At 44.2% G+C, this 72089-nt stretch overlaps 1 protein-coding gene and 1 non-coding gene across 2 annotated transcripts; one reads left to right on the plus strand and one right to left on the minus strand.

The window, feature by feature from the left end:
- The first annotated feature begins 588 nt into the window (after positions 1 to 588).
- Positions 589 to 660, plus strand: TRNAQ-CUG (transfer RNA glutamine (anticodon CUG)). Its single transcript has one exon. It is a non-coding gene; the product is annotated as a tRNA-Gln (tRNA).
- A 25782-nt stretch (positions 661 to 26442) lies between these two features.
- On the minus strand, positions 26443 to 29288 carry LOC145412268 (uncharacterized). Its single transcript, XM_080282217.1, has one exon. It carries the CDS (start codon positions 29197 to 29199, stop codon positions 26773 to 26775), a length of 2427 nt encoding a protein of 808 aa, XP_080138343.1. The 5' UTR covers positions 29200 to 29288; the 3' UTR covers positions 26443 to 26772.
- Between the last annotated feature and the right edge of the window lie 42801 nt (positions 29289 to 72089).

Below are 72089 nucleotides of genomic sequence, written 5' to 3' on the forward strand. Positions count from 1 at the left end.
ATGGTCCCGTATCTATTTTGATCAAGCTCTGTAATGTGAGAGTTACCTGTACTCACAGCCTTTCATGTACGCAACTGGTCAATACTGGAACTGTCTTCCACAGTCTGTCTTTCTCACCTACTCTGACCTCCCGTCTTGAAATCGCTGCGTTCAGACATCTTTAAGACATCTCTAGTTTGTTTTAATTTTTGTTTAACTTCCGTCAGAGGGGACAAGTTTTGCAGGATCGTAATCTTCATTTCCTTTCTTTTCCTTAAAAAGATATCTGTATTGTCACGGCACTATATTGTCACGGCACTATAGCTCTATGGATACTTTGATCATTCGCAGCTGGTCACATACTGAGAAAGAATGCTTTGATTAACTTTTGGTGAGTCACGGGGCATTACTCTTCTTGCTGACTACAAACTTATTATTATATTCAGTTTAGGCAGACCCCCAAGTCGAGGAGTTAGGTAAGCATAAAGGTGAATGTAACAAGTTTCTGCAGTTTTTGTGGCTTCAGGGTCAAGGAATATCGAAATCTTAGTGCTGTCTTGGAGTCTTATCTGAACTACAAAGAGCACGTTGATACCGGTAATATTCACCGGTCCCATGGTGTAATGGTTAGCACTTTGGACTCTGAATCCAACAATCCGAGTTCGAGTCTCGGTGGGACCTCATGCGGAAACACTTTTAGCACACCTCTTAGGGTTGGCAGGGTGGTGTGTGTGCTGTCGACGGGGTGTAGGTGAGTGTAGTGTGGCAGGTGTGTGTAGTTTTGAAGAATATAGTGTGCGGGAGTGGGTAGCTGAGCGTGTGTGTGTGTGTGTGTGGTGCCCTGCCGTCACACTTTCTTCCCCCCACCTGGCCTACTCTGCCTCCTTCCCCTCCCACTCCATCTCCTCTTCCCCCTTCATGTCTGATATGACTTTGCCACTCTCACCCTTTTCTTTTGCTCTCCCTCTTTCTTTTTATCTCTCCCCCACTTGATAACTTTTCCTTCCTCCTCTCCCCCATCTTCAAGTCAGACTCCCCCACCTCCCCTCCCTCTTCCCTCCCTTCCTCTCTGTCTTCCCTCCCTCCTCTCCCTTACCCTCGCCTCATTCACCGCCACAATGTCTGGTGCTGATGCGCCCCCGTTTTTTTCTTCTTTTATTATTTTTCTTTTTTTTTCCCTCTCCTTCCGCTACACCTGCTGGCCTGCCTGCCTACTGTCTGGTGATGGGGATATTGTTGTTCTTTCTCCCCTTCCTTATTCCCTTCCTTCTTCCCCTTCCCTTCCTCACACCCTTCCTTCTCTTCCCTCCTCACCTTTCTTCCCGTTTTCCGTCTCTCCTTTTATATTCTTTCCTCTGTCCCTTCCTTCATCTCTGCCCTCCATCCTTTTCCTTATTCCTTTCCTTCCATTCTTTCTCTCTTCCAGCCTTCGTTTTCCATTTAACTTCTAATTCTTCTTCACCATTCTTTCCTTCTCTTCTGTCTTCTTTTTCCTCCCTTTCTTCACTTCCCTGCTGTCTCCCCCTTCTTTTCTTCTTTACCTTTCCACCTCACCTATTTTCTTCCATCCCTCCTTGATCCCTTCCCCTTCCTTCTTCCTATCCTTCCTTTCTTCTTCTCTTTCCATCTTCCTTTTTTCCCTTTCCTCCTTCCCTCTTCCGTCTTCCCTTTCTTGCGTCTTTTCCTTCCTGCCTCCTTCTTTATGCCTTCTTTCGTCTGATCTTCCCTTTACCACATCTCTCCTTCCTTATTTTCTCTCCTTCCGCTCTTCCCAACCTTTTCTCTTCACCTTCTTTCTGCCTTCTCCTCCCCTTTCTCTCCCTCCCTCCCTCCCTCCCTTCCTCCCTCCCTCACTCCCACCCCCTCTTTTTCTCCTTCCCTTCCCTTTCTCCACACCTCACTGGTCCCTAACTTTCTCCATTATTTATACTTGGCTTTCCACCAGAACTTGTGCGTCTGTGTCTGTGTGTGTGAGGAGAGAGAGAGAGAGAGAGAGAGGGTGGGGGGGGGAGTTAAATAGATACACAGACCACACAGACCTTACGGTACCCACGAGGCGGTCCGGCCTTAACACTAAAACAGTACTCAGGTTATAGTAATGTTGATGATGATGATGATGATGATACCGATGATAATGATGTTGTTGATGATGATGATAATAATGATGATGATGATGAAGAAGATGTAACATAAACACGTGTAGTTTCATGTCGCCTCCTGTCTCAAAGCACCTCTGGCAACTCCTTAACTTTCTCTCCCATTTCTACCGACTTTCCAGTTGAGCTTCACGTGAGTCTGCCTGTTTCTCTCTGTGTTTGTTTAGTGTATTTTTTTTTTTTATCAGTATGGCTGTCTGTCAAATGTCTGTGCTTGTCTGTCTCTAACCGTCTGCCAGCCTACCTTTCATCCGTCCTACCTGTCTCTCTTGCTATTCATCCATTTGTCTATTTATCTATCTGTGTATCTATCTATCTATCTGTCTTTCTGTCTGTCGGTTTATGTAGAGTATCTATCTATCTATCTATCTATCTATATCTGTGTATGTCGGTCTATTTATCTATCTGTGTCTCTTGCCCGATGCCCCTTTTCTCTAGAGGTGACTTCGCCAAGAAAATCTCCAGGAAACGACCCCTTTTCCCACTCCACATCACCCACCCTCATACACTGACACCTTTCCACTCTGTTCTTCCTCTCCTCCTTCCAGCCACCTCATTGTTCCTCGCCATCTTCCTGCCAGACGCCTTATCCCACAGTTCATCCAAGGTGACCACGACAAAATCTTCACACACACACACACACACACACACACACACACACACACACACACACACACACACACACACACACACACACACACACACACACACACACACACACACACGCGTACTATCTCTCTCTCCACTTCAAAATTAAGTATCCTCTTGCTTTTCTCCTTTACCCTTAAGTTGCATCAAACAGTCTGGCAACGACAAAATTAATATAAAATCCTCCTGTGTGACAATGGATGCAAAAAGCGTACAGTAATGTTATGGACTGGATTAATTATATTCTCTCCAGTAAGTCATTTATTTCTGTAATCACATTACGACAGAAGACACAGTATGGGATGGCTTTGAATGGAAGTAACGTGAAGAATATTTGAGGCTGTGGAGAAGGAGGGAGGGGGAGGAGAGATGAATCCTTTGACGAAGAAACAGCCTAGAGAAGCCCACCGCAGGAAGAAGGCGGAAAACTGTCTTAATTAGAGTCTGGCCAAGATTTTAGACACTGAACATTATTCCATCCAACGCCAGACCGATTCATTCATATCCGAGAAAGCCGGCTTAATCAAAAGGCTAAACATAGAAGGGAGAGGGGAGAGAGAGGAAGCCGCATCCGACCAGCAGAGATAGGAGTGGAGGGGTGTTGTGTGGTCGTCGTGGAGTAGGTGACACATGTTCTGAGCGCCGTGCTTTGTGGTGTGGTGGGGCGGTGTGGCCTGACTCTGGTTTATGTTGTGTCAGTGCCTGGAGGTGGAAGAGTGCATAAGCTTCATTTTGTTTAAGTTAATTATCCTTTATATGTATTTAACAATCTATCTAGCTATGTGTATGAATGTATGAGAGAGAGAGAGAGAGAGAGAGAGAGAGAGAGAGAGAGAGAGAGAGAGAGAGAGAGAGAGAGAGAGAGAGAGAGCATCCAGTTAAACTTTTTCGTAACCCTTGAAATCAGCACTGAAAGAAAATAATCCTGTCAGGGTGCATAGTAACAGTTAATATCGGACAGCGGAACTCTGTGTATAGTCGTCTGTCTGGACACTTGAGCGGGGTTGTGGTGACCTGGTAGCGCCCTGGACGTGACCTTCCTGCCCCCCGTCGTCACCACCCCTCCTGCCACAACACCGCAACTCACCCCGCCGCCTCAACTGACACTCACGGTGGTCCAGGCTTAGGTTTCCTGGGCCACACACTTTCTCGCATATATCCTCTCGCCTGTTTCCGGTGGTTGGGTGCCTGACGTGTTTATCTGCCGGTCCTTGTCCCCAGCTGCGAGCGGACGTTTACGTGTACTATGTCTTACACGTGTTCACACTTGTTCACACTCTCTTCAGGTTCCCTCTTCGACGTACACACACTAATTCACAAACACTGCCACTCCGGTAACAAATTTCCACATTGACTGCTCACGCTATACTTCAAAAGCCTTCCGCACTTGTACCCGTGTGTGTGTGTGTGTGTGTGTGTGTGTGTGTGTGTGTGTGTGTGTGTGTGTGTGTGTGTGTGAGAGAGAGAGAGAGAGAGAAAGAGAGAGAGAGAGAGAGAAGGTGCAGACGGTATAGATCACATACAAGCAAGTATGCATCTCCCATGAATAAATGTTTACCGTTGGTGTCTGCTTGCTTTCACTGTTAGTAAACCAGGTCGTGGTAGTGGTTGCTGGCAGATGAGTGTGTGGGTGTGGCTGACGGCCTGCTCCAGTGATATATTTTTTTTTTCCTGATAACTCCTTCTGCACGTCGATTCTGTTGCATCTTTTTCTTGCCCCTCTTGATTCCGGTGTATCTAATTCTTCCCTGTTGATCTACTAAATCTTTTTCTTAGCCCTTCTGATTTTGTTGCATTTCTTCCTTGCCCCTTGTGATTCTGTTGTATCTTTCTCTTGCTCTTTTTTATTCTGTTTACCTTTTTCTTGTTGCCCTACTGCTTGAGGAAGACCCCGCTTACAGAACTGGTTAGAATCAATCATCCTACTTTTATCTTGCTAGAGCCAGACTTTATAATTCTACTAAAGGGGAAACTACTTGTATGAAAGGATTAGTAAGATTCTTCCCACGGCGCATCAGTGTTGGTTGGTGTGTACGCAAACAGAATTACTAAACCATACTGGAGGCATTAGTGTACGTCCAGCATCAGAGGCTCTTATATTGTGATGTTTGGGTGAGGAAGCGAGAGGTCCTCAAATGTGAAAAGAAAAAACGCCTGGAAGTGAAGTAGTTCGTGTGATAAAACTTCGATACATCGCATAGGTTGATATTTCCTCATACAATTTTCGTGATCAATAATCCCCCTAGCGAAACCGTTCAAAATGACACTCCCCCCTCCCCCCCAAAAAAAAATCTATATAATTCTCTACATCCGCGTAAAATCGAGGTGAGAGCAAATAAAGTCGTTCTCGCCAATCAGCCCACGCCTACCACACCTAACCTCACCGTAACTTACAACACAACCATGACGCCACTATTTTTTTCATTATTATTTATATGCTTCAACCTTGACATGCCAACTTTTATTCTGAATTTTCCGCTGCATATACGTGAAGACTCATAATAAACCTTTCTTCTATTAATCTTACGGAATTTTCTATCAGGTGAGTCTTATTTAATTTTTGCTCTCCTCAGACGATTATCTCGGTTCAGGTAAGGCTTTTTTTATTTCGAGGGGTTGGATACCGTCTTTATTCACCCATTCATTACGAGATATAATTTCTAAGTTGAATAAATTAGCCTAGAAGCAGCAAGAATTAAAAAAAAAAAATTACTTTGTCGGAATCAGAGGGTTATTATGTTTGTGTCTTTTGTTTTTGTTGGTGTGTGTGTGTGTGTGTGTGTGTGTGTGTGTGTGTGTGTGTGTGTGTGTGTGTGTGTGTGTGTACGCGCTCGCAGGTGGGGCGTCACCAGTCTGGGGGGCAGGGGTGTGTGACGGGGTGTTGGCTGAAGAGATACCCTGACAAACCAGGTGTATCGCAGTTCAAGGTTTAAAACACACACACACACACACACACACACACACACACACACACACACACAGAAACGAGTGAATATTGAACCGACAGAAAATGGCATGGTACTATTTCTGGCAATAATTCACTGCCATGGCCTTTATGAATACTTTGCCATCCTCCTTAGTCGACGATGGCCTTAACCTATAGTCCTTTCACGTTAACTTGGCCGAGAAGTGTCGCAAAATTGTTTACGCCAATGAGAATACGGCTTTTTGTCACGATTAGGGGCATATATAGATAGCTAGATAGATAGATAGATTCATAGATAGGCAGACGTATGAAGAAGATATGCATGGTATGTGAAATCAGAGGGAAGAGAAAGCGGACGGAGTGAGGAAGAGATGGAACAGGAAAGCATAAATGAGAGAGAGAGAGAGAGAGAGAGGGGGGGGAGGGTAGTGAAAAAGGTTCCGACATTCCTTCAACCTATAAAAGTTACCTTTGAAATGTTGTTCTTAGGACCGGCTATAAGACATGCACGGCCATTGTTTCTCTCTCTCTCTCTCTCTCTCCATATATATAATTAATTTACGTACGGCGATGTTATTCACGGTTACTAGAAACAGTTTGTATTTTGTAGATTAGAAACTATTTATTTTCCACTTTTTTTGCGTTTTTTTTAAAGATGGAAATAAATCGTCTGCACGTAGCAAAAATAAATAAATTAGTTATCGTACGGAATGAGTTAGCAAAGCGATTCATTAGCCTATATTCACTGGCTTCATTTACCGGTACTGTCTATATTTATCAGTTATTAGATAGACGGATTGTATGATATGTTGATAGACAGGTTAATCGATTGACGGAATTGGACAGATTGATAAAGATATAAAGAGAAATTCCAAAATACCCCCGAAAACCCATGAAATGACTTAAAAATAACTATATTCTGGCGTCACCGAAAAAGTCCTGACCCCAATTCTGGCCATTCTCGATATTCTTAGCGATTCTGCGAGGTGAGAGAGAGAGAGAGAGAGAGAATAAGCATTAAAGGCAGTATGTTCCGTGAGGCCCAGCAGTCCTACATGCAACACACCAATACCTATCACCACTTCGGCGCCAATACCCACTATCCACGCTGAATACACGCTGGGGCTGGTTTATTCCGGACTGGTGTGATGGTATTAGCGGTGGTGTTATTATGGCATGTCGGTGGGCCTTGCGGAGAAAAAAAAAATCAATAAAGACTCGTAGTAAAAATTCAAATCCACAAACAGTTCCTTGCCTCAGCTAGGGTCGATAGATAGACAGACTGATAGATAGACAAATAGATATAGCATTTTAATCTAATGGGGGTGTCTAACTTTTTGATTTATTACCATGTGTAGTCGGATTGGCAGGTCATTTCAACTAGTAACCAAGGAGACTCATTCGTGCGTCTAAGGGTTATCGAATTTTATGCATCAAAGGCTTAGTATTGAGGTTGTGGGAGTGACTCAGTTCCGTCAGATGAAAACACACCCACTCGCGCTTCCTCTCTTCTGCCATTTTGTAGTTTCCTCGCTGCTTCTTACTTCCTGCACATTTTTAGTTGCTTCCTTTCTCACACCCTCTACCCTCCTTCTCTCTCTCTCTCTCTCTCTCTCTCTTATTACCTACCTTCCTACGTGCCGGCCCCTTGCCTACCGTTCTACCTGCCCCCTTGCCTACCTCCCTGCCTGCCTTCCTACCTACCTCATGTCTACCTTTTTTCATGCTTGTCCCTTTTGTACCTTCCTCCCTGCCTACTGTTTCCCACCTCCTTGCCTACTTTCCTGCTCGTCTATCTGGCTCCCTACTGTCTGCCTTCCTGCCTGCCTGTCTTCTCGCCTACTTGCCTGCCTACCTGCCTACTTGTCTTCCCCTTGCCTGCCTGCCTGTTTGTCTGCCTGCCTGCCAACATGTCTCCTCTCTGCCTACCCGTCTTCTTGCCTCCCTTCCAACTTGCCTGCCTGCCTGCCTGCTCAGTGGTAATGAGGGCTGCGTCACGTCCCACCACTTCCTTGCCGCGCCGCCGCCGTACTCTTCCTGTCTACCTGAGGGGAGGGAGAGAGAGAGAGAGAGAGAGAGAGAGAGAGAGAGAGAGAGAGAGAGAGAGAGAGAGAGAGAGAGAGAGAGAGAGAGAGAGAGAGTGGGGGGGAAGGGGTACTAAGCGTTTTTGAACACATCCTCCTGTCAGTGAACGTACCCACTCCTCCGATCACTAGCAATATTTAAGTGATAATTGCAATTTAATATTAAGTTTATAACTCATATCAACGCATGAATGATGAAAGGAATATTTTGGGGTTTTATTATGGCTATCCCTATGCATTTTCATTCTACTGAGAAAATCAACCTGCCCTTATCGAGATGGTGGGCTATATTACACTGGCTCAGGGCTAAATATGTAAAGTTGTTTGGGGAAGCGAAAGGATAATATTGGTTATTACCTTTCGTCACCTTGTAGACAGGTATATGAGAGAAGGGGGTGTATGTTGGGGGGAGGACAGCGAAATGACGGGGGACAGGGCGACGTGGTGGCGATTTGTTTGTGGCCACCCTTTACGGGATTAAGGCATCTGGCTGTAGATTAATAGGTAGACCTGCTTGTACTGTGTTCCTGCCGGGAGAAGATCAGTGAAGGGGTAAGCTGCTTCAGTGTCTCTTGCCTGGTGATCCCTTTACTCATTGCTGATCTTAGTGTGGTGGTGGTGGTAGTGTGTGTGTGTGTGTGTGTGTGTGTGTGTGTGTGTGTGTGTGAGAGAGAGAGAGAGAGAGAGAGAGAGAGAGAGAGAGAGAGAGAGCGTATGCATGGTGTGGTAGGTGGGTGTGGTGTTAGTATACATATACATGGAGAGAGGAGGGCAGTGGGTGTGCATGGTGTAGATGCGTGTGGTGCCAGTGTACATGGTGTAGTTGGGTGTGGTGGTGTACATGGTGTAAGTGGGTGTGGTGGTGTATATGGTATGGAGTGAGAGGGTGTACATGGTGTAAATGGGTATGGTGGTGTACATGGATAGGTGTGACAGGGTGTACATGGTGTAAGTGGATGTGGTGGTGTACATAGACAGGTGTAAGTGAGAGGGTGTACATGGTGTAAGTGGATGGAGTGGTGTTCGTGGTGTAGGTAGGTGTAGTGATGTACATGGTGTAGGTAGGTGTAGTGACGTTCAAGGTGTAGATGTGGTGGTGTACATGGTGTAGATGGGTGTAGTGGTGTACATGGTGTAAGTGGGTGTAGTGGTGTACACAGAGGGGAGGGAGTGAGAGAGGGGTGACAGCAGGGAAGCCTATTATCAACCACTTCCTCCCCACGTGTTTTATCACCCCTTCCCTCCACTTCCTCTTCCTTTCTCTTTCTTTCTCTCTCTTTCCTTTCTCTCTACTCTCACTCACCATCCTTCCTCTCTCCAGAAATACTTTGACTCAATTCACTAACATCAGCTCTATTTCCTTTATTCATATGGTTTAGGGAGATCTGAAATGAATCTTTTTTAGAGACATGCATCAGAGGAGAAAGGCAGGCACGGGCACAGTATTCCCCTCTCCTGTGTTCTGATTTGAAGTCCCTTAACCACTTTCAGCTCAGTTGATGGGCAGGTAGTTAGAGAAATTATTTGGCTAGTAACCAAGGAGGATTGTTCCTATCTCATAAATAAGATATCGATTTTCATGCAGGTGCGACTTAGTATGATAATGGTCTAATTCCGGCAGGTAAAAACGAACCGACTATCAGACCATAAACAGTGCAAATATTGGGCGGTGGAGTGGATGTGCCCTTCCGTTGAGTTGCTTTTTGCAGGGATTACGTGGGTTGGGCAGCATTCTTTGGTGCCTGTTAAGAAATTATAATGCAAGTATCTAAAAATGGTATTTCGTTATTCATACAGGGAAGACGGGAACAGACTGCCAGAAAGTGTAGTTAATGCTAGAACTAATTGAGATTTTACATTTAGGCTCAGTTCCCACCAGGATTGAACTTCATATTTTTTCAGGTTAATATGGTATGTTTACGGCTGGCAAGAACAACCTGAATTAAAAATAATATTCATTTTTCTTATTCCCTCAGAAATTACAACCTGGAGATAAAATAACTCACAGCATTCTTCCTTCTGTGTAGTGTACCCTCTCCAGCGGTGTTGTTTTTCCTTTTCCTTCCAACCTGTGTGCCGGAAGTAGAGGTGGGCGGAGTGAAGCCTTCCTGTGCTCCACTCTTTCTTTAAGCTACGAGTCTTAAACATTTACCCCACTTGTTTACCTCAGCCTTAAGGTAGTTTTAAACCTCTTGTGTTTCTTAGTATCTGTGTCTTCTGTGTATTTCGACATCATCGTTCTCCATTCTCATTCTCTCCAGTTCTTACTCCTTTCTTCCTTGTCTCTTACTTTCTTCTCTTGCTTTCCATCTCTTACTCTTTTCTTCCGTGTCTCTTCTCTTCTTCCCATATCTCCACCTCCTCTTTAGTTTTTCCGTAACTCCCCCCTTCTTCCCATTCTCTTTCTCCATTTCTAACTCATTCCTCCCCTGCTTCTCCCCTTCTGTCTTTCCCTTCTCTCCATCTCTTACTCATTCCTTCCTTCCCTCTCCTCGTCTCCCCTTCACTTATCTCCACTTCTTGATTCTTTCCTCCTTGCCTCTTCTCTTCCTCCTCTCCCTTCCTTCATGCTTGGTCTTCTCTCCCTTTGGACACAACCAGTTCACTAAAGGGAGGGAGGAAAGGAGGAAGGGAGAGAGAGTGGGAAGTAAGGTGGAAAGGAGGGAATGAAGGAAAGAAGGAGTGGAGGAGGGAGGGAGGAAGGGAGAGTGGGATGTTGTGATGGGGAGAGATGTTGATGAGATGACGGGGAGGAGGGAGGAAAGTGAGGGAGGAAGAGAGAAGCCCGCCACTGAGAGGAGGATAAGGTTCACTATGAGAGAGAGAGAGAGAGAGAGAGAGAGAGAGAGAGAGAGAGAGAGGAAGCAGGTGAGGCACGCATCGCTAATAACACTGAAAAGGAAGCGACATCACCTGTGTGTGTGTGTGTGTGTGTGTGTGTGTGTGTGTGTGTGTGTGTGTGTGTAATGCAATGTAGGGTAAGTCGTATATGTTTAAGTTTGCGTGTGTGTTTTTTTATCTGTGTGTATATAATTTGTGGATATCTTGTGTGTTTGGATTTATATATGGATAATGTATATGTGTCTTAGTGATTGAGTGCACATGTATGTATATTTGTGTACGTATTAGATTTGTGTGTTTTTATCTGTGCGTTTGCAGGTTTGTGAATACTATCTGTGTGTACGTAATGTGTGTGTCAGTGATTGAGTGATGTGTAAGTATTTGTCTGTATATATGCGTGTATGTGTGTACGTAAGCCTCTGTGTGTGCGTGAGCGTACGTCCTGTGATATTAGGGATAAGACGAGGAAGAGGTCGGTGGGGGGGGAGGGGGAACAGGACACAAAGAGGATATCCGAGAGAGAGAGAGAGAGAGAGAGAGAGAGAGAGAGAGAGAGAGAGAACTGATTTTTTGGCATTTTGTAAGTGGACAAGAAAGGTATGTATAGATTTTAGCATATTGGCATTATTACGTTATACAGGCATGTGTTTGAAAATAACTAATTTAATTTTACTTTCCACTTTCCTTCCGTTTCTGTCTTTTTTTGAATTTGAATCGTTGGCTAGCACCATTGGCTGTGTCGGTCGTAAAAGATGTTGGTTATTTTGCATCTCGCTTCCCTTGCCCCCTCTTTTTGCCTGCTGTCCTTAGTAATTGCAAAGATAAAGTTTCTCCTCCGTCTACTTTTGCTTATTGGATACTTATGGTCCAAATTATATGTTGTTTGAGAGCTGTGTTTCCTAGTGGCACCTACCCAGACAAAAATTTTTACTTCCTTCAGTACGATGATCCCTATTCTAAAGTACTCTTCTTCATTCTGGATCCGGTTTAGCGCCATCAGGTCGTCTCGTCGCCAGCGTACAACTTGCAGTATAAATTGTTGAACCACATGAACTGTTTAATCATTCCGACTATTGCAGATGGCGCCCTCTTGCAACGATGACAATAATGCTGTTCTTTTCATACTAATTATATGAGTGTTCTTTTAAGGTTTATTTCAGTTTCTCTTGATTTATGTGTAGATGATTACCTTTTGAATTTCACTCGATTATCTGATCATTGTTTATATCAACTGCTGTGAATTTCTCGTAAGGGCATGGCACACCTAACCGTTCATCTTTGTTGTCTGAGTATAGAGCACAAAGACTGATGAAATTGTGCTGGGAAACATAGAGAATTAATAAGGCCAGCCAATTATGAGAGAGAGAGAGAGAGAGAGAGAGAGAGAGAGAGAGAGAGAGAGAGGTGGGGGGAGGGAGGGCGACCAGCCGTGTTAGCCCATGTGTACGTTGCATCACCCCCTCCTCCCTCATCTCTCCCTTCCCTTCATCATTACTCTCGTCTCTCTATTTATTTCTCTCTTCTAGCCTTCACATTTGTCTTTCATTCTCTCACCTCATCCTTCCACATTACTTCTCTTTACCTCCCCATTACCTTTTCATTTTTACTCAGAATGAGGCATCGAATCACCTCCTTAAGTAACTCAAATCCTTTGACAATCTGCACACACACACACACACACACACACACACACACACACATATATATATATATATATATATATATATATATATATATATATATATATATATATATATATATATATATATATATATATATATATATATATATATATATATATATAATCTTCCTGCTTACCTGCCTTGGTTACCTGGCGCTCTTTCATCTACCTCTTTCCTTCTACTTTCCCACACTTCTTTACCCTCCGTTCCTCTGCATTCCTTCTCTCCTTTGTACCCTCACCTTCCCTCCTTTCTTCTCTCCCTCTCTCCCCCCTCCCTCCCTTTCTCTTGCAAAATTCCTGGCCCCTTTCTCTGGCCTCTGTCCCTCTCCCACCCGGCCATTGTGCCTGGCCTCTTTTCTCTTTCTCCCCCTCTCCTTCTCTCTCCTTCCCTCCTCCCGTTTCCTCTGTCCCGCCTGCAAACTCTGTCACCTCAATATGCAGTCCCCCCCTCCTCTCCCTCACCCTCTTCCCCAGCCTTCTCCCACCCCATGCAGATCTCACACCAGTACTGTATAGGTTAGCACGTTCAGCTCACAACTAGAATATCCCGAGTTCAGTTACTGAGCTGGTCAAACTGGTGGACACATTTTATTTTGCCTTAATCTTTGTTCATTCAGTAGTGTACAGTAATTGGAGACTTTTATTTAACATCTACATTGCGGGACGTCTTTCAGGGAAAATTGAGGTTTGAAAAAAAAAAAAAAAGATTGTCTTAATGATTCGTGCAAATGAAAGGCATTAATGTAAGCATTCCTCTTATCTTCTTACCACCCCTCTTCTCCCTTATCTCCTTCCTGCTTCCTTATCCCGCAATCATACTCAGTCACTCCATACTACTGCAGCTCCCCCCCCTTTCTCTCTCTCTCTCTCTCTCTCTCTCTCTCTCCTTCTTGCTCTCAGAATAGTTTACCCTAAAGACAAACATCCTCAACAAGAGCCAGAATGTCTGTTCTTTCTTTTGTTTCTTTTTTATTTCTTTATACCGCCTCCCTCCCCTCATTGCCTTATCATCTCCCCCATCCCTAGAGTCCCGTATTGTCGCCACGGTGGTGATTAGAGCTCCCTCCCCTGTCCCCTTCCCTCCGTCTTTCTCCACATAACCCTCCTATGGTCAGGCAGCTCGAGTATTCTTTCCCAGCTGTGAGACGATTTTATTCAGCTAAGATTAAGTTACAGGAGTCTGAGAGTGTTACTTATGTTGCTTTGATCTCACACGACCTCCCCTCAACCTAGATCTGGTGTGACTGTACTGGCAGGTCGCGTCTCTCGTAAAACAGGTGAATGATGAACAGCCACGGTAACTTAAGTGGCATCCCTGAGATGAAATGAACGGAAGACGCAAACAGAATAGAAGATGGTGAGAGATAGTTCCCTGATTTCCAAGAGTAAGACTGAACAGGGTGAAATAATTATTGGGTCAGAGTGGAGACAGTTGACTTCTTGTATCGCAGGGTTAAATGAACTAGCTTCCCGTTCGAAAATATCTATCCACAACTGAATAAAATCGTTTGAAAAAGCCAAGAATAAATTTTAAAATACATCATCGGACTGAAGAGATTAAAACTTTTCCTCAAACCTTTTGAATTAGTTGATGTGTTCCGTTGATTTATCCTTGCTACTGCCGGAGTATTTTCGTTAATATAGGAGAGCCCCTGGTGGTGAACGGGATGGAGAAACCTGCGTGTAACCTCTGCACTTCGAAAAGTACATCCTACGCTGAATAAATGGTCTGGAAATAGCAAGATTAAAATGAAAAATTCGACACGGTTCATTCGAGTGTAACATTATTCTGCTCAAGTTAAATCAGCCAGTTACCTCATCACCCGTGCAGATGGCCAGCTTTACCATACGATTATTATTTCGCAAGTAGTAATTTGTGTTGACCTTTGTGAAATGCCTTCGAAGGAAAAGGAAGTTTATGCAACCCTGGGCCAGCAATCGGCCGCCCACCAGCCTCCCGCTTCCTTGCACTGCGGGTTTCACCATAGCCTCTTCACCTTCTGGGAAATGTCAGGCCTTTCCCCTCCCCTTCCCCAAACCCCTTCCTCTGCCTGCATGAATAGTGAGGCGTCCTGTGACCCCTGGTGACGTCATAGTAGTGGGTCATGTATATAATTATCTGGGACCACTGACCACACATCACACCTATCTCTTCATCTATCCATTTCTTAAGTCAGTTCTTGCCAATCGTCATGTAAAACGAAAAAAATCTTGGCGTTCATATTTGCCGACTAATCGAGTAGTGTTTTTCATGTAATGGAGCGCTCCTGTGACTCTCTCAGTAGATAATAATATTTTTGACGTTTGGTGGAATAACTAGAACTGTGTCTTCTAAGAAGGTTAACCTATTTTTTTTTTAGGATAAATCAACATGTCATTACCGTAAGTTTTATTGAAGCACACTTATTTATGATACAGGGTATGTATAAAATAATCGACACCTGAAGTTTCCTTAAATTATCACAGGAATCTCTCAGATTGATCATTTAACTCCTTCAGTCCGATCAGGTGTTTTATATTTTAATCCGGCCACCATCAGATATTTTTACTCAGCTCAGGAGAGACCTTTCAACTTGGAACTGTTCGACATCGCCTTCATACACCCCATCACTACTAGGGCATCTTCCGAAAGTGAAAAAACTCGCGTGAAACAGACAAGAATGGAAGTGGAAAATACATCATGGGACAAGAGGTGTATATATGTAAAAAAAAAAAGTTCCTCGACCCATCCTCCTGGTCATGAGGCAGACGGTCAACACCCACACACTAACCACCGCCATCCGACTCTCTGCAATCACAAACGGAAAAGGTCAGCGCTGCAAAGGCCAACTGTCTCTCTTACTGACATTTGGTTCTATCACACCGTGGTAAAAAAAAAAAAAATTGATGCCAGGATATTACTAAGCAACAAACAGAAATTGCAGTGTGACAGTTCTCCCGCTGAAATCTCATAATGCATGATTTCATGTAGATTTATGCTTATCGACAGCGCAGTCTTCATAAAGATAGACAGTCAATTATTGGTAATTTTTAATCTTCCCCAGGAACACGATCCACAGCAGTCAGTGTAATTGCATTAGGCACGACATGCAACAGTCCGGATTACATCCAAGTCTCCCTAGCTGTACTGCTGGGGGAATAGGGACAAGGGGAAACAGTGTACCAGCCAGTCAGTAAGACCGACGGTGGAACTCGGCTTCTTTCAGTTGTGAATTATATGAGCAAACCAGTGCACCATCTCTTATAGTAGCTGTAACACTAAAAACTACCCGCCTGAGCCCAGCGACATGTTATATAGTTTGTTCATCTATTTCAAGATGATTTAGTTAAGCTGTAGAAAAACCATTTGTAGTGACGGGGTTGGAAGCGTCACCTGTAATCCCATAACAGTGTGATGTTTCTCCCCAGAGTGAATATAATTATTGGGAGGAGACAATAATAAATATGAAGAATTCATAATGGGACTGAAGGGGTTAAGGCTGACTGGTAACACAATCCGAGACAGAGTAAAGGTTGCGACGGCCAGACACCCGGACACACTGGCAGGGGGACAGACGCTCTGATGATAAGGACGTTACCCGAACTTTTCCCAGCATCCCTCCCTCACCCGCCTCTTGCCAGATTCTAAGTGACAGGTTCCTGTACACAGCAAGATGAGCAACACCGACATATCTTGTCAGGCAGGAGGACAAAATCAGGTGTAACGCACTTAAACTGTTGTGTGATATATACTGCTGTAGTCTGTTCACCTGTTCTTGGTCTGAAATTACCATCCCTCAGTCGTACATGCTAAGCCGTTACAAGAAATTAACACAAGAATATCATATTAGTTACGAAGAGACATTATAGAAACGATATAGAACTATAGTGTTATCTTATTCTATCACTGAACTGCTGGAAATAAGCTGCAGAATTACGAAACTCAGGCAAATTAGAATGGATAAACTAAAGGTTGCCTTCTTTACATCCCGGCGCATAGCCGTACAAAGGAAGTAAAACGCTAATTAGTTTGTAGAAATTACTCGTATGTTATAATTGATTCAAACATTCACATTATAAGCCTTATACATCTATCCATCCATCTATCTATCTGTCTATATATATATATATATATATATATATATATATATATATATATATATATATATATATATATATATATATATAGCTTAGAATGTGAATGTGAACATCGTTACTTACAGGATGTTAAGTAAAGCAGTTTTCCAGACTTGAAGACTGTACCGTAGTGGCTGTTTTACGAGCAGTTACATTAAGTGGCAATTTGTTCCGTGATGCCACATATCCGGTTCCGAGAATAAATGGTTTGCCTCATGTGACTTAATCCGACAGTCGGTGCATTTTTGTCACATTTTCTTTGAACAGCTGAGACGTTATTATCCTCAGTCGATGACATTTTGTTTTTAAAAGGGCCATGACTGTTGGAAAATAGTCGTCCGGTGTCAGCCAGAAGAAAAAAAAATTAGTAGTATAGTAGTAGATGTAGTAGTAGTAGGAATCCCGGGAACCCGAGGCTTATCTGAACGTGAACCCGGTGGACTGCAGGTCAGAATCACCGTTCTTCCACTGTCCACCCTCCTCCTAATGGGGAGAGGGAAGAAGCTGATGCAAGTTTACATAACCAAGCAGTTGGGCCGCCTGGTTGTATCGGTGCCACCACATCAAGGCATCCCTCTCCAACACCACCACGTCATCACAGGGAAAGGGTTACATGGCGGACATTTCATACTGACAGACTTAAACGGTCACTGTAATATTCTCGCTATGGATGACGTACACGAGGCCTAGTTAATTGAGGCTCCTCGTAGCTGGAATTGCTTTGACAGTCCTGGTTTCCTGTTGACCCCTTTTATCTGTAATGAGGGAGCTTTGTGCTGGGGTTGTGTAAGGGGAAATGTGCTTGTCTGTCTGGTGTGCAACGAGTGTATAGCTGAGTAACGAGCAGACTGGCCTGCATCATCATCATCATCATCATCAGGTACTTTATATGATCCTTTGTTGGACCCACTTCATCATAATCATCATCATCATCATCATTATCATCATCATCATCATCATCATTACCTACTTTATATGATACTTTGTTGGACCCACTTCATCATCATCATCATCATCATCAGCTGCCTAATACCCTGCCTTAGTGTAAAGCCTCGATCAGCCACTCCATTGCATGTCAGAGCTATCAGACTAATAAAGCAATCCAACCCGCTTCATTGTACTTGATTAGGTTACCAGGATTTCATTGAGAAAGAGAAAGAGAGAGAGAGAGAGAGAGAGAGAGAACTTTTGACCTGACTGTACCATCCAACTTCTGGTCGCATTTTCACTCTACCCTGCTTCCCTCACCCTACACCCTGCCCCCCTCACCCTACTCCCTGCCCCCCTCGCCCTGCACCCTGCCTCTCTTACCTACACCCTGCCTCACTCACCCCACACACTGCCCCTCTCACCTTACACCCTGCCCTCTCGCCCTATACCCTGCCTCCCTCACAATCACTTTGCCTCCCTTACCTTACACCCAGTCTCCCTCATCCTACACCCTTTCCTCCCTCACTCTACACCCTGTCTCCCTCTCGCTACACCCAGTCTCTTTCAACCTCACCCTACACCCTGCATCACTCACCCTACATTCTATCAACTTGACCGTTCACCCTGTCTCCCTCACACAACATCCTGCCTTACACACCCTACACTCAGCCCCCCTCATCCTACACCCTACCTCTTTCGGCCTACACCCTGCCTTCCTCACCCTTTGCCCTTAGCCTACTCCATGCCCCCTCACCCTCACCTCCACCGCCCCTCCTTCCCCACCCACATCCTTCCGCCGGCCCCTGTGACATTACACCCATATACCCCTCACACCCGACCCCTTCCCCTGACCCCTGCCCCCCCACCATCCCCCTCCCCCGCCACCCCCCATCCCACGTGTGTCCCATACGAAACCCACATCCTCACACCCACATTCACACTTTATTTATACACCCACATTTACACCCATACACTTTAGACTTATTTTCTCACTTGTACTTAGGTCCATATTTACTTTTACACCAACACCAGGACCTGTACTCCCGTTCACACACACACACACACACACACACACACACACACACACACACACACACGCACGCACGCACGCACGCACGCACGCACGCACGCACGCACGCACGCACGCACACACACACACACACACACACACACACACACACACACACACACACACACACACACACACACACACACATACACACACACACACACACACACACACACATCCATATCCTTGTCCATAAAATGCTCACACTCAAACCCACACCTTCGTTACAGCTGTAACCACAGCCTCACCCAAATCAAACCCACAGTCCCAACTAGCTTACACCCCTATCCACACTCACACCCACGCCATTACCCACACTTAGCTCTCACCTACCCACATCCATAATCACACCCAGCTTATAACTACACTTACACCAACTCTCACGCCTTGCCTATACCCACACTCACGCCCCGCCCACAACTTTCCTCTCATTGCTAAGCTTGTCAGCTCACAGCGTTAAGTTACTTTCTTTTCTCTCCACCCCTCTATACTCCTTCAACTATTTCCACAGATACAATCAAGGCATCTCTAAAAACAGGAGATTATTTCAAATTCTGTAATCATCATCATCGTCGTCGTCGTCATAATCCAATTTCCTGTATTCACATATGGTGGAGAGATCTAAAGCAAGGCTGTTTGATCGCTCTGGGGTCATAAATGAGAGAAATGATGCCCTTAGTACAATCTTTCACCCCTCTGTGTCACTGCATGTAAATTTGCTTATTTTGAATATGAAACGACCCTGTGGGGGCGGTTGCTAGCCTGCGGTTGATGCGTTTGCTTGGCCAGGCAGACTGGGTTTGATCAACAACAAAAATAACACAAGGGGATCCAAATTCTCCCACACAGTTACCCCGTTCGACATTCCAGCCCACGCCTCATATCCTCTGAAAAAGATATCTTTGTATGCATCACTGGAGTAGTTGCAATAGATTTTACAGAATAATTATACCTCCCCCGCTCAAGTCTTTCCTGTGTCTGCGGCAATCACATTCTCGGCTCAGGACGTGCCAGGAAAGAGTTGTCCGCTTAAAAGAAGAGTTGTCGATGTATTTGAATCCGATTTTCTTTTTCCTTGCTACTTCTCATACGATTTTACATTAGTTGTGAAAGGCCTCTCGTACTGAGGATATTAATTAAGGCTACGTCTGGCTCATCCAGTGTGGAAAATAGTTTAAGCTATCAAGTCTGAAATCAGTAAGAAAAGAAAATGGATATGAGTAACTTATTTTTTCCCTACATCCCAGCCCTACGGATTAGTTGCCCTTTAGGATCTACATTAGCCTATTGTATGGTACATCTGCCGCCCATGTCAGGTGCGTGAGAGCCAGCCTGTGTCCCTTTTTTTTTTTTTGGTCATTGCTGTTATGACCTCATAGCCATATACACACTCATCTTTTTACACCGAACAGAAAATTTACGTGAGTTCGATGGGTTTTAAAAATTTTATTGAAGGAATACCGAAATTTGACTTGGCATTTAATAAACCTCATATAACTGTAGGAAAAAAATAGCTTTTATCCAGTTAACAGGGACATACTTAAAGTTAGATTGGTTGTGTAAATTCAAGAGCTATACCTGATTGGCGGGGCAGTGCACTTGCTCCTCTGTGCCACCCCTGGGTATAGATGGCTACTGGATATGTGCGTGTAATACTGCCACCATCACCACTTTGATTATCAGTACAGGTATTAGCACCTTACATCACCACCATCAGGCATCATAACTGCCACAACCACCATTTATCACTGCTGCCATCTGACGTCAGGTTATCTGCACCACCACCACAACCTCCAACTACCACAACTACCAAAACCACCGAAAACCAGCCACCATCACCACCACCACCACCGACAAAAAGACCTGACCGAGAAAACTGTGTTCGTGATATCCGCTCAGCGCGACACTCGACACGTCCACAGGAGTGAGGCAGGCAGGTCTGAGGCAGGACAGGGAGTGAGGCAGGCTGAGGAAGGATGGGAAGTGAGATAGGCTGAGGCAGAGAAGAAGGGTACGGTACCTTCGAAATGAGGCAGACCAAAGGTGTAGCAGGATTGGAAGTGAGGCAGGATGAGACTGACGAAGCGTGAGACAAGGTAGGAAGTGAGACAGGCTGGGGGAAAATGGAAGGCAGGTCAGGGATGAGGCAGGGTGAAGTTAGACAGGGAATGAAACAGGCTGAGGCAGGTCGGGATGAAGAAGGATGAGGCAAAGTCTAGGGCGATGAGGCAGGCCGGGGGATAGGGCGAGTCGGACAAGAATGAGGAAGAGTGAGACAGGAGAGGGAATGAGGCAGGTCGGAGGTGAGAGAAGAATAAGGAATGGAGCAGGAAGGGTGATGTAGGCTTAGGGTGAAGCAGGGAGGGGGAAAGGGAGAGGCAGGTCAGGGATGAGGCAATGTGAGGCAAGCCAGAGGAGAGGGCGAGGCAAACTGGGGAGAAAGGCAAGTCAGGGATGAGACAACAGGTCGAAGAGTGAGGCAAGTAGAGGAGTGAGGCAGGATGGAGAGGGAAGAAGGAGAGGAACAGGGGTAAAGAGGGAATGAGAGGAGATGAGGGAAATATGAGGAGGATGTGTGTGTGTGTGTGTGTGTGTGTGTGTGAGAGAGAGAGAGAGAGAGAGAGAGAGAGAGAGAGAGAGGCTAGAAGGATAACAGAGAAACAAATATAACATAACCAAAAGAAAGAAAACAAGAAATTCAGACAGTAAGGAGAAAAAAGAGAACAATAAGCATATAAAATAGACGAAAGAATATATATATATATATATATATATATATATATATATATATATATATATATATATATATATATATAAAGCGAGGAAAAACATAAACCATTAATTAGTACCAACAATAGGTTAGACAGCTAAACAAAAATAATTTTTAAAAAATCAAGAAGGAAACCTAACTGCGGGCGAGAGAGAGCAAGAAAGAATGTCAGCGAAGAAGGGGAAAAAATCATTAAACCTGTGAAGAGCAAAGAAACAAGGAAGAGGGCGGGGAAGGAGATGATCGACACGGGAGAGCAGGTGGAAAATGGCGCCTGGAGAAAAAGCAGAGACGATTAATTGAGTCTGGGGGAAAGAATATAATGGGGGGGTCGGACAAAAGATGTGGGACAGGGGGAGAGGGAGGGGAGAGACGTGAGAAGGCAGAGAGAGAGAGAGAGAGAGAGAGAGAGAGAATGTCAGTGAATAGTAGGTGGTGGTGAATGAGGAGTTGCGGGGAGAAAGGGAAAGAGTTGGGTGGTGAGGGAAGAGGTGGTGATGAGAGTAGGAAGTGAGGATTTGGAGGCGATGAAACAGACGGAAAAGTAATCAGTGAGAGAGAGAGAGAGAGAGAGAGAGAGAGAGAGAGAGAGAGAGAGAGAGAATGATTATGTTCCTTGTGGCTTTGGGTTGTAATCTCGTTGACATGGGAGGCTTTGAGGCACCTGTTCCCTGGCGATTTTTGAATATAACATTTTAATATTCTGCTGTATGATATTTATATTATTTTACTATCATCGTGGTTTGCGTCAGTAATCTACAAGATGATACGGAGGTGTAATGGGCAGAATAAACCGCCAAGGAAGATAATTTACGAATTCTCCAAAGGCAGTGGAATTTAGAACCCTGTGTTGAGTGTAATACATCAGACATGAACTGTACTGAGGTGCGTATAGAGGCTGATTCTACCCCAGCCACTAAGAAGGATGTCACCTAAACAAAGTCTGATGGAAGCGAGAAGTAAATAAAAAAGAAATCCATGCAGAGGTTATCCACTTCACTACGTTGACGTCTCTGGTATTTTCATTTTTCTACCGTCAGACACTTATTCAGCTTGAAGAAGACATTTTGAACTGCAGGTGTTGTATATATAGATTTGACCACACTCGCTATTACAAGAGGTCTCCCCTTAAAAGCTGTATAAATTAATCCGTCGTGGTTAAATGTAAACTTTCTGGGAGTGATAAGGTGGTGAATGGCAAAATAATAGTGATATATATGTACTTTATAGGATATGAAGAGAGCAGTGTTTCTGTTCTCTTTTTGGATCAGTCTTATCATCTAGTCATACTCACCTTATCCCTTGGTCATCAATTAATCATACCCGTCCTCCTCACCACCTGGTCATTCTTCCTCCTATTTTGAGGTTATCATACTTGTTTTCTCTTCCGCCATCGCCGTTTTGGTAATATTTGTCCGTACATCCTTCGTCTTTTAGAGTATCATGTTTTTCCTGTTTTTTTCCTTTTCTTGTAATCTCTCCAGTCAATCTCTTATTCCATATTTTCAAATCCATTATGTCTGTCCACGTTTCATGTGTTTTTATACTTGTCCCCTTTTTCCATCATCGCGATTTAGGTCATGATTTTTTTCCTATTTTCCTGGGTTATCATACTTACTTTCCTTTCCTTCAGTGTTTATTATATTTGTCATAGTATTGTAGGTTATCATCCTGTTACCTTTTTCCTTCATCGTCTATTAGTTTATCGTATTTGTCTCCTTTTCCTCCATCGTCGCTTTCTCTCCCTGGCCTCAGCAGGAAGGACACCAGACACCATACTAGGAGGGAGACAACTAGGGAGGGGGACTGGGGCGCCTTTCTCTCTCTCTGCCTCCCATTAACACTTCTCTCTTCCACTTTCCTGGCAACTCTCTCCTTGTTTTGTTCTGGTGCTCCACTCCTGCTGCTCTGTTGTATTTTCACCACCATCACCACCACCACCATCATCATCATCATCATCATCATCATCATCATCATCATCATCATCATCATCATCATCATCCTTATTCCCATCTACAGTTGGAGTGAGGCAGGATCTAGAATGAAGCGGTAACAGAGGTAAGGAATTGATTTTTTTTTTTTTTTATCAAGCTGCTCGTCCGTGTCAGGGGTGTGCAGCTCCAGTTCATTCATTCTAACCACCAGTGATGAAGATAAGTTTTCCTAGTGGCTGTAATGACACTTGTGGTTAGGCAGTATAGTTCAGATATTATACTGAATGGTGTGCTGCACCTGTAATTATTTTAAATGGTGGTTGTGGTTGGGTGGTGATTATGATGGTAGTGGTGGTGTCAGATGAGTGGGAGAATTATACGAGATGTGTAACCTTGGCTTTCCTGACTTTCCAGGTGAACGTAGTAAGCCAAGCTGCTCCCTCATATCTGTCACGTGCAAGCCGGCCGCTACAGTACGGTACGTGGACATAATATGGCGTATCTAATCTTTCCGAGTCTTGTTTCTTCTTCCAATCAGTTTTACGGCAATTGTAAGATTATATTTCCTGCACTCAGCGAGCCACCTGTAGTAACTTTCCTCTCGTAACTGAGAGTTGAATTTTGTAGGATCAGTGCCGTCTCGCATTTTTTTTTTTTTTTATATCAGTACCTTCTCGTAACATTAGTTTTTGTCAGATAAGTCCTCTATCGTATTTTTTAGTCTGTTTTTATAGGAAGGACAAGGAAAGGAGAATATAAAAACCCTCCAAGTCTGTTACGACATGAATCGACCATAAATTTATTGAGGAATCCCTCCCTTGTGTTGGTGAGGCTCTCGTGATGCTGAACCCCCCCACACCTGCCTTTGTTCTGTATTCCTCTGTGATGCCTGTCTCTTCTTAACCCCGTCTATCAGATGACGTTTTAAAATTTATTCTTGCCCATCTCCAGACGATTTTATAAGACTGGCTTTTCGAGCTGAAGAGGTCACGTAAAGCCCTCATTAACTTTTTTATTACAGGGCTCTCCTTAATTGAACAAAATGTCAGAATGTGGCAGGAATAAGTTGAATACGTCATCGGAATGAAGGGGTTAATTACTTCAGTATGATGACGTCTGTTGTTATATTCTTGCTTCCTCGTGACGAGTATATTTAACTTGACCTGGAGCTGACGAGGTTAAGACCATACCTGACTCCTTGTGTTTGAAAGATCTCCCTTATGCTGAATGAAAGCCTCTAGAGACAGCAAGAATTAATTGAGAACACCATCATTGTGCTGAAAGGGATAATAAAGCGGAACCACCAGTCAGCATACTATTCATCTTGCAGCAGAGTACAGTATGTAATTATCGTAGCACATGTAACGTCTGATAACAGCCATAACAACTACTAATTTCCTGGCTGAGATAATAACAAAGCTGACATCACAGAAGACCTTGAAGGGTGGGGGTGGGGAACAATCCTCTCTCTCTCTCTCTCTCTCTCAGTACGTTACTTGTGTCCCTTTTTATAGAGAGAACGTAACATAAATTAGCAAGGAATAGATGCTAGAGAGCCTTCACAATCAACGAGGGTTAAGACAATTTCTACATCTCATGAATTTCTTGGTTAATTCTTGCTTCCCTCAGACGATTTTGTTCATCTGAAGAATACCAGAATCTAAGGGTGTGCATCGTTAACCTGTACTGTTAAATTAGGCTTCTCTGAGTTGCATAAAATCGTCTGTTCGGTTTCAGAATTAAAGGTATGACGTCATATTAGTTCGTCCACTTAACTTGGAGATTTTGTTGCATATTTTTCCCTAGCTTAATGACAGTACAATACAGTGACGTTATATCCATTTTATAACACTTCTTCGTGACTAGCAGCAATTTTTAGCGTTAGTCTTATTATAACCCCGTGTTCTTGACAGGGTGATGACAATTTTTGACCAAGTTAAGGTGGACAGCTTATAGTTAGTTAAAAAAAAAAAAAAGTCAAAAGGAGTAATTAAACTAGAAAAATACTATTCTTCATTTATTGACGTACAAAGATACATGTAAAAATATATATACAATGGTAAGTTATTTACAAGCACACATTCTGACTACATTGACACCCTAGCAGACCCGGATGGTAGTCAGCTGTTGGGCACATGCAAGGAACATTGACACGTGGTACAATAGGGGACAAAAGTTCGCCAAAACTTACACACATGCTCTCTCTCTCTCTCTCTCTCTCTCTCTCTCTCTCTCTCTCTCTCTCTCAGTAACAGACATGCTCTATGAGTGAAGTAGACACAGAGTAACAGTAGGTGAACTTCTGGCCCCGACAGTACACCAAATAATTGGTTTCTCATCCACACTAGTTGAAAAAGATGTACATATGAAAATATAAAATTACAATAAACTCTGGCTAAATGTAATGAAAATATACATAATATTTGTGTACATTGAAGAACGTTGCTACTTATGAAGCGTTGGTAAAGGAGTGCCTAGCCTTTCTTGCCTTCAGTGTACAAAATTTAGGCAAGAATCACAAACAGAACCTATGATTAATTTTTCGGCCAGATTCACGAAGTTCTTAAGATTAATTTTCCATCTCGTAATTCAGATTTTTTGTAGGAAGAAGAGACGGAAAGATTCGGGCACATTTTCTTGCACTTTCCTCTTGCTTGCCATTGTTTTGTTTTTTTTCCTCCAGGATTTATTTTACAGGAGAGACAAGGTGAGGACAGTGCTGACTCCACTCATGTCTTCCTGCAAACAGAAATGAATTGCGAGAGGGATTTGATCCTAAGTTATGTTGTGAATCAGTGCCAGAACCCAAACTTGGAATTCTGTGACGTAGTTTCTAGCGCTTATTCTTGCTATTGCCAGACGATATTATGGAGGTTAGGGGTGTGCACAGAATTAGAGGAGTTATTGAAGGCTAAGTCTAACCCCTCCATGTCGAAGTCACTCCAGCTGAGTATCATCATCTGGAGACAGCAAGAGCAAAACGCAAAAGACGTCATCACAGTGGCTCCACACACACTGCCATTATTACAGCAGTTACAACGATAATCCCATAAGAATAACTTAAGTATAATAAGTAGCTTAACAGTATGACTCGAGTGAAACTGTACTGTGAAAAGGACAGTTGATGAGTGAAGTATTTATCATGAGGCAGTTTATTTGGTGAACCCAGCCGACTAGCATATGAACACGCCTAAGTGTATGGCGCTAAACAAAACACACACACACACACACACACACACACACACACACACACACACACACACACACACACACACACACACACACACTATACATTTCCATAGCGCATGACACGTCTTTCGCCTACCGTACTGGCATTGTAAATTATCAGGAGCCGTATTTATAAATAATTTATGCCAAGTTTTACTACTCGATAATAGTTCATGTATCTCTTCAAAACTCAGTCACGTTGTACTGAAGTTTCCACTTTGATACTGGTATGCATTCTAGTTGCGAAGTGTTTGGATAGCTGTACAGTGAAAAGAGCAAAGACACAAACGTAGGCTCAAGCATGTTTATAAATACGGTCCCAGAATTAATAATTTGATTTAACATGAGATGGCCCAGTATGCTTGGCCTGGACCCCTGCACACCACACCAGACCACACTGGTATCGATTAAAACGCTTCTGCTGAAGAGCGTGTTGCGGCGGTAAGGTGCGCCACGGAGGAGTGTGAAAACTGAGACTCCTGAGAATCTCTTGACTCCAGCCCCTGCCGGCTGGATGAGGGGCTGCGTGTCACCCACGGGGCCGAGTGGCGCGCCAGGGACACCCGCCGCCAGCACCCGCCACCCACCACGTGCCACACCTTGCGAGTGCACGTGAACGCCAGGAAGATGAACAACCCCTGCAGGGTGTTAAGCAGCACGTACACGTACCAGATGGGCTCTAACTGGAGATAGGCCGCCACTATGCCTGTGATCCAGGACAGGCCCATCAGCAAGGCCAGTCTCATGTACAGTTTGAACTGGTCCTGATGCGGCGAACACGATGTCATCTTGGCTGTGGACTGGGTGGTTTCCGCGATGATGCGCGCTGACAGGATGAACAGCACGATGTTCACCACCATGATGGCAGTCAGAGGTGCCGCGAAGAACACGAGCAGCGCCTTACGTTGTCCAAACCAGCACCAACGCTGGCCAAGAGTGGGGTAGTACTGTGGTGCCATGCCGGGGGGTCGTATCAAATCCAGCACCACCAGCACCACTAGAGCTGCACCCGGCAGTAACCACCCATACACTGAGTAAGTGATGAATTTAACCCACTGGCTGCCTGCGCTCACCCTCAGCTCTGACGTGGCCATACGCAGCGTACGCCAGATGTCCATGGCCATGACATTCATCCAGCAGAAGGAAGCCAGGAAGAAGTAGTACATGGCAGCGGCCAGCACAAAACACTCGTTCTTGCCAGGCTCGCCGAATACACTGAGGATGAAGATGGTATAGGCGGCGAGCAGCGCCAGGCAGAGGGAGGCCAGGTTCTTGCCAGAGAGGTTCCTTAGGTCAGGCACCACCATGAAAGCCACCAAGTGTAGGATCAGGCAGAGACAGGACAGGCCCAGGCAGGCCAGTGACACCCACCCCATCAGGCGGGAGAACTTGCCAGACTCCTGCTGAATGATACACACCAGGATGCCGCCGTCACGCCGCTCGTACTCGTGCGCCTGGTACGTCCGCCGATATTTCTCCACCACCACGGTTCCATTCGGACTCATCTTGAACTCATCCGATGGTAATAGGAATTTTTCACATGCCAGACCTTGAGGCTTGTCGGTGGTAGTGCCCTCAAGTTCGGTGGTAGTGTCCTGAGGGGTGCTGGGGGTCACACTCGAGTCGGAGGGGGTCACTTCAGTACCTTCAACACTGCCGGTACCGTTCGCTGGGGTAGAGGTGGTTGGGGAAGTGGCTGTAGGTGAGGTAGAACGGGGTGTGGTCGTGGTTGTGGGTGCGAGTGTGGTGCTGGAAATACGATCGCTACCCACTTCAACGCAGCGACCAAACCTGTATTCGTGGTTGTCCTTGCCACACACCACATTCCTGCACTTATTGAAGAACGGGTCGAACACTTCCCCTTGGCGGCAGGTGGAGGAGGAGCCCACCACGTTGCTGCCGCTGTGGTCCGTAAAGTCGAACAGCAGAGCGAAGGCATTGGGGTTGAACTCGTCACTGAAGAAGAACCTGGTTAACACGCCGTGGAAACAGGTGATGGCTGTGTCCGGTACATCGTTACATCGGGCGCAGTGGATGTTGCGGAAAGCCAGGTCGAATTTGTAAACCACGGCGGTGTAGGAGTGGCACAGATCGGTGACAGTGGTATCATTCCAGTCTGAGGAGCAAGTGGTGATCATTTGCTTGCACTGCCTCACCATATGCCCTACCGTTTCTGGTATGACGGGGTCCAGGAAGCAGGTGTGGTGGACTTTTATGCCGTTGTCGTCAACATAAAGCCCCCAGTTTTGCTCACGGAACACCATATTGGCGGCCACATAGCTGGCGGTGAGGTTTTGGAAGCGGGACTGATAACTGCTCAGTGTGGGGCATTCAAGTCGCGGTCGCCACATTTCTAGCTCCGTAGAGTCGTTGTTGCAGACGGCGCAGTAGTAGTTAGTGTAGGTGACCGAGGAGGCCAGGCTGGTGACGGGCATGCTAGCCAGAGGATCCTTCCGTGGAATTTTGGTGTCGGGGGAGTTGTCGGAGCACAGAGCGGCCACTTCAGCATCCTCCCATCCCTCCTGGCACTCACCCCGCATGTAGAGATCACCAAACTGCTTCAAGTGGACGCACTGATATTTATCCAGCGCCGCCGCCTGCTGTTCCTTGTTGTATGCAGGCGCGTCCAGGCAGCAGTCACCGTAATCCGCGCACAGGTCATCACAGAAGCAGTTCCTTCTCTTCCAGTTCCCGGAGCTACTCAAACGCGGTCCTTTATCAACCTTACACGTGTCTTTGGGAGGACAGGTTACGTTCATTGCCACTAAATCCTCGTACTGAAACGCCCTGGCTGCGTGCAGGACGGCTACCACTGTTAGAATCACCAGCTTCATTTTGTTTACTGTTTCTTTGTCACTGTCAGTGCCTCACATCATCCGCGGCAACTCACACGTGAGTAAAGTCTCCCAGAACTTTGTTATACGTCCTCGCACAACAGTGGCTGTGGCTCGACTAATCCTTCCCGCTCCTCCTGCTTTCTTCGAACACCAAAAACTGGGCCCAGCTCCCCCACCCACCACAGAGCAGTTGCCAGATACTCCCGGTCTGCTCTCGTGTACACACACACACACACACACACACTGACGGTATCCTGTGGCAGCACCTCTATAGTCCTCTACGTTTAGGACTATAGGCCCACACTCACTCACTACATACTTGATACTGAGGTGGGACAGCCTTTGTAGTGGCTCCCTAGCTATTCTGTTGCAAGAAATTGATAGTTTTGTTGGTTGTCTATAATTGCCTTTATACTTCTTTTTTCATAATTTTTTAGCATTTTATAAGTCTACATAAGGTTCAATAAAAAGGACCTTAATTATTTTTGTTGTGCGGCATGAATACTGTAGTTGTAATAATTAATAGGTCGGCGTAGTGATGGCAGCAGTTGTCTGGAGGGGAGGGGGTGGCGGGATGGTGACTGGGCTGTGGGGAAAGAGAAAATAAACATTAATATCCTGCTTAGAAACTCGCGTCCAATCTTGTCTAGTTAACCGTGAGAACACTGGCCTATACATTTGGATAATATACGTGAATACTAGCCTTACTAGGCATTTGTTTAATTGCAGGCCCCTTGATTAATGAATGGCCATTAATTAAACCGTAGCAAATGTCTGACAATTAATAATAAAAGTTACCCTAATGGAAAAGTGTAAGATATTCGTGTTAGTGCTGTACGGTACATTTGTAATACAAGTACAGTCATTACTGGGTAAGCAGCTGAGCCAGTAATACAGCGTGAACCACACCAGGTATTCGCAACTAATTAACTGACAAGCAGGCTGTCTGGCTGAGTGGTGGTGTGTGTTGTGGTGGAGTGGGGGGTGGCGTTGTTGTTGATGTTGTTGTTGGTGGTGGTGGTGGTATAGTACGTGGCGGTTCTGAAGAGATGTAATAACATGACTAGCGCTGGTGGTGGTGGCGACAGTCATGACATTGGTGGTGATGATTTAAAAAAATAAGGCGTTAGCAATTGTAGTGATAATCGCGACAAGATTAGAGTGTTTTGTGTTGTCAGGAAATCAACGTTCCTCCCAGTTTTGTCCGAAGATTAAAACTAGCATATACACAAAATTTTCACTGATTTAGCGTGTGTCTTGTATGTTTCGACTTTCACCACACCTTAGCAAGACCCATCCCTGGTTGTGTCGAAAACGTCTGCCGATAACAAGATCAGGAAGTAATGTATTAACAGAGTGGCTGAGACTACGGTAATTGCTGTTTACATAAATTCTATTGTCTTCCCTATCACAAGCCTCAGTTGCAGTTCAGACAATAGCAGCATCACTGCATCGTGGTAGTGTTAAGGACAATTGCCATATTGTTGTAGGAGGAAAAGAGTATTTTATGAGTTTCCGATTCTACTCCAGTATTAACACGAAGCGGGAAACTGTAGAATTAGGATTCATATGTATCTCAATTGTCTTGTATTTTGAAATGGTTTAAGATGGTTTCAGTCATGTTCATTTTTGAATATGCAGTATAATTCATACTTTATTTTCGGAGGAATTTGGTGTAGCGAAAGGTGAGACTGGCACATGCTGTACCTTGTGTCAGCTGTATGCAAGAACCATTATGTCATACACCACCCCCGTCCTTCCATCCCCTCGTCCCTTTCCTCTCCTGACCACTTCCACTTCCTCTAAAAGTATGGATAGGAAGTGGACACAAAGACTTCACCTCCCCTTCTCCCCCCTCCCTATCCCATCACTTCTCACTACACAGCCAAAGACAAGTTACATAAGAACATAAGAACACAAGAAGAGAGGATAACTGCAGTAGGCTTGTTGGCCCATGCTAGGCAGCTCCTAGAAAAGTAACTGAACTACTAGAATGAGATAAGGATAGCAAAGAAGGGCATGTCCGTCACATTCCTTCCTGATACATCGTATAAAAGAGAACCATAAGGCAGTCTTTGCTTAGGAATTATTAGCCAGCCGAGTGAAGCGAAAAGAAAGGATGAAATAATAGGCAAACTTTTGTGTGTGTGTGTGTGTGTGTGTGTGTGTGTGTGTGTGTGTGTGTGTGTGTGTGTGTGTGTGTGTGTAGAGACGTGGGCGTGTTGAGGGCGTGTGCGTGTAGTGTAGTGACGGGTGACGGGTGGTACAGGTAGTTATCCCCAGATCACCGTCACATCCTTTCTCTCTTGTCACGGTCTTGACCTTGACGCCACTTTCATCTTGGAGTTGTTTGGTTTCTGTTCGTTTTCAGCTTACAATGTATTACCGACAAAAAAGAAAGAAAAAATGAAAACCTGCGATAAAGTCCTTCCCAAAGAAGTTTAACTACAATAAGGAGAGACACAAACTAATATGTGTTCATTTCGAGATGCTTGGACACATTGCATTTAAAGCTAGAGGTCGTAGGCAGAGGAGAAAACAGACTGAGGATGACTGTGCTTGGCATGACAGATGTATGTATGCGCAAGAAACTAAGAATACCCTTTTAAAAGAGTTAAACAGCTATAGTAGGACTCGCGCACGTTTGCGGCTGTGGTGTGGCCCGCACCTGTGTACAGTGTTGCCACGTTTTCTATACCGTTATCTCTCTCTCTCTCTCTCTCTCTCTCTCTCTCTCTCTCTCTCTCTCTCCTGGCGGGAAATGTGAGCCACCCTGAGTACTTTTGATTCTTTTATAAGTTATTTATAATTATGCTTTCATTTGTTAATTTGGTTTTGTCATATTTAGTAGTAGATGGAGTGTCAAAGTTACTGTTTGCTGAGAGGTTTGTTACGTTACTGATTCATACACCCCGACGTAGTGGGGTGTGGGTGTAGGTGTGGGTGGGAGTGTGGATGTGGGTTTGTTGGGGTGGTGGTCGGGGGGGGTGGGTATGTGTGTTGGGGTATTTGACCTGAGACACCCAGGTGGGATTAAGATGGGAGGCGCGGGGAAGGGGGGGCTGGATTCACCTACCACGTGGTCAGTATTAGAAGAGAGAGAGAGAGAGAGAGAGAGAAATTACGTGTATAGATATATGTGCATCAATAGGAACAATGTATATCAGTGTGTGCAGTATGTACAAAGGAACAAATGAATACAAAGAAGGCAGTGACAGACCTCTCTCTCTCTCTCTCCTGGCGGGAAATGTGAGCCACCCTGAGTACTTTTGATTCTTTTATAAGTTATTCATAATTGTGCTTTCATTTGTTAATTTGGTTTTGTTATATTAAGTGATGCCGACAATGCATTCAATGCATGCCTCTCTCTCTCTCTCTCTCTCTCTCTCTCTCTCTCTCTCTCTCTCTTGGGACATTGAATCTCCTCATTCTCTCTTGGGACATTTATTTTAGACCAGATGGGTGTGTAAGTATTGCCACTCACAAGAATTACATGAATTATTTCTTTTACTTTGGATATTGGCATATTTCTTCTTTTTTCAGGCTCATTATCTTATATCCATAACTGTGATATTATTACCCACCCTAAAACTACGCTAAAAACCATTAAAAGTGACTACAATATCTTTTAGCAACACTGTACAATATGTGTGCCATGTTTCTGTGTTACTGTATAAATATTTTATGCATAATAAGATTACTGTTGATTCATCCATCAAAATACACAAGTGTAAGTTTTATTCATCTGAATTTATCGAATTTGTGATGCCTTGTACATAAATAGCTTCCGTTTCACATCGCAAGTTGGGGAAAAGTGGCACCATTGTCCACAGGTGTTTGCCACACCTCAGCCGCAAGCGGGCGGGAATCCGACTATAGGTATGAGTGTGTAGGCATAAGGATGTTGCGTGGCCGCCTTACAGGATATAGCAGACAGTGTTCGATGCAATAGCGGTAGTACAGACAGTGATGCAACACTGCGGCAGAGAGAGAGAGAGAGAGGGGCGGGGTGGAGATGTTCATCATACATGCAAGTGGGTGAAACAGTGTTCAAAGAATTGGTTAGAACTGGTATGGGTGAGATACAAGACACCGTCTCTCTCTCTCTCTCTCTCTCTCTCTCTCTCTCTCTCTCTCTCTCTCTCTCTCTCTCTCTCTCTCTCACACACACACACACACACACACACACACACACACACACACACACACACACACACACACACACACACACACACACACACCATCCCAAAATAGCTCGTTCATCTTACTTCAGAGATTTTCGTCCATTGCAGGGTATTAAGTGGCAGAACAAGATAATACTCTGGCTCTACATCCTTTCCATATTGTATCTTCACGACAAGCATTACATTCTAGCGTGCATCTATTGTAGCTCAGCATACAGGATGGAGAGATGGCAGTTTTAGGCCAAGTTAAAACGGATAGAGTGTAGACGTCGTTCACACCTCACCACATGCCCCAGCGTGTTATACAGATCGGAGTAAATATTTGCCACCTCCTGAGGATAGCATACGTCTCCTTCATGTTAGAATCCAAACCAAGGCGACCAAATTAGCAGCGTGTATCCCGAGGCGGAAATGATTACTTTTGGTTTCAGCTTTACTAATGTCAAACTTTACGTGTTCAACAGTGAGGATTAAATATTTGCCACCTCCCAAAATCAGCATACGTCTCTTCCGTGTTAGAATATAAACCAACGATGTATATCCCGGGAAGGCAATGATATCATCCATTTACCAGTAATCTCCAGTAGAACTTCAGGCACATCCGTATTCGATGGTGATCTAGGGCGTATTTTAAGTAGCATAGATTACCTCGTTGCTAAGAAGTTTCCCCAGTCACCTTGAATACATCCATATAATCCAGTTCACTCTTAACATGTATACTTTCTTCCTTTTGTCACCTTTTCCTTAGTGTCCCTCCCTTCCTACTCCCCACGCCATTTTACCAGTCCCCCAACACCCTCAACCATGTAATCCACTCATTGCTAATCGTCCATATGTTACTCCTCCCTGTCACACGTTTCTCGTCTCTCCATTTCCATTCCCACTCTCCCTTTCCCCAGCCACCACGTGCGACCTCCCAGGCTCCTCTCCTTAGTTTCCCCCAGACACTCGCCCACCCAGGTCCTCCAAGACCTCTCTCCTTCATTCCCCCAGCTACCCTCATTACTCCTACTCCACCCCAGTCATCCCTCAGCATCCCTCTCCCCAGTTACCCTATGTATCCCAGCCATCCCCCACACCCAGTACCCAACTCCCCATTACCCCAGTCACCTCAACACCCAAGGTCCTTCATTCACCCTGACACCCGAGACCCCCTTCCCCATTCAGTAAATTCCTTACCCCCCCTGCTCCCACCCTCCCCCCTCCTCCAGTTCCTTCTACACTCCTACACAAATTACCCAGAAAAGCCTTTGTCTTTGGTGTCTCTAGCTTAGTTTTGTAACTTAGTCTTATTCATTAGAGAGGCCGACAGTAGAACAGTTTAATATTTTTTTGTAGATAGTTTTTACTGTCTTGTAACAGCCTTCTATGCACTCTTCCTTCTTACCACTCATTTCTCTCCACTCTCACCTCCCCTGCCCACCTCTCTGTTTTCTCTGCTCCACAGTCAGTCCTCTGCCTCTTTGCCATGTTTATCTATTTTCGTTCTACAAATGCGCCCTAGAGTTACCAAGCATGAGCCAGTTAACCAGTCTACAACAAGTCAACATCTATCCTGCTTCTTCTTATGCTGGCTTCTCAGTCTCTTCTTCCTCGACACACTTCTCCCCGCTCCTCTACCGCCCTCCCCCTACCACATCCCCCTTCCTGTCTCCCCCCCCTCCCCCAGTGGCCCCCCAAAGACCCCCATTCTCCGTAATTACAGACTTGAGCCTCCAGTTCCCGCCATTCATACTGTCGACGGGAGGTGGAGCAGCATTTTTTTTTTTTTTTTCGCTTTCCCTTTTTTCGGTTATTTTGAGGTGCACAGGTCAGGGGTCGCATTCTCGTGGGCCTCGGAGGCTCCCAAGCATTAGCACCTTACCACTTTACATCTGCATATAGTACGTTACTTGTCTCGTCTGAGACTAAAAGCATATTAAACGGGATATACAAGAAAAATATATGGGTTAAATAATCCAGTACTATGGTGCAATATCCATAGCTGTTCAGTTTGGATAGGCATCCGCTTTATTTGCTGTTTCACCTTTTGTTTTTCTATCTACGTGTAGTTCATTCACTTTGGTGGAAGTATTTGTCTTTTTTCGTAGCTCATTTCCCCCAGCTAAATGGCACTAAGAAACAGTACCATGACTACATCCTTTACTTAGCTCCTCTTCGTGACTTGCACCGTATTCTAGAGTAAATCTCTCGCTGTAGCTACTCAGGGTACAGTTTGGATGATTATTAAAGACGAGAATAGTAACGTATCCTATGAACAAATAAAATGTCAAGAAGATGCTAGGTAGCATTCATTATCGACGAGAATACAACACAGGTATATAAAAAAAATCCGACTAAAGTAAATCTCATAGTGGGAAAAGAATGCATTTGTGATTTTAACAGGAGTGCAGTGATACCAATGTTAAGGATATCAGAGTGGCGTATCCTACTCTGTTTCAGGGGGTGGGAGGTGGGGGGAGGGATGTCTTAGTATTCATATAGCCTCGTAACCCACTCAGTTCGGTGACGTTTTTTTCTCTGTTTATTCCTGCTTCCTCCAGACGATTCTATTAAACTTTTAAGGAAAAAAAGAACTCGTGCTGAAGAGTTAAATCGAGCTAATACGTTATTGTACTGAAGGGGTTAACCTCAAGAAGGGAGAGGGCAGATGGGGAAAGGAAGGAGGAGGGAAGAGAAGGAGAGGAGGAAAAAGGAAGTTGGATGGGGATATGGGGAAGGGAAAGGAGGGGAAAAAAGGGGAAGTGGTGGACGAAGGGGGTGAAGGGAGGAAGGGGTGGTGATCAGCTGGTCTGCCTTCACACCTCACTGAGTCCCCTTCACCTTCTCCACTTCCCCACTCCACCCCCCCAAACCCGACCAGCCATTCACTTCTTTCTCACTGCCTTCATTTCATTCACTCCCTTTCCTTTACACACTCCACTTGGCCACCCGACCTTCCACACTTCATTCACTTTTTCCTCTAGATATCTTTTGCAATCTTTTTCGTTCCCATTTCTTCATTTATTGTACTTGCATCTATTTTGTTATAATTTTTTCACAGGCGTAACTAAAATTCTTTCTGTTTCGATACAGGATCTCTCTCGTATGTGTAAACCAACCTACTGCAGTTATCACCCTTTCTTATATTCCTGTATGCTTATATTAACCTTCTCGAAGCTCACTGACGATTACGTTCAGCTGAGAGTGAGTCATGGGAGTCTGAAGCCCGCATTGTCATCGGGTAAGGAACCTCCCTAACACCTCTTCCTACGCGATTCATTTTGCTTATTATTATCGCCTTTTATGTTGCTTAAATCATTATAATATCATCACACTCAACGGAAGCAAGGTACAAAATTATATTAACTCGCCGGATCTAAAATTAAATAGCTGAGGAAGGGGTGTTAGGAGCCTCCTCACTGATAATACACGTCTGATAGTGTTCATACCCGTCACCATTAACCCAATTACCACGATAGTAATAAAAGGGTGGTAAAACGAGTGCAGCAAAATTCACGATCATCAAGAATAATCTATATTTCAAGTAAACTTACCATTGAGAACTGCAGCCATTTTCTAAACGACAAATAGGTATAGCTGTTTACCTCCGAAATAGTCAGAAGATTAAATGTGATAAATATAGCAGTTTTCCTCTCATTAGCAGCAAGTAAATGGCGAAAACAACGAATACATGGTTAGTGCTACATAAACAACGACATACATCAACTGCAGCAAATTTCCCTTCATTACTAACAAACAAAGGACAACACAGGACAAAGGAGCGACTCGGCAGCCTTCCCTCAACTCCCGCCAGAACCTTCCCATCGGCGGGTTGTCACTCTGCCATTTGACACCAACTTTTGCCTCTTATTTTATCAGTGCTGTCAGACCTTCCCCCCTCCCCCTGTGTGTGTGTGTGTGTGTGTGTGTGTGTGTGTGTGTCCTGTGGGTGTTTGGTGTCGCCGGCCCGTGACTCACACACAGCACTATGGTCGTCAGGGGAAATTGAGAGTGGGGAGGGGGGTGGAAGGAGAGCCGAGGACGGGTGCTTGTCGAAAAGGCTGACGATTAGAAAAGAACTGAGAGAACAAATAAAAGAAAATGGCAAGATATGATTAATTTTGAGTTATTTCATATGGGAGATAATGGGAGGAGAGTGAACAATATGCAACAGCGTAAGTCGTTAAAGAGAGAGAGAGAGAGAGAGAGAGAGAGAGAGAGAGAGAGAGAGAGAGAGAGAGAGAGAGAGAGAGTGATTCTGTGAAGTGATTAATAAGTTGGGAAAGAGAAGAGAGAGGAAAAGGAAGAAGTTAATGAGAACAGACGGAAGGAAATAAATGGAAAAAAAGGGGAAGAATATAGAAAATTCTGAGAGTTTAGAGAAAGGGAAGGGACCAAAGGGAGGAGGAGACCAACAGTGAGAGAAGGGCGGGGATTGAGAAGGAACCGAGAAGAGTAGATGGAAGGAAAGAAAGGGGGTAGATTGGTAAAGGATAAAGGATTTTGAGAAGTTATTACGATACGGAAAAGAGAAAAATAGGAAAGAGGATGAGCTAAAGAGAGAAAAATGGTGAGAAAGAAATATAAGGAAGGGAAGAAGATAAACAATTTTGAGATGGAAATAGAAGATGGAGGAAAGGAAGGGAAGAAAAGAGAAGAAGGAATGGAAAGGCAGGTAAAACGTGAGAGAGGAGGAAAGAAGATGAAACAGACATGAGTTTATTAAGTTTAGGGAGAGAGAGGAAAGAGAAGAAAGGCAAGAGCGATGGAGGCGGTTTAAAGGAGTGGGTTAATGACAGAGGGATGGTGACTGGTGTGGGTGGTCTCTAGGGAAGGTGGGCAGGACAGGTGAACCCATGGAGGGTAAATCAGGCACAGGATGACTCACACACTCCCTTCCCTTTGGTCTCTTGGGGTTTATTTGCCTGTGTCCTGTCCTACCTCGCTGACTCACAGGGAAGACCAACTCTGCACAGAAGGAAAGAAGATACCTGCAGTAAACCGGTTGTCCCGTATAAGGTAGCTTTTATAAGAATGACTAGAGCACCTACTAGAATAAAAACGGTAATAAAGAAGAAAGCTCTCGCCTGACCAATCCATCCATCCAACCGGAACTGGTAGTGGAAGTAAACTTAATTAAGTAAAAATGGCACAATTTTTCTCGTTACCTGATTCAGTACAATCGATTTCTACGCCTGGAAATATCAGATAAATGCAGTCATTGATATTTCTGACAATTATACTCACAATTACTAAAAACATATGCATAATTGTTCAGAGCTAAAACATATTGCTTGTACGAGATACCATGACGAGGCTAACCAGGTGGCAGAGGAAGGAAGGGTTGCTGGCCAGACGGAAATAATTCGTTAATGATGAGGGCAGAAATAAGAGCCGGGCGTGAGGGTGGTGGCGTGGGTGAGGCAAGTAAAATGAGACTGTTTATTTGGAAAGAAATGCCTGCGTTAGGGAAGCCCCACACTCTGTAGCAGCTGGATGTCCTTCACCATTATACTACAATGAAGCCACTTTAAAATCCTGTTCTTACCCTCTACTGACGAGAGATACACTTTTCGACAACTGTCTTTGGTCCCTTCATTACGAGGAATCCCTCAAGTTGAATAAAATAGTTTGGTGAAGGCCGGATTAAAGAAAAAAATATAAATGATAAATATTTAATAATCAGTTAGTAATACACCCACTGTACAAAATGTACTAAGATATGAAAGCCATGTCTGCGTTCCTTTCACAACTTCTAAGAATTTAATAAATGGTTGGAGGAGTTGATCCCTCCAGTAAATAATGTTAAGAAAATTGAATATAGTGGAAGACCTGTGGAGTAATCAGACGACCTCACCTGGGAAGTTTCATTCACATCCATCTATTAGCCTATTTTTTTATTTTTATAGGAGGAGGTAGGGCACAGGCAGACAGATAGACAGACACAGACAAGCTGAATCTCGTGCAACGGTTTCGTGGGAGTTGCCGAAGCTTATACCATCTTGCTTCGCAAGATCTATACAGAAAGAAAAAGAAAGGAAAAAGTTATTGGATTGAAGGTGCTAGGTTTGTTATTAAGGAAGAAATACTCTTGTGAGGAAAGTCCCACAGCCTGAAGCAAGTGTGCGTCCTTAACGAGTAAAAGTTTAGGCCTCCTCGTTCTCAGCTTCCGTGTTTGTGCGTTCGGGAAATTCCTTAATCCTTTCACTACCTCAGTCCTGACTGGGTTAGACTTAAAGCTCCTGTCCTCTTCTCACCTTCTTAATTTGCTACCCTGTCTAATATTCCGTATTCTACTCATGCTACTTAACAGGAGCCAGTGACTTACTGCAATTATGCTTTTATGTTCTTATTCAGCTGGGGGGAAAAATACAGTGCAAAAGCATTCAGAATATTAACTGCTTTCCACAGCTGTTGCAGTCTGTAATCCCAGACGGTTTTATTCTGCTGATACACGAACCGTCCGCAGTAAAAAGATCAACGTTTGGTGTTCAGAGATGATGTAACTTCCAGCTGAGAATAGAAACTTGGGATGAAGCCAAGGACCACGTAGGCTTGAATATCAAGTGAATGGAAATGTGACCTGTTTAAATGGACATAGTTATCATAGTTCTTCTACATTTGTGTGTGTGTGTGTGTGTGTGTGTGTGTGTGTGTGTGTGTGTGTGTGTTTCTGATTCTGCTCACCCTGTTTATAACTGAGATGTGTGATGATGATGATGATGATGATGATGATGATGATAAAGCACGAGAGCATAAGCCATGGCATCAGTTAACAAAGTCATAAAAGGTAAAAAGAAAAATATGTAGACGGAGGAGAGAAAAAACAATGAGACGAAATAAGATGGATGGAGGGGGAGGAGAGAGGAGAATTGGAAATGGGGCGGGAGGGAAAAAAGGAATACACAGGAGAAGAGAATAAATTAGGATATGCAGAATGAAATGTTGGGAAAAGGAAATGAGATGGAGCAAAGGGGGAAAATTATAAATGAGGGACAGAAAGGACGACATAAAAAGGGAGACGAAGTTAGGAAATGGAGGAGGAAGGTGTGAGAAGCAGAAAGGAAGAGAAGCGAAATGGAAGAAAGAAAACGAGAACTATGAGAAACTAATCTAAGGGAATCTTTGATAGGAAAGGGTTGAACGGAAGAGGGCAGGTCAAAACTGGACAGGCCTGGGCATGATGGAACAGGAAAGGGCAGAGATGGGTGAGAGAGAGAGAAAGAGAGAGAGAGAGAGAGAGAGAGAGAGAGGGGGGGGAGGGGACTGTGTTATAGAAATTATGGAGAATCGGAGTTTGGGAAGAAGTTTGAAGCTAGAAGACAGAGGAGAAAGGAAGACCGGAGAAGAGGAAAGAAAACAAAGGAAGAGAGGAGACGAGTGGAGAAGTAAAGAGAGGGGAAAAGGAGAAAGGAATGGAAAAAAAGAAAAGGGAGGAGAAGTGAAGAGAGGAGCAAGAAAAAAAACTGATCTGAAGTTAGATAAAGGAAAGCAAAAAGAGCAGAAGAGAGAAAAAAGTGAAGACAGAAAGAGATCCGTGAGTATAATAAGAATGTATGAGAGAGGAGGGTAGGGAAGGAAGGAACAGGACTGACTTTGAGCGGACTGAAGGCCAAGACAAGCAGGAAAAGAAGAGAACAGAGGAGGGGAGAAAAAAGAGAAAAGAAGGAAAAGAGAAGAGAGCAGAAGAGAGCAGGAATGGGCGAAAATGAAAACGAGGAGATGAGAGTGAATGAGAGGGTATGGAAGGGCAGGCATGAAACAGAACTGACCTTGGGCACGGTGAAAGTTTAGACAGGATGGTGTGGCCCACGGACTTCCCGCCCTCCCTACCGCCTCATTGCCTCCTCTCCCTCACTCCCTTCTCTCCCCTTCCCCTCCTCTCCTTTACTCCCTTCTCTCCCCTTCCCCTCCTCTCCCTCCCTTCTTTCTCCCCTTCCCCTCCCCATCGTATTCGACCCCATCTGCTAATCCCTCCTCCTATTCCTCACTTCCCTGTCCCCTCAAACCACTCCTTTTTCTCTTTTCCAAGCCGTCCTTCTCTCCTTTCTCTCCTCCTCCTCCCTCTCCTTCAGTCCTTCCCTTCTTCCCATCTGTTTTCTTATCCAGTCCTTCCCTCTATCCCTCCCTCATCTCCTCTCTCTTCTCCATTCCAGCCATTCTTCCCCTCCTTCCATTCCTCCAGCCTTTCTCTCCTCCCTTCCCCCTCCCCTCCTCGTATTCCATTCTTCCCTTCTCCATACTATAAACCCTTCCCTGCCCATCTTCTGTCTGTCTGTCTGTCCCTGTCTCTGTCTGTCTGTCTGTCTGTGTGTTTCTCTGACTGCCTGTTTCTCTCTCTCTCTCTCTCTCTCTCTCTCTCTCTCTCTCTCTCTCTCTCTTTCAGTTTGCTAATGTACGTAGTGCTGACGTCATCCCCTTCACCTTCATCATCTTCAGATTCACTGAAGTACATAATTTATATACAAACCTTACAAAACTCAGTGTTTTTGGTGCTTCGGCCTTTAATGGCAGTAATAACACCTCTGTAATTCAGATAGATATTTACAGGGAGAGAGAGAGAGAGAGAAAGAACAAAAGGTGAGGTAGGGAAAGGCAAGGCAGGTGTGCGAATATACAGCCGACCACTGAGTTAATGGCTGGTAATTAGTCGTAAATAGGCCCAAGGTAATTATAATTAGAGAGAGAGAGAGAGAGAGAGCGAGAGAGAGAGAGAGAGAGAATACTTGTGACCATTACGAGTAATTGATCAAGAATGGAACCCCAGAAAATAGTTGCATATTAATTTCATATATATATATATATATACATATATATATATATATATATATATATATATATAAGATACTGTACAGTGCAAGTCACATTCAATGTTTGTCATTTGCTTTAGAAATTGCCATAAAAACTGGGGGGCATCCCTTACCTCTAGTATTATATAGTTTTTAACAGTTTTGGCCGTAGGTAGAACAAGCTGACAGAAACTGCAGAGACTGCTTTACTCCAACCTTCAATTCATTATCGACTATCATTAGACCTTGACTTTAACAGCAAACACATTTTCAGGAGGAGGGTATTTTTCATCCGTGTAATTACACGCTCCGTCAGTCATTTCCGTGTTTATGAACAAGAAGCATAAGACCTAATAAAGACGCGGGGACATAAATTTAAGAAAAAATGTAATAACATAGAAACAGTTCTGCATAGACAAAAAAAAAAAAAAAAAAACGTAACTGCAATAAACCGTCCCCGGGCAGCAAGACTCCCCCCCCCCCATACCCTTGACCGAGCGGTATGAATGGGGTGGGTACGGAGAGAGCCACCCAGGCCACCACACAGGGTCGATAATCCTACAACCACCCGTCCCTCACCCGCCCTTACAGTTCCACGCCCGTCTCCCTGGGTTGCCGAGAGGAGGCAGCTGAGTTTTATTTTTCTCTGCTTCGAGGCTGGGCAGGTATTTATCAGGGATCTTAAATAATTTTCACAATAAAAAATTCTTTATTGCAGTCAATTATCAGATTTTTAAAAAATGTTTTGTGTGTAATTTTTACTCTCATTAGGTTGAGAATTGTGTGGCAGGCGTATGAGTGAAGACAAAAGTATAAACGAGCAATCATATACATGATTAAAGCACAAGAATTTTGGTAAATATAGATCCTGGTTCTTTGTGGTAAGGGGGACAGGGTTTGGGGGAAGAGGAGGTTAGAGAGGTAGGGGGCGGGGGTTGAGGGAAGAGAGGGGGGGTTGCATATTTGTGGGGGACTGGGGTATGTGTGGGGAGGGAGGGAACAGGATGGGATGGGTGTATGAGAAGGGAATGAGGTGTGCCAAGGGAAGAGGGAGGAATGGAGGGAGGGAAGTTATGTGAGGAGCTGGACGGAGTGAAGGAAGAGGAGGTAGGAAGACAGGGTGGGACGGGAAGTGAGGAATGGAAGGAGCAAGGTAGGTTAGTTTTATTTTCGTACTACAAGGCTGGTTCTTCCTTAAGTTAGGATTGGAGGTGGGATTGCATATATGTGGAGGACTCGGGCACGTGTTTGGGAAGGGAGGAACATGGTGGGATAGGTGTATAATAGGGGAGTTTGGTGTGTGATAGGGAGAGGGAGGAATGAAGGTAGAGAACTAGGGTAAGGGGTGGAGGGAGGGATACTGGGTGAAGGAGTAAATGAAGCTGAATGAGGGAGGACGAGTGAATGGAGGAGGGAGGTTGGCCGGATGTGGAGAGTGATGAAGTAAGTGAGGAGGAGACAATGAATGAGGGAAGAAAGAAGTGAGGTTGGGAGTAGGAGGAGGCCAACAGGGTGAGGGAGGGGGAGGACTGCTGAGTAATGGGCGGATGTAATAAATCGAGTGACCGTTTTGATTTTCGGAGGATGGGATTACATTTGTATTTTTAGTACTATTAGTAATTTATACCTTTTAATTAAATCCACACATCTGCGTTAATCTAAGGGCCCTTTGATTTATTCTGCTTCCTGGATTACTAGCGTGTGTGTGTGTGTGTGTGTGTGTGTGTGTGTGTGTGTGTGTGTGTGTGTGTGTGTGTGTGTGTGTGTTTACTTTGATCGTAAGGAACTTGTATTGCCAAAGCCTTCAGAACAAAATCATATCTCGCTGAAATTTTGGTGCTGTCAGTATTTAAGCAGAGAGGCATGATAGCAGTTACTTGGACGTGGCGTTACCTGGGTGTGAGGCGTGGTGGATGCTGACACCAGACTTTTAAATCATATGTATAGAAAAGCATCATAGTACATCGTTTTTTGTTTGTTTTCGCCTTTCGACAGCTGAGGTCATTAGTCACTGAAATGAGAGAAATTCCGCTAGGGTGTTGAATTTGGTTTTTTGGTTAGTATCTTGGCAGTAAAATAATTTCATCGTCATTTAAATATGATGTGAATTATAACAACAGGCAATGAAGGCATGTTAAAGAGAGATTTTTCATGTACATAGGTCATAACTAATGTCTATTTTTTTTAGGCCCACGGGACAGAAAAAAAAAACTAAAAAAAAATAAAAACTACATGCACAGTAGAAGGCAGAAACCTATCACTTCCCTTAGCGTGTCCAAAATGCCGATTACAAATGTTCTTAACGTATTTTCCATTAGTATTTTCCGGTAACAGTTTGTATTTCCGCGTGTCCGCACTGCAAGGTGTTTCCTGCTCAGAGTACACTGGGTATTTCCTGATAGACGTTTTCTTCGCGGGGAGTTTTATTACCAGGCCAAGGGCATTCGGTAGCTATCACTTCACTCACACACACACACACACACACACACACACACACACACACACAAATAGGTAGGTAGATGGATAAATAGATAGAAAGATAGATATACTGTATATATATAATCTTCCTGGTATCCTCACGCATACATACAATACATCCTCGTTCATATTACGGTGCGTTATAGTTCAATCTTATATTAACACAGGAACCTTCAGTGTAATGTTTTTTAGTCTTTACCTATTTCCCGCTTGAATTCGCCTGGATCTCGAGGCCTGGAAAAATTACAAAGAGGTCAAGGATAAGGGGAAAAAAGTAAGGAAAATAAATGTGGTGAGAAAACAGGGGAGATGGGTAAGATAAACAGGCGAGAGTGGATGGGCAAACTGAGAGGCAGAGAGGGAAGGACATTACGTGAGGTGTGTGTGTGTGTGTGTGTGTGTGTGTGTGAGAGAGAGAGAGAGAGAAGGGGGAGAAAACCTTTGTATATATCATGCATGTTCATACTTTTTATTTCGCTTTTTCCATCTTTCCATGAGAGCTGGCCGGAGATGACAGCAATGATTACGGAGTTTCTGGGAGTGATTCTGTGTGTGTTGGCGCCGTGGTGGTGGTGCTAGTGAAAGTTTGACATGTTTGAGTAAAATTGTTGAGGAGGAGATGGTGGAAAGTTAGTGTTTTCTGCCCACATATTTACGCTGGTGTGTGTGTGTGTGTGTGTGTGTGTGGTTGAGGAGAATGACGGCATAAGGGAGGGTTGTGCATGCAGAGGATGGTTTGAGGAAGGTAGGGAGGGAAACGTGAGAGGGTAAAGATTGTATTACCAACCACAACCTCTCCCTCTGTGTATGCAACACAGGCCTGTATGAGTTACCAACATTTCTTGTGTTCTCAAGTGGACAAAGTAAGTGAATACCTGAAATATTAGTAATGGTTTTATGGTAAAGAGACACAACAGTGCGCGTGTAAGTTGTTTCAGACAAGAAATATTCCCCCGCAATAAGGAATTACGAGGAAGCTGGTCTGGAAACAGCGTAGTGGATGAGTGGAACAAGTAGATATTTTTATACTATGCGAAAATTGTCAAGAGAAATATATCCAAAGCCTTCAAAGACCACGGTCATATCCATAGACTGACGTAATATACTGATCCAGTATTTTTCTCTTCATTTGGTCATCACATTCTCTTAGGTTTTAAAAAACCGTGATCAGATTCTTACAGTGAGGAAATATACTTTTTCAGTATTCTGTTCATTTGTTCATCATATTCTTATACCTCCCCCGCCCCACCCACGACAGCACCCACAACCGGAACCTTGGTAGGGATTAGCCAGGCAAGATCCAGATTACGTGGTGGCCAGGTGTCCGGCTTAGTGGTGGTGGTGGGGAGGGGGATATTGTTAGGAAACCGGTTCTTTCTTTCAGGATCTGTCTTTCTCCCCAGGTGTAGGAGGGGAAAGGAAGGGGGAAGTAGGGGGAGAGACAATACCCGCGTGGGAAAGGCGGGCGCGTGATGAATAAATTAAGAGCCCCCTGGTCACCTTGGTTTTGAGTTCTCAGTTATATTTCGCCCTTCCTGTTCGTCCTTGAGTATAACATTCCACATATTTCTTGAGCACTGATGAAGCATAAAATAACAGGCTCATACTAGGCAGCTCCTTTTTAATGGAATCCGAAAGATTAGCAAAGCAGTATGATTAGCTACTATACTCTGTTCATTTGAAGTAGACGTAAAACTGTAATCTGTCCATCTCAAATACTGACCTATAACAAGAAATCAACGCTAGAATATATTGCTATATAGTCACGAAAAAGTGCTATGGGGAGAGTGTACGGCTGTTGTAAAGCCATGTTCTGCCATTGAGCTGAGGGAATTAGGCTGCCAAAGGACAAAAATCTCCACCAATCAAAGGTGAATGAACAATATAAAATCAAGACAGGACATGACACCTTTGCCTCGCTTACCCACCAAGCTTTCAATCCAGAATTTTCAGGAGATGAATGAGAAGGAACATCGTGAGGTCTACAGAGAAGGAGAGAATGTAAGGAGGGATGTTCAAAGTTTACAGATCAATTTTGAGACTGAGTGAAAGGAACGAGAACGTAATAGAGATGAGAAAGTGGGAAGCATTAGAGCATCAACTTCCCACCTACACCACCCATTCTCTCTCCCACCCCCATCCATTCTCTCTCCCACCCGCCCACACCCTTTCTCCACTCCGACCTTTCCATCACGCATCTCGGCCAATCATCCCAGCCACACCGCAATTCAGACTTTCACGATCAATCACCGCCATCCCACGCAAAGCCTTATCACGCCGCGCCACGCCGCATCACGCACTCAATCCTACTCCATCGCAGGGTCTACCCACTCTACAGAATTCCACTCCACGCCATCCAGCCACATGCCACTCCACCCCACCACATTCCACGAAATATGCCACCCCACCGTCACGCCACCCATCCACATGTCATCTCACTCTATCACACTCCACGAAATTCATCCCCATGTCATCCAACCACATGCCACTCCGCTCACCCACCTCATGTAATTCCATCCCACACCACGCAACCACATGCCATTCCACTATTCCTCACCTAACCTCACCCCACATCACCATGCCCCACCCCATCTTACCCTACCCCACGTAGTTCCACTTACGCCACCCAACCACATGCCACTCCACCCCACCCTAGAAACTCTGTACAAAAGAGTCTGTACCTCACTCTGCCTCACGCTATGTCACAAAACGATGCGCTACGCCACCCAGTGCCACCCCACGCCTCTCCAGGCCACCCAATCCTATTCCACACCATTCCACCCGTCGCACCACTTCTCACCACAACACCCCCCTACCCTGCACCAGACCACGGCAGATCTTACGTAGCTGGCTGTGCAGGAAGGAGTGGTAGGTGAGGGCAGGAATATTGTGTTAGTTGTAAACACCATCGATAACCCTGATGTTGGACTGACCCATCCTAATTAACGGCTGAAATGTGGGTAAATTTATAGCCCCAACAGCGTTACCACCACACCGCTTTCAGGCGTGGGAGATTACACTATCATCATCGTCAGAATCTCCCATACTAACATTTCCATTCGTTCATCCAATTCAGTGATGCAATTTTCATTTTATTCTAGCATATATATATATATGCAGATATCCACAAGGAAGAGGAAACACGATATATACCGAGCGCTTTCGTGTATTCACATCTTCAGGGGATATCTGCATATCTATGAATCATGTGTTATTAACTGATTTAATTGCATATATATATATATATATATATATATATATATATATATATATATATATATATATATATATATATATATATATATATATGTGTGTGTGTGTGTGTGTTATTAACTGATTTAATTGCATATATATATATATATATATATATATATATATATATATATATATATATATATATATATATATATATATATATATATATATGTGTGTGTGTGTGTGTGTGTGTGTGTGTGTGTGTGTGTATTCAAGAGCCATATTAAATTTCTTCTTTGTCCGCACCCATTACTCCTAGAACCTAGAGACTATGTTAAATGAGAGAGAGAGAGAGAGAGAGAGAGAGAGAGAGAGATCATGTGCGGGAATGTACTGTATTCACTATCAGTTACAAGACAAATGGCCGAATTATGAGTACAATTGTAAGTCAGGTAGAGAGAAGAGATGAATAAGATGGTAGTAAAGTAGATCAGTTATTCAAGTGACTAATGTGCTGAAATGAATGATCGCGTGTCGGTGAATAAAGGACGTTGCGTGAGTGACTGAATGAATGTGTTGGTGTGAGGGGTGTGTTGGTGTGAGGGATGTATTAGTGTTGGTGTAGTTGTGTGATGGTGTTAGGTGTTTGGAGGTGTGATGGTGTTAGGGGTGTGGAAGTGTGATGGTGTGACGGGTGTGTGGTGCGAGGAGTGTGGTGGTGATGCAAGTGTAGCGGTGTCACTAGAGGAATGTAGTGGTGTAGGTGTGAGTAGTGTGGATGGTGTAGTGTGTGGGTGTGAGGAGTGTGGATGGTGTAGTGTGTGATTGTGAGGAGAGTGGGTGGTGTAGTGTGTGGGTGTGAAGAGTGTGGATGGTGTAGTATGTGGGTGTGAGGAGTGTGGGTGGTGTAGTGTGTGGGTGTGAGGAGTGTGGATGATGTAGTGTGTGGGTGTGAGGAGTGTGGATGGTGTAGTGTGTGGGTGCAAGGAATGTGGATGGTGTAGTGTGTGGGTGTGAGGAGTGTGGATGGTGTAGTGTGTGGGTGTGAGGAGTGTAGATGGTGTAGTGTGTGGGTGTGAGGAGTGTGGGTGGTGTAGTGGTGTGGGTGTGAGTGTGGGGTGGGGTGGGAAACTACCATGTACCGCTAGCGTCACCTCAGGGCACATTCACTGCCTCGTACTTCCAACACTACCACCATCGTCGTCCTCTGCCACCACTACTATAGCTCTTACCAACACTACCACCATCGTCGTCCTCTGCCACCACTACTATAGCTCTTACCAGCGCTACCACCATCGTCGTCCTCTGCCAACACTACTATAGCCCTTACCAACACTACCACCATCGTTTCCCCTAGTGCCATAGCTATTACCATCATTAGTACCATTGTCTTTCTCTGCCACCATCACCACTGTCATAACCGTCACCACCACTACCACCATCATCTTCCTCTTCCACCACTACCATAACTATTCCCACTTCTTCCACCACTACCATAACTATTCCCACTTCTTCCACCACTACCATAACTATTCCCACGATTTCTGTCATCTTTCTCTGCTAGCACTATCATAACAATTACCACCACCACTATCGTCTTCTTCTACCTTATCTGCCACATCAACAAACGCAACATCGACGCTTAATATTGCTACTATCCTTCTCCACTACCAGCACCCTTATTTCCCTCTACTATAGTCATCACCACTACCACTACCTTCACCTCTACCACTACTGCACTTCATTACACTTCTCTTCACCTGTCATTCCCTCTCTGCTTTACCATCTTCCCAATTCGTTTGTCTCAGCCTGGCAAAGATTTTCGATATTTTGCAGCTTTTCATCCCGTAGGTCAGTGGCTCAGTACGACAATGCTTTGGTTCTGCATCCCTCCGTAACACTTCTTCGTGACTAGCACCCGATTCTAGTGTTCATCTCGTGTTGCAGCTCTGTATTCACGATGGAGGGATGGCTATTTTAGGCCAAGTTGAAGTGGAAAGAGTGTACCTGTCACTTTCTACTATTCTCACACAGTCCTTCTCTACTCCTGCCACAACCTGGATATCTCATAATTATTTTCTGTCACAACTACCGCAGTCTAACTTGCTTAATAGTAGCGTCTCTCTCTCTCTCTCTCTCTCTCTCTTGTTATGACAGACGGAGGTGAGGCTGTCTAAGATCAAGGGTGAGATTGAGGTCACTGTGGAGGCCGGAAATGAGGTCAAGGTGAAGTCAACAATGCTAGTTCTTCTTCAACTCAAAGTCTTAGTGATGTCAGTTGTTGATGAGGAAAACACGAATTTCATCAAGAGCACATATACAAAAGGTCAGCCTCAGTTTCAAGAATATAAGACAAGAGGATAACTTCAGTGGGCAGTTGGCTCACACTACACTCTGTTCACTTTAACTTGGTGTAAAAGTGACGTCTCTTTACTGAATGCTGAGTTACGACAGGAGATTATCAACGGAGTAAGGTGCTAGTCACGAAGAAGTGTTATGGAAAGGATGTACAGTGGTATTGTCTTATCCTGCCATTAATCTACATGAAGGCGAAAATCTGTGTCAAGTTAGTGTGAGTAGATTATAGAACTCCTACGTACTGTAATTAGAGACTGCAGTTCATCGTTGACTGATTAAATGTTGACCCCATCACCTCGAACAACGGATTCAGCGAAAACAGATTACACACACACACACACACACACACACACACACACACACACACACACACACAGAAAGAGAGAGAGAGAGAGAGAGAGAGAGAGAGAGAGAGAGAGAGAGAACAAATCTTTAAAAACAGCATATGAATGTTCAGAGGCCACAACTGCAGATCAGGTTCACCGAGAAACTAAAGTGCTCCCCAAGACCTTCGTACTCCTTAGGAACATGAGGAAAGAGGAGAAAAGGCATGAAGTAAAATTAAGCAAAGAAGCGAAGGAATGTCCCGGGTGTTACATGTGCGTTCTCTAAATATTGTACAATTAATTACGTTTTCCAAGGGATGTGTGAACAGGTAATATGCATTATTCGATTTCCCCCCCCCCCAAATATATGAAACTCCGTAGAGGTCTATGAGATGGAGACAGTATTATAAAATTGTACGCATGATATGTAAAATGTAATAAGGAGTGAACTATAAATAATAATGTGTCATAAAACGAAAAGGACTTGATAAAACAATAATATATACGAAAGATGCGTAAGTGTTGTTCCACTAGCGACGATGGGGTGGAGGGAATCTAATAATAATGAAGAAAACTAACAGAAATCTAAGCTGAATAAAATCGTCTGACGGGAGGAAGAATAAATATGTTAAAATTAGGAATAGTGCATAACGTAAGGAAGCTTGGAAGAACAGTGAACAAATGAGAACAGTGCAGTAATGGTGATAGTGGGCACCTCATGAGAGAACAGAAGGAAAGTCAGTTTGAACCCAATGAAACTGAAGAACATTTAAAGAGGCCGGTACTGTAACCCAATATCCACACGCGATCGTGAGGGGTCGTTCATGTCACACACACACACACACACACACACACACACACACACACACACACACACACACACACACACACACACACACACACACACACACACACACACACACACACACACACACACACACACACACACACACACACACACACACACACACACAACCTCCTTCAGTGGAAGTCTGTAATTCTTTGCTCTATTTCTTCTCGTCCTTGTCCTCCTCGTCCTCCTCTGCATCTCCTCCTGTTTCTCCTTCCGTACCTCTCATTCCGTTCTCACTTTTCCGTGAAACTGCACTGACCTTTTTCTTTTTTTCATCCTGTCATTTTAACCTTCAGATTCTACTCACCTCCACCTTCCTTTACCCTAGTTCATTTTCAGCCTACAAGCGCTCCCTATCTTCACTTCGTTTTATCCTCTGTCATATCTCACCTTTTGTTTCATCTTATCCTCTCTCACTGTTTGCCATCAAACGCCACCCACCCTCTTCATTACTACCTTTGGCTAATCTTGCGCATACTTTGATCTTACAGTCGCATTTGATTCCCTCTTCATTTGCTCACCTCATCATCTCGAAACTCTCCTTCCCTTCTTCGCATTCCCATTTTACGTCCTTTTGTCTCCTTCCTCATACGTCCCTCCGTACTCTTCCTTCCATTCTGTCCCGCCTTTTCCTTCCTACTCCGTCTTCTCTCCCTACTCATTCTTCTAGCTCCTTTCCTTCCTACTTCTCCCTCTCTTTCCCTACCCCTCATTCCCTCCCTCCTTATCTTTTTCTCCTCTTTTTCTCCTTACCTCTCTAGTTCGCTTTCCGTCCTCTCATTTCTCTTGTCAGCCATCCATAAAATTGTGGGATAAGGCAATTCTCCCCCTGACATTGAGCCAAACTTATCCTCTCACCAGTAATGAATTTCACACTCTGTCTCAGCTGATATTCTTGTTTTCCACTTCATATAATCTTTTCTCTTAGTTTTTCCTCGCTAAGAAGTAAAACCAAGCCTCCCAATTGAATGATGAGTAAGATTATGCTTTTTTTTTATTTTTTATTATATGTATATTTTTTTAGGGCAGCTTCATAGAAGGATAGTTGTAATCGGTCGTTTGGCAGCAGTTTGGGTTTAATTTTTGTATGAGATCTTCTTGCTCTTCGACATAACTCTTCCCTCACTCAGACCTGCCGCCCCATCTTCGAGGCCACGGGAGCTGGGTAATTCATAAAAATTTTACTGAGCTTCTTTATGCTTAGCTTCGTTCATCCATCCATCTATCATCCAACCCCTTTCTGCCCCATCAGGAGCGTAGGGGCACGGGGTTAGGCTACTAAGTACCGATATTTAACGACAGGGTGACCAGCCTCATTCGCCTCTCAATGGCATTATGTAAGCAGTAGGCCTAAACACCAACCACCCCTGGGCTGTAAGACCTTGCGTACCCTATTCGGTTGGAGTTTTTAACTTACTAGATCATCAGGGTCATTTGGTTACATGCGTGGGAACCACCCAGTTTTATAAACTGTTCCTGATTTACAGTAAATCACCTGTCTTTTCAGTTAGTGTAGAGTCACCTGAAGGTAGCACTACACTGAACGAGTGGATGGTAGGCACCCCCACCTACCATGTAGCGGCGAAACACTTCAGCACTAAACTAGTAAACATGAAAGTAAATATATCTATTTTTATCTGTTTGTCTATCTATCTATATTATATTATATTATATTATATTATATCATATATAAAATATTACCTTTAACTCATAGGAGGTATCATACATTTCACAAACTAGAATGAGTAATATCGTGAGGAATACGACAAAACTAAATGACACATGATAATATTTAACTGCTATGGGGACCTGTTTGTATTTTAAAAAATAGTTAAGATCCAACACGAATATTCCCCGGGTCCACGAACCCAGACGCCCCCACACCCTCCCCCTAACACCCCCAGGGTCAGTATTGCCTGGGGCGTCTCCCCCTCCCCTCCACAACACCGTTACGCCCACCACCACCACCACCACTGCCCGGGCAGCAGCAGCAAGCACAGCCCTAAAACCCAGTGGCTATTGTATCCACTGACCTTAAACTTGTACCGGTATATGGTCACCTCATTTCAGGATCGTGACACTACCATCCAATTATAGCCCGTTTTCTTACGTTTTATAGTTGTTATAATAGCGGGAAAGGTAATACGCCGGCTTTCCCTTCTTTCAGTTCCCTTTTGTGTCAATATCAGCTTCACATCACCATCTGTACAAGACCTATAATTCAAAGGTACAGCAAAACTAGTTACTATAATATGTTGATGGTGGATACAGCACAAATAAAGAGTAAATGTTATTAATGTTTGTGCCTGTATCCCGTCAATGTTCATCCGATCATATATCAATATTCAGGTTGGGAGTATGACCTACTTCACCAAGTCAAGAGACTATGGCGTAGTGTCTATCATGTGCCTTTTTCGTCTTCCAGTCCAGCTCTTATTTTGTATACACATTTTAAACACACACACACACACACACACACACACACACACACACACACACACACACACACACCTCTGGATTTATAGTGCACCTCAATCAGCTGTTACATCTGCGGGGGTGTAAGAGATGTAGGGTATACAGAGGCGAGGAATGTGTGGTGTGGATTGTAGGGTGCAGGATGTTTGAAGTGGGATATGGGGCGACACAGAAATGAATAATTTTGACTGAGCATTAATCTATTCTGAAAACGATTTGCTAGACATCTAAATAATAATAATAATAATAATAATAATAATAAACACAAAGCACCCTCATGCATCCTGGTCCTCAAGTCAGAACCAAAATACTCAAGTAAAACCAGGTCACACAACATGACTCAGAAAGTGAAGAATGTCACCGCCAGTCCCAAGGCTGTAGTCACGGGTTGATATTTTCTCTTAGTCGGCACAGGGGGATGAAGGGGGAGACACTAAAATATATACTTTGAATATCGTGAATAATTTTGCAAAGATATGTAGGTTTTCTGTCAACCTTAGGATTAGTTGTGAGAGACAGGATTTGTAGTGGATGAAAGGCAGTATTTTCGTGGACTTACAAAGCTCCCTAGCACCTCTTCCTCATCGATTTATTTAGCATACTACACCTTGACAGTATGCTTCATGCTAGGTATATCATTATTCAGAAAACAGTTAACATACAGACATTGAAGAGAATATTAATACATGCAGAAATGAAGCCATCGGTAAAGAGGATATTGATAAAGAAACAAGACAGTACTGAAGAGGTGCCATAAACAGTGCTAATGTAGGAATAACGTGCAGGAATAGAGTTATAAGGATGTGGTACCAGGGAGCCTCCACAGTCCACGAGAACCCGACCCCAACATGAGGGTGGCACAGTGCGCAGGATTCTCTCGGGGGCCTCCTCACCCGGCTGGAGGCAGGGAAAGGCTACACAGACGTACACATTGACTGCTAACTCTTGTGTGGTGTGGGAGGCTGATTCAGGTGATGACGTGTGTGTGTGTGTGTGTGTGTGTGTGTGTGTGTGTGTGTGTGTGTACCTACCTACTGATACACTCACTCACCTAATAACGATGATGACAGTGCTACACGATCATGGATCTGGAAAGAGAGTGAAAAGTTAATATGGTTTCGTACACAGCAGAATCAAATTTACGGTTTCTCTTTTTACGTGGATACGCCGTGGAATTATATCCTGTGAGTGTGTGTGTGTGTGTGTGTGTGTGTGTGTGTGTGTGTGTGTGTGTGTGTGTGTGTGTGTGTGAGAGAGAGAGAGAGAGAGATTAATTATCAATCACCATTTCCTAAGATTAAAAACATGAAGTGGTAGGCAAATCCCAAATTTTTGATGATCATATGCTTATAAAAAGTGATTAACCTTCATCCAGCATTATATATTGCAGTCGGCAACGAAACTGGAAGGTCAGACATGTTCCGTATTCGTAACATGATTCAGAAAATATATAGTATGTAGGAATCGTCTTCCCCTTCGCAACGCACAGTTTAAACCAACTTGTCCCTGAAAGTAAGGTTAAAGTCATAAGGGTCAGGAGGAGGGTAGGGTAGATCAAGGCCTTCTCTAGGTCTTGGGGTAGTGGTGGTGGACAGTGATAAGGCGTAGATTTGGTAATATGACTGTTATGGACATGATCCCCTACTCTCCTTCTCCTTTCTCACCTTTCTCCCGCCCTCAACCTACCCACTGCTTCCCCCAGGGTCCCCCCACCCCAACAGCATTTACGTATACGAGCTGCGGGAATTAGCGAGGCTGTTAAATATACGTGCTAATTGTTACAATGACGCTATTAAGGCCAGTCATCGCCTACCCACTCTCTCTGCACTTACAACCTTCACCTGAGTGACCTGAAGATGTTTCGTATTCGTCATCTGCATTTTTGAAAACTTTTATTTATTTATTTATTTTTTACCTAACACATTCAGTGCAAGAGGCTGAATAATATCGTCTGGTGGTGGTGGTTGAAATAAAATATAAAAAATCATGGAACTTAAGGTGAAAATCAACCAAAGTAGTTCAGTAGCTTTGGTACTTCCTCTTTAGGTCTCATGTGAAGCGAGGTTAAATAAGCTAATTGCTCAAATGAAAAATATTGCTCACATTTGGAAATACGACCTATGAAAACTGTGTGAATGTGAACTGTAAGAGGGGAAGGAATATAAGGAGGAGGAGGAGGAAGATGAGGAGAAAGAACAAAAGGGGAAGGAGGAAGATGAGAAAGTTTTGTGTGAGACGAAAATGGAGAAAAAAAAATTAAAAGAAGGAAAAGAGGAAGGAAATAAGATGGTGGTGGAAACAGAGGCCCAAAAAATACGAACATTAAAACGGTCAGCTTGGGAGCCGAAAACGTGCACACGCCAATGGAACGTGACGTGAGGGGTCGATCTGGAACTTCTGAACCGAGCTTGCCCAAACAAAGGCTGCTCGCTGGTCGAGAGTCGTTACTGCCGACTAATGGCCCGACAGGCGACACTCACGACTTGGTTAATGGCCCGTTATTTGGTGGGAGATTAATGACCTGAGCTGCAGTGGCGGGAAGTTGACTGACGAGCGCGGGGAAGGAAAAAACTAATAGATAGGAAGGAAAGTAATGCAGGTAACGGAGACGGAAATTTAGGGGGAAACTTGGGTCCGAGTGAGGGGGTCTGTAGGAACTGGTTTAAAAGTAGGAAAGTGGATAAAATAACAATGGACGAGTGGAAACAGTTACACAGTGACGGTGTTGGTGCTATTTCGATTTTGAGTGTCAAGAACTGGCTAGGTAGGCACATGACTGGAAAGGATTGGATGTAAGATGCATTCCAATTACTAAAACTCTAGGGACGGAATCATAACTTTAAATATATTCCATTTATCATTACAGAGAATATATATTATTTCGCCACATGCATGTTAACATGTCCGTCATTACCTCACATGCCTCCCTTACCACCTCACATGCCTCCATTGCCACCTCACAGGCTTTCCTCAACACCACCACCACCTCACACTTCCACCTTCACCTCACATCCCTCGCTCACCACCTCCACCTCACAACCCCACTTCCACCTCACATGCCTCCCCCACCACCACCACCACCACCTCACAACCCCACTTCGACCTCACATACCTCCCCCACCATCTCCACTTTCCACCTTTTTCACTTGACCTCTTTTCCTCAGTCACCTCCGCATGGCAGGATAGAAAACACAATCTCTCTCTCTCTCTCTCTCTCTGTCTCTCTCTCTCTCTCTCTCTCTCTCTCTCTCTCTCTCTCTCTCTCTCTCTCTCTCTCCATCAGGCTGCCCTTTCTCCAACTCACGCCATCCCCATTAACAGCTACATACCTAATATCGGAACCAAACACACTCATACTTCTGCCTGCCCAGTCTGTTCCCGTCACCCTCAAATCACCCAGCAGAGACACCACATTATCCTCAGCATCAGTCCTCTCCTTCTACTGCTTCTCCCTCCACGGGCTTTGATATTGTGATCCACGCTGATACTACTGATATGGGGCCAAGTCATGTCAGTAGTGGAGTTGCAACGGATTCCCCAGATTGAGAGAGAGAGAGAGAGAGAGCAGGAAATGTGACAGGACTTTTATTGCCGACAGTGCATCAACAGGTAACGCTTTTCATTCGTCTTCTGTCACGTTTCCAGTCCACTGCCTTGTCACTCGTTTTGAAGGTGTTTTTATGTGAAAGTTTTGTTTACACTCTGTACTGAAGGAGTATTTATGAGTGACTTATTTTCTGTTTTCGAAGAGTATTTACGTGTGGCATTTATTTTGTGGTTATTATAGGGATATATTTAGATGAACACTTAATTTCTAGGGAAGATGAATGATGTTTGTGATTTGCAAAGCCTCCTTCTTCATCACTTTAGCTCTACGAAGATGATAATTACGATAGATTTTGATTAAGATGATGATGATGATAATGATGGTGACATTTTTAGTAATATGATGATTACGAAGATGAAGATGATGACGATGATAGCCTTTGATGGATGTGGTGCTGCAAATGGTGATGATGATGATAGATGATGATGATGGACGTTGGTGTTGGGAGGCAGTGATCATGAGGACATTAGGCCCTGCTCTTGATAACCCCAGGCTCATTAACTGGTGGAGGGATGGGGGACAGGGGGAGTACTGATAAGGCTGAAGCGGGAGTGGAGGGGAAGGGAAGGGGGATAGCTAAAGGGAGTGGAAAATAATAAAGGGTGGGAAGAGAGGCATAAAATGAGTGGGGGGATCAGGTGGTATGGGGATATTGGTATGAAGAGGACACCGTGCAAGGGGAGGGGTAGGGGAGGGGGGAGAATTTAAGGGAGCTGGAAAAAAAGGTGGGAAGAGATGCATGGGGTGGAGAGGGGTGGGAGCCAGGGAGTGTACTGATAAAGTGGGGACTATAGTGAAGGGAGGGGAAGAGTTTGAGGTTGTGAGAATAAAGAGTGGAGAGAGATACACGAGCTGTCCTGGAAGCCAAAGTACGGTACCCTATCGGTGTGAATATTTCCATATGGTTTTATATATCTGCAACGTCTTGTTCACGCCATTCAAAGATTTCATGCATCACTGGAGAGATCGCTGATTGAGAGAGTTGAAAAGTTATCTCCATTAGCTGTTTTACTACGATGATAACTGTCATTTTACTCTAGCTAACGCCAGACGATTGTAATCCTTTTGAGAGAGACTTCCCGGACTTAACGTGATATATACACGAGGAATGCCCAGATACTGTATTCAGGCCCACCCTCAAAGAACATTGTTACCCCAACAGAACAGAAAAACATTTCCACGTGACCTTGTACATTTCACAAGCCTCCCAGATCAATGGCGTAGCGTCAGTCCTGGTTGAGGCAGATCGTCAGTGACAAATTGTTGTCCCACCACCTTACATATTGTATCAGTGGAGTCTCAGATAACACGTTTGGCACAACTGCCGGACTATTAAGTGGAGTGTGCAAGATGTGCACAACACACACAAACACACCAAACTAGACCAAATGATTGAGGGAATTTTTCTTCTTTCTCGGTGCACATAATTCCGACTGTGGCATTGATTGCTGTGGAGGTAGGCAAGACATCGCCCCACTTCCCCGCCCCCCTAGAACACACAGGACGTTGCAGTCTGGCTGTCTCCGCCGCCAGGCCCCCCTGAGGCCTCACCTGCAGGTTTTTAGTGCCAAAAGTCTGAGCAAGTGGCGAGAGGCTCACAGTTAGGACACACCGCTCACCGAACACCACGGGTCATTAACACAAGCCCACACACGCGCTCACACACTCCACCTGTACACATACTAATGCGCCTTAACCTTTCCCCCAATCCAGGTTATCCCCACTCAAGTCTGCCTCGCACTCCAGTCTACCCTCACATTCCCCCATTTCAGTCTGCCCCTTCCCACCACCATACTCCAGCACCCCGCCCGTCCACCACACACAACAAATTTCCCTGCCCCTCTTTACCTGACCGCTGAGGTAATTACGGATTGTTAGTGCCTTCACCTCCCGACCCCCCACAACCAGTCCCTCCCAACGCCAAGTGGAAGTAAACAGTCTCCATAGGAATTTGTGATTATGAGAAATCGCTTCGTTTTTCATATTCTTTCATATTAATATGCACTATACGAGTACTTTGGTTGTGAGGTATATGGTAGTTATGTGGGTGAAGATAAGTGAACAAACGAGCAGTCCTGTCCACAAGTTAAGATCAGGCAGTTGGGTAAATATGGTTTCTGGGCCGTCCTCCACCTCCACACATCCCACCACGCCTTCCTATCCCCACCCATCGCCCCATATGAAGGGGGAGCCGTAACCCCTTCATCCAGAGTACGTAGTTTCTGTTGTAGTCTTACTCATGCGATTTAATTCAGCTAAGGAGCACCCTATAGGAAAGAGGAAGTTAATGAAAGCTATATCTAACGCCTTCAGGTCGAAAAATTTATCCTAAGGTGAATACAGTCTTATGGGAAAAGAAAGTATAGAGTAAAAACGCATCTTGGGATTCAAAAAGGTTAATAGTCAGTACATCCAACTCGCAACGGGGAAAATTAGAGTTTGATTCTCGGATGGGCCAACTATCCCTGTTCATCCAAAAGTAACTGAAGGTAAAATTGAGTGTTGCTGCTCGCGGTGTGCCAAGACTGGAACTTGGCAGAAATTGGTTATCTATCTTCCTCCTCCTCCTTCTCTTCTTCTTCTTCTCTCTCTCTCTCTCTCTCTCTCTCTCTCTCTCTCTCTCTCTCTCTCAGTACGACCATTTTCAGTCATCACACACCTTGTTATATCCTACTCACCCCCCCCCTTCTCATCACCATCATATTTCCTCCATTCCCCTTCACACACGACTTCCTTCAGCCTGATATTCTCTTGCAACGTATTTTCTCAGCAAAAACTCTTCCACCTCCAATCTAGGCAGCAACCACTCTTCTTCTCTCTCCCTCTCCTCCCTCCGTCGCTCCCTCCAATTTGCCTCCCCCAGCACCTCCCTTAACTATCCCCCCCTCCCCCTCCAACCATCGCACCTTCCCTACAATTATTATAAACAAAGGCAGCCGTTCCTTTGTCCTCCCCCGCGAGCAGTGTCAGGTGGGAGGGGTGGGGAGGAGGGGATGTGGGGAGAGGGAGGGAAAGAAGAGGGGTTGATAGGGCAGGGAAGAGGGTGTGGGGAGCTAAGGACAGTCACATTGCCAACACTAATGAACTCTATCTATCTATCTATATACCTAGGCTGCTTCCCCCAAGGAAAGGGAGATTTTAAAAAAAGAAAGAAAGAAAGAAGACGAAGAAGAAGAAAGAAAGAAAGAAAGAAATTGGGCAGTTATTATCGATCATCAGAAAATTTGGAAGAAAATTCTTTTTGATTCTTTTTCCTTTTCAGGTTACACCATGATAGTCTCTTTTTCTCCTTTCACAGTTTCCTATAAAATGTTCACGCCGGTTTTTCTATACTGAGTGTTGTTTCTTCTGACTTCTTCCTGCTGACTTCGGCTGGAGGGTTTGGAGGGCAGGAAGACCCCGCTGTCCAAATCTCATTCTATAATAGTTCAGTTACTCATCTAGGAGCTGCCTAGCATGGGCCAACCCGCCTACTGCAGCTATCCTCTCTTCTTATTTTCTAATGTTCTTGTGTTCGTAGCCATAATCAGAAAGCTGCATATTGTGGGCCAACAGGCACAAGATAGAGACCCAAGATTCTGTATAGGTCCTACAGTTATCCGTTCCATCCTCGCCTGTAATTCATATAATAGAGTCCCTAGGCTGATTGATTTCCACTGTACTCCTTTGAAAAAAATAAAGGTCATAATAAGCGATGGGTGAGATGATTTCAAAGAAGGGCTCAAACACCATAATGACATCCATAGGACCCACGGAAACAATAAAGCCACGACGCCTGCAGCCCCACACCCTCCATAAAAACGGTTCCTCCTTAATGGCAAGCGGAAGGGATTGGCATGGTCAGGTGGATGGAAGGGGGGAGGGGTATTGGAGACCACGTGCGCGGCAGTAGATGCGACACTCCCTACTCCCCGACACAGGACTCCCACCTATCCGACAAGACGGACGCAGACGTAAACACCTGACGACCTAATGAAGAGGGGACAGGTGATGTCTGGCTATGGTACTGACGATGTTGCTATGGCGGGTTTTACAATTTATTTATGATATGGTGTGCCTGGTGGTGCATGGGTAAGTCTAGCTCGCAAATGAACAGAGTAACATAGAGCAGATTTTATTTCTTACATATTTCAGTGGAGTTGATGGTAGTTTCCATTCAGCTCTCCGTAAAGGATGTTACTAGAATTCTTTCCCTGGGAGCTGTGTTTCTTTTTTTCGTGCCATCTTATAGTTTACGATCCTGCGTAGCCAAAACCCGCCCCTTCCTACCCCCACCCCACCATACCCCCTCCTTTACGCCCGGGGGTGCTGGCGGGGGGCGGGTAATTAGCTAATGGGGGGAGGGGAGTGGGAGCTGGATGGGGAGGAGAGGGGTGGGAGAAGTCGGTTAGGGATGAAGGGGAAAGGGATGGGGAGGGAGTGAGGGTGGAAGGGCTCGCTAGGGAACGGGGGGAGAAGGATTGAAGGGAGAGGGGGTTTGGGAGCAAAGGTGCAAGTTAATAAACGAGAAAAGGGAGGAAATGGGTTGGAGAGGGACGGCTAGGAAAGGATGGGCATAGTAGAGGGGGTGGAGGGGCCCTGAAGGAAGGGGGATGAGGGGATGGAGGGGCCGGCACCCAAGTTATGAGCCAGGCCAGGAAATTACAACAAAAACTGCTTCACGGCGGGTTTGCGTATGTCCAGGTAACCTCCACACACACACACACACACACACACACACACACACACACACACACACACACACACACACACACACACACACACACACACAGAATATTTGCTTCACATTAGGCCTAGCACTTGCACTCATATATAGTACGTGTTGCCCGTATATAAAGTTACATACCCGTTTCTTCATTTATTTGACGTATCATCAGTCTATCTGTTTACCTATTCATCGGTACATCTAAAAGAATTAATTAACCACCTCAGTACAATAATGTACTTTTCTTTTTTAATTTTTTAAAATCTAGATTTTACTCAGCATATTTTGAGAGAACCGATGACGATTATATATATTTTATTACTCTGGTTAAAAAAAAATGCCGGGTATATATGAAAATGACAAGAAAAAAAGTCTCGAGATTGTAAGAAAAAATATGTGACAGTGATTAAAATTCCTCCCTGTTTCTCGTATCAGAAGCTATCACCACTCCGACCCGCCATTCAGTTAGCATTTCATCTTTACATTCAGTCACGTATTCCCTGTTAACCTTTTGTCTGATATAATGTCTCTCAGATGAACAGTAAGCCTGATGTTAGCCCAGGTGAAGATTTAGGTGCGTTCACAGCAGCAGTGTTAGACGGGTTAGAAGAAGATAAGAGGAGTTTGTAAGGAATTCTGTAACTGAAGAAAATATTGGTGCTAGGGTGAATGAAATGCCATGTGTGTCCATAGCAGAGGAAGTAATGTGTGTGTGTGTGTGTGTGTGTGTGTGTGTGTGTGTGTGTGTGTGTGTGTGTGTGTGAGAGAGAGAGAGAGAGAGAGAGGGAGAGAGAAATTTCCTTCGTTGAGCAAAATAATATGGTGTTATCCCGAATGAAATACCATAGTAGGTCCATAACAGCGGAAGGGTTAACTGCTTCGGGATATAAACGACGCAGACGCAGGTAGAGGCAAGGAAATTAAGGTGAAAGTATTAGCAGGGAAATGATGAGACGGCCCCCAGGTCACCTCCCTCCTCCCATTAGAAACAGGAGGGGAGGAAATGAAGGGAAATTTTTGTGAAAGAAATGACTGGCCATGGAAAAAATGTACATATGAGTGTGGTTAGGATGGTGTGTTTTGTGTGTGTGTGTGTGTGTGTGTGTGTGTGTGTGTGTGTGTGTGTGTGTGTGTGTGTGTGTGTTGGCGAATGTGTCTATGTATACGTCTTCACATCCTCCTTCTAGTCTGGCCTTGAAACACTTCCTGCAATAAAGGATGATTTGCCGACGCTACACTTGTTCCTCCCTCCAGCCAGTCCTGCCGCACTTCCTCTTCTTTAGTTTATTTATTTCCCACACACCGACTTATAAATTGACTGGCATAGAAGTTTCCACACATTGAATTTGTGATGTATTTGGTGTGAGTTCGACTGAGAGTTTAAAGAAGAGCCTGACAATTAAAAAAAAAAAAAACGTGTACCAGTGATGTATAGGAACCAAATCACACAGAATACACCTCGGTAAATATTAATAAACTTTCCAATCCATCACAGCAAAATAATAAAAGACGACAGTCGCAGTAAGGAGGTTAACCCATGCGAGACTTCCTGGTTCAGATACATTACGAGAATAAAACAAGAATATTAAAAAGAAAAAAAAATGGCCCCTGGACACACCACGACAACAGAGTAGAACATAAAACAAGATTAATCAATAGAAAATCTGCTAATTCATGCAAGTTACCACACAGAAGGGTATCTGGTTTCTTTCTTAACATGGTTTCGGGTAGAGTTTTATGTTTTATAAATATTTTCTTTCTTGGCGTGAACCTGTGTGTACTTATGCTCTTATATGATGTGAATTGGTGTGGTCGGTGCTGAGTGGAGTGGCGTTGTGTGGAGTGCCGTTATATGAGGTAGTTTTGTGTGGAGTGGCATGGTATGATGTGTAGTGTAATGTGGTGTGGTGTGGGAGTTATGATGTGGAGTAGTGTAGTGTGGTGCGGCGTGGGAGTTATGATGTGGAGTAGTGTAGTGTGGAGTGAGTTGAGCGGCCCAGAGTCCCGCTTTCCCTGCGTGCCCTGGGGAAAGGGCCTGGGGGGCACCTCCCTCTACAGCATTCCACCCCCATTGGTCCTGCCCTTGGCCCACTTCCTGCCCGACCTAACCCCCCCTCACACACACACACACACACACACACACACACACACACACACACACACACACACACACACACACACACACACACACACACACACACACACACACACACACACACACACACACACAGCACCACACCACACCCCTTTTCCACGCTCTTCCACCACCCACAAATTCGCTAGCCCGGCCCGTCAGCGATGCGAAACTCAATTACTGCGTAGCGGAGGTCGGATTCGAGGCACCCTGGCGGCACGCACGCCCATGACGAGTGCAGGAAACTGGAGCACAGGCAGCGGCAGACATAACTTGACCGGAATGTGAGTCTGGCAAGGAATCTGTTATTTCCCAAGCCGCTGACGTGCAGCACAACACAATGGCTGGCCCGCCATTAACATTGTTCTTGTGTCTGTCATCAGGAAGACGGAAAGATGCTCAGTATATTTTTAGTACGTCAGGTTATGTGCATGACATACTAAGTCATTTTCATATACTGCAAAATATTATAAAGCTGCAATATATAGATAGATAGATAGATATAGATAGATATGTATATTAGATATAGATATATTGATATATAGATATACTCTATAGATAGATAGATAGAGAAATAGATAGATATAGGTATAGATATGAAACACGAACTCACGTATGAATATACAGTATAACCATTATATTCAAGACTGTATATTGAGATTTTCATTTCTGGTACAGGCTTAGCACACAAAAACTAAAAGTCATAATTTGAAGAGTTAATGTGACTTTAAATGGAATCAGTAATTCTTTAAAACTGGTTTCAGTACGTGGTGATAAAACGGATCACCTAAAAAAAAAAAATCTATTAAGAGAATATGTCGCTAAGTCGTAAACCAAAATGCCAAGGTTACCTGTTACTATTTGGTATTATATTGACCTGATTAACTAAACTACATTTATGCAGGAAATAATGCAGTATTATTATTATTATTATTATTATTATTATTATTATTAATTTAGAAAGACTGCCTTAAACCTCATGAATGTAGTGGCGTTGTATTTAGCTCCGTCTGGCTATCCAACAGACGACTTTATGCAGCTTCGGAGAGACTTCTTGCAGCGATGTAGTTTTGAAGACCGTATCTGTCTAGTGCAGTCTGAAAAGGTTATTTTAAGGTGACTATAACTATGTAAAGACTGCATAAATAAAAGAAAAAAAGATCAATGAACTGATGTGAAAACAAATGCGTTCAAGATAAGAGCAGATATTCTCAAAATGCCTTCACCTCTCCAGCCCAATGACCTTTTATTTATTTATTTATTCATTTTTTTATTAGGCCGCGCCAACACAAAATGCTGGCTGGCGCGGCCATAAGTTCTTAATCACGTTATGGGTTACAGCAAGCATTTGGTGTGGACGCGGGCATAGTCAAGCTACTGGCCTAACGGTTTTATTTCGCTTTAGGATGGATCTCTGGTAGTGAAGTGGCTGAAGGCTGCGACATATCCCTGCCATTCGAAGTTTATATGAAGTTAAATAGAATGGCCTGGAGGTAACAAAAAAAAAAAAAAATGTTGAGACCTTTTCCGATTAAGAACATAAGAAGAGAGGATAACTGCAGTAGGCCGGTTGGCCCATGCTAGGCAGCTCCTAGAAGGGTAACTGAACTACTAGAATGAGATAAGGATAGCAAAGAAGAAGGCTCTCCCCCGCCCTCCAAACCCTCCAGCCGAAGCCGGCAGGAAAAAGTCAGAAAGAACACCACGCCGTATAGAAAAACTGGCGTGGACATTTTACAGGAAAGTGGTTGATCCTGATGCATTTGCTTTTTCTTTTTTTTTTTTTTTTTTTTTTTTTTTTTTTTTTTTTTTTTTTTTGATGATCATGATGATGATGATGATGAGGAGAAGGAGGAGGAAGAGGAAAGAAAGCTGAAGGAAGAGGTGGAGGAGCAGGAGGAGGAGGAGGAGGAGGAGAAAGGGGAAGAATAAAAGGTGTGGGGAGAGGAGGGGGAGGAGGAGGAAGAAGAAGAGCGAGAAGGAGGAGGAAGAGGTGAGAGGAAGAGGAGGAAAGGAGGAGGAGCAGGAGCAGGAGCAGGAGGAAAAGCGGAAAGAATGAGGAGGTGTGGGCCGAGGACGAGGAGGAGGAAGAGGGAGAAGGAGAAGGAAGAACATAAGAACATAAGAAGAGAGGATAACTGCAGTAGGCCGGTTGGCCCATGCTAGGCAGCTCCTAGAAGAGTAACTGAACTACTAGAATGAGATAAGGATAGCAAAGAAGAAGGCTCTCCCCCGCCCTCCAAACCCTCCAGCCGAAGCCGGCAGGAAAAAGTCAGAAAGAACACCACGCCGTATAGAAAAACTGGCGTGGACATTTTACAGGAAAGTGTGAAAGGAGAATAGAGACTATCATAGGAGGAGGAAGAGGGAGAAGAAGGAGGAAGTAGTGGGGGAGGAGGATAAGGATAATAACGATGATACTGAATATCTGTTATACTGAATCAATCCCTTCATCCTTTCAGTACATTGACCTGCATTTATTTATTTATTTATTGTGCCTTCCCTACAGAAATTTTGATGTAGTTACTGGGAGACCTGTTGTGGAAAAGGTGCTGACTATAAAGGCTGCATCTAACCCCTCCAGTTCGATAAGCCTCTCGTAAGCTGAGTAGCATCGTCTGGTCGTTACAAGAATGAGATGAAAAAGACGCCATTGAAAGGAACACATCAACACTTCCACTTCGATATCGTTTTATTTTGGTTTATTCGTGCTGCCTCCAGACGATTTTGATCAAGTTAAAGAAAATTTCTGGAACTGACGGGGTGAATTCCTTTTGGCTCCAGATATCTCCCTTAAATTGAATAAATAAGATTAGTATGAAGGTGTGAGCAGAAAGTTAAAAATCATCCTTATTCCCGTACGTTTTATGACTTTATGTATGTATATTTCAGAGGTACATTGTCTGCTTTTTTTCTCCATACACTTAATCTATTCAGCCTGAGGACATCATCTTTATTTTTGTTACCACCAGACGATTTTGCTAGGCTCGGTAAAATATTTAAGAGATAATATAAACACAGTCTCAATTAACCCATTAACCCCTTCAGAACCTAATGTCTCTCTAAGCTGAATAAAATCGTCTTATAGGAAGCGAAAATAGGCTATAGGAACACGCCACCGTAATTAAGGGGCTGACGCACCTAATCTATAGAATTATTCGTGCTCATAACTACATCCATTTGGGGTTATCTATACCATACATGGGATATTTTCTCTTTTTAACTCTCTCTCTCTCTCTCTCTCTCTCTCTCTCTCTCTCACTCACTGCATCGCTCTTAGGAATCCATCTCATACACAGGACTTTTGTTTTTAGTTTTTTTTCTTCTTCTTCTTTTTTTTCTTTATCTTCCGTTCCTTCATCTTTACAGTTACTCGTTTTCTTCTTCACCTGTAATGCCGAGTCACGCTTTTCCTACCTCATCATACACAGTTTCTCTTTACAAGGACGATTGGAAATTATAATTGCCTGAATTTACAATGTTCCATCTCAGTTTTTATATATATATATATTACTGCTATGAAACTTTGACCTTTGGCTTTATTATAACTACATTTTTATTGGGTTTTAGATTATTATAAACCCCCATATAAAAACTGGCCGATTTTCTGTGAGGCGTTTGAAAGGCATAGGGAAACTGGGGATGGGGGAAGGGAGAAAGGTATCTAACTTTTGGTCAGTTTCGCTCGTAACTCTATAATATGTCAAAAAAAAAAAAAAAGTAGCCAAAATCCTAGTTCAAATTCCCTAATCCCATCAAAAATTTGCTGGTAGGTAGGCAAAAATGGCACATGGAGTTTCATATCCGCGTACTGACTTGCTTGGAAGACTTCTGTATGCACGACAAGTTTGGTTTGAATCTGTTAAGCTTATTAATATGAATTTGATGACAGACAGAAAGAGAAACGGTAGACATGCCTAACCTCCTGCACGTATGGTATAGGACGCAGAACATGCCATTATAATTCCACAGTTTACATCCCTGGCAGTACTGATAATACAGATATCCTCCTCCTCCGCCTCATCATCATCATCTTCGTCGTCGTCGTCGTCGTATTTCACACAAATATAAGAGGTAAAACGGACCCAGAACTATGACAGGAAAAGCACATACTGTAATTATGAGAGCTAGTAAAGAATACCCACTGAAAAAGAACTGCACGTTACGGTAATCGTAGTACCAGACGTCATATATGCACGTAATATTTATGGCTTGGTCCATGTGAAAATTATACTACCAAGTCATCTTCAATAGCACGACAGATAATGCAGAGAGTACGAAACATCCCTAATGATGGAGTCCAGGATGAACAAATACACCATTAAATTGCTTTCACGATGGAACAGGGCGTAGTGTATGTGGAAATAAAATGTCACCCAATATACAACGCTAGCAGGAATATGAGAGTGACAAGAAATACGCCACTGATATAAGAAAAACGGACTTATCTGTACGTAATTGTGTAGGGCGTGGTTCATGTGAAAATTATGCCATCTCTCTCTCTCTCTCTCTCTCTCTCTCTCTCTCTCTCTCTCTCTTTCTAGTAGGACTGGTAAAACGGATGGTACGAGAGATATAGGTGGACTGTGTAGGGCGTGGTTCATTTGAAAATTATACCTGCGTGTTTACCTGAGTAGCGCTGACAGTATGATAAATTAATGGGGAGAGTGGGATGAGCACGCAAACACCACATCCACACACACACACACACACACACACACACACACACACACACACACACACACACACACACACACACACACACACACACACACACACACACACACACACACACACACACACACACACACACACACACACACCGTAGCCTGGGAGGGTTTCACCGACTTTCTCCCCACCGGTAACACTCCACTCCTCAACTGTAAGCTAGATCCAGGTCGGTCCTCACTGGCTCTCTCGGCCTTTCCTCACTGTATTTGTCCTCACTTACTCACTCTTTGGTCCTTGCACTTCCGATACTCCTCAGTCCTCACTTGCACTCCCAGCATCCAAGTCGGTCCTACCTTATATGGTCTTTGTTCACTCCTCATGTCCTCACTCACTCACTTGATCCTAATTTATTCTCTTCCTCACTTATTTTTCCACATCCTTGGTCCCATTCATCCAGGTGGGTCCTTACTTACTCTCTTGTCCTCGTTCGTTATTCTCTTGACATCCTCACTTCCTTGTTTACAGAGATCAAATTACCAGACAGACTTATAATCAGTTTCCTGTCGTAAGTCATCACCATCGTCATCATTATCCAAACCGTTTTTCCCACCTAAAAAAGATGCGATGATTCTTCTTTGCAGTTTGAATAAGAGACCTGTGAAGATTCTGCTCTCTGCTTCCCATGTCTTTCCTGCAAATTATAGCAAGGACCCAGTTTGCGACCCTCACTCTCTCTCTCTCTCTCTCTCTCTCTCTCTCTCTCTCGTTTTATTGTCTGTTTGTAACGCTTTCCGCATTGTACACTCATGCGAGTCTCAAAAATCGGATCTGAGAAAAACTAAACAGAGAGAGAGAGAGAGAGAGAGAGAGAGAGCACTTCCATCTTGAGCAACATGCAGTCATTTCCTTTATTTATTACATTGGCGCTTTTTTTTCCCTCCTCCCTTGAGAGTGACATGACAAGCTCAGTGAATCAGTTCTCTTGTGAAATCAGTTGGTATAGAGGGTTAAGGTTTGCTGGGCTGGCTCCGAGGGTCCCACAATTCTGATGTATGCGTAATGGTGCTTTCTGGATTTTGATATTTTGGTATCTGTGTTTAGCGCCGTTCACCTTTCCTGCGTTGGGGAGTTTACTATATATTTCTCTCTACAGCAGGGTGGAATCAATTGCCAACTCTCCTTTCACCGTCTCTTTCAAGCCTCCCTCTCTCTCGGCCACAATGTTTCATCTCTGCACTGCTCTTTTAAATAATGAAAGGATTATGACGAGCTTGTATCTCTTCTAACCACGCATTCATCGTTCCTGTGTGTCCAGTCCTTCATTACAAGAATTATTAGGTATGCTAAGTCATTAAAGGAGAGGTAAATATCAGAGAACACATAATGGCGTGTGAAAAACCTCAAGATGTCAGGAAAGATCTGAACCCGAACTCCACCGATGACAAAGGAGGTATCGGATTACATTGGTTTAACTTATAGCGAGATCTGTTGCATTATAGTTATATTTAAAGCTAGTGTGATGTATTAGAGGCTCTGTTACCTGATGAGCCGGGGATCAGATCATTAAGGTAAGAGTGGATCAAGGAGGTATGGATGGATTATGGAGGTAGAAGTGGATGATGGAGGTAGGAATGGATTACAGAGGTAGAAATTGTTCAAGGAAGTAGGATGGATCATGGAGGTAGGAATGGATCATGGAGGTAGGAATGGATCATGGAGGTAGGAATGGATTATAGAGGTAGAAATTGATTAAGGAAGTAGTAATGGATCATATCGTGGTAGGAAAATCTTGAGATCCGATGCATTTACTTTTCGATGCGTCTTTTCCATTACATATAATAACCAAGTTCTAAAATGCAATGTGTTCACGCTGAATCACGCATCTCCAGTATTAACGGGGTTTTGAATTTGACTCTCTTGTTTTTTACTTTGGATGGAATAAACTCTGAAAGCGATGAGTCTTTGTTCCCTCTTCTGAAGCAAAAACAAAAAAAGTCATAATAGGCAAGAGAACGCAAGGGCAAAAGAAACATCAGGGTGGGGGGGGAGAGAGAGAGAGAGAGAGAGAACTAATCCAAGGTGAGGTGAGAGGGAGGGATCAGGTCAGGGGTCAGGCCGCCTCGCCCCCCTGGCCAGTCTGTCCGCAGTGTTGCCAATATCACAACCCCCCCCCCCACACACGCACTGTTGCCAATTCCACACACCCTCAGAGCTTTCACTGTTCTCCCCTGGTGCTCTGCCAGTAGTCGTTATCGTAAACCTGTTCCCCATCATCATCATCATCATCATCATCATTAGCATCTTAGCCTTATTTCTTGTCATCATCATCATCATCATAATATCCTTGTAGTATTTCCCACTGCGGTATAATATGTGAGTTGTGTCCGGAAAGAAGAAGAGGAAGACTTTACGGTGTGTGTCTCCAGGCTGAATAAAATCGTCTGGAGTCACCTTGAATGAAATGCAGAGCCCTTCATTTTCTGCTTGGAAGTTCATCGTTATTGTCCATATTCCATCTTGTTGCGATAGCTTCTGAGAACTAAATGTGATCATCTCGTGTTAGCTGGTTCACGATCTAAAATTATCATTGTTGGAATGCCGCAGAATAAGGACTAAGAGGATCGTGAACAGTGGATGGTCTCACCTTCTCCCCCCGTGCACTGCGAATACTGCAAAAACAACGAAGAACTTGAGTGTCATTAATACTGAATAAAGCTTATGATGAAGTGTTAAGCATATCACGTGTGGACCCCCAAGTGTCGATTCTGTCGTGGATAATCTCATATTTCTAGCCTAGTGAACCGCGAAGGAAAGATACTTATATTTCTACCCTAGTGCACCACGAATACAAGATACACTTCTGCCCAAGTGCACCACGAAGGAAAGATACTCATATTTCTACCCCAGTGACCACGATTATTAAAGCAAGGATAACGGTGAATAGTAAAGAACTGCGCACGTTGGGTAAAGCTCAAGTTAAATTGTTATGTAAATCAGGTATTGACTCCCAACAGGTGCAGACTTAATCACGCCAACTACCTTTCCCTCGTACCCTTACTCTCGCTTCTGATACCCCACCCCCCACCACCACCTATGATGCTGGGCCATGAACCTCACCCGTCACACACAC

The sequence above is a fragment of the Coenobita brevimanus genome, chromosome 92, assembly GCF_032717465.1.
Source record: "Coenobita brevimanus isolate Jiangsu-jjx chromosome 92, ASM3271746v2, whole genome shotgun sequence".
NCBI lineage: Eukaryota > Metazoa > Arthropoda > Malacostraca > Decapoda > Coenobitidae > Coenobita > Coenobita brevimanus.

Coding starts and splice junctions, on each gene's coding strand:
- LOC145412268 (XM_080282217.1), bottom strand. CDS start 29,199: ATGAAGCTGGTGATTCTAACAGTGGTAGCCGTCCTGCACGCAGCCAGG.